This window comes from Lepisosteus platostomus, chromosome 12 (assembly GCF_059453375.1).
Source record: "Lepisosteus platostomus isolate fLepPlt1 chromosome 12, fLepPlt1.hap1, whole genome shotgun sequence".
Taxonomy (NCBI): Eukaryota; Metazoa; Chordata; class Actinopteri; order Semionotiformes; family Lepisosteidae; genus Lepisosteus; species Lepisosteus platostomus.
The window spans coordinates 18894793-18966881 of NC_142622.1; the positions used below are offsets into that span (position 1 = coordinate 18894793).

Sequence of the window (72089 nt, forward strand, 5' to 3'; positions counted from 1 at the left end):
TTTAAATACTAACTACCAAATGGGCCAGATGGACTCTGCTGTAACAGTTCTAATGTTTTTCCAAAAGTTAATTAAGAAATTAATATTTGCAAAATAGCATTACAAACAACTTAAATACAGAATAAAATAAGAATGTACTGTACTATATGAAAACATTAAAAGTAAGAAGCAGCCATCCAGCCCCTGTAGACCATTTGTTAGTTGGTATTCAATTGTGTAAAGTATTTGGTTAACCGTTTCCCAAAAACAGACAACGTATCAGCTTCAACATAAGAATACAAGACTATGACTGGGAAGCTTAATAATGTTTCAACACTGTAAATTATGTGGGAAAAGTGAGCTCCACTCAACCTGACTGTGCAGAGTGGAGTGAGGAGTACAACATCTAAACCTCTCAAATTAAACATGAATTTCAGATCTAAGCTAAGCTGCTGACACAAACCCATCCATCCATTTTCTAACTGCGTCTTCCAATTCATGGTCTCAGGGTAGGAGGAGAATTTACTAGTATGTTTTTGGACTGTGAGAGGAAACCAGAGCACCAGGAGGCATTCCATATGAACAAGGAGTGACCATTCAAACTCCACTCAGATATGACCCACTTCTGTAATTGAACCCAGGGCCCTAGCACTGTGAAGTAGCAATGCTAACCACTGTGCTGCTACCCCAGACATAATCCAATCATCAGAATCAATAAATGCAACAAACGTATAGGAAGCCATTTTTTTTTTCAGATTAAATGCAAAAACTCAATTTATTTGGAAAATATAAAATTAGAGCTGCAGTTTTCTCGATAGGTTTTAAAATTCATCATCTCATGCAACTAGAGATCAGTATGAACTTGTACAGATTCTCAGAACTGCCCTTTTCATCTGTAGATTGTTCAAGTTCTGAGTTGTGATGAAGAACATTGACTTTAAAATTTGGTAAAGGCTTAATATGCTTAAATCTAAAAAAATTGAGCTGGATGGTATCAGATGCTGCTTCCAAATGTTTGGCAACCAAATCAATACTGGGACACAATTGTATAGAACTGTGTTCTTTTCCAATAAATATTCATTTTTATTAATTTCAAATTTAATATAATGATCCTCGAGGACTTGAATCAATTGTATTTTTGGAAATGCATTTTATAAAGAAAAGGGAAGCTTTTTCCATTTTTATATAGCTCAATCCTGATTAATATCAGCACACCAGGACAATTTTAGCGATGTATTGTGGGTTAGCCCAAATGAAAGGTATAGTCTAAGAGATTCCCTCTGACCATCTTCATCCATCCAAGGCAGCAGTTAAAGTTAAAGAGTTTTGTATAACAAGACTTTTTGTAATAACAAGAGTTCTGTCAGGGCATGGTTATTCTGCTGTTATGAGTTTCACTGAGGGCAAAAACTGCAGTTCCTAAATGACAGCATGTTCTATTCACAAAGTTACCAGTAAGGAAAAGATAAAAAAAAATGTTTTCCTTTTTTTCCCTTTATATTACCCACTCATAAAGATGCTATTATTGGGTCTTTTAGCCCATACACTGTCACAATTTTATCATAAGTGTGTGTGTGTACGTGAATGGGTTGGAAAACAAACGAGTGTAATGTTGCAGTAGGAGGAAAGAGACTAAAACTGCAGTGGACCCAACACTTTGCAAGAAGAATAAATCAGTGTTCGGTAAAGGAAAGGGTTAAATGAATAACATCCAACATAAATCCTACTTGTAAAGATGGCAGACTTCATTTTTAGTGTGATAACAGTCAAAGGAAAATCTTTTGAAAGAATCTCAGGGAGGCCTTTCACCCATCACTTGATTGCTAAAAAGTGTAGCAAATTGAGTCCAGGTGCAGGTGAAATAAGCATAAGAAGAACAGTCTAAGAAAAATCCAGAAGGAAGACCGGAATGTAACCAAATTAAAAAAAAGGGAAAAACAAGGAAAGTGTGGTGTGAAAACTGGTCTTAAGACCATGCCATGTCCAGAGGTAAGTGATCCTAATTACAAGCGGGCAGTATCGATTTTTAACCATAGTGTGTAATTATCATGGTGGGTGAGGTGGTGTCAGTTGTCATGGCAACACTAGGACGTCTCACAAAGTTCTGATGTGAGTGAATGTTACAAGGTGAAGATGATAATGATGAAGGCGTGTTTGTATGTGAGCAGTGAGCGTTCCTTAACTACAGTATATTGACTTGCTGCTGTCACGGATGTCGGAAGGGACTAACCGTAGAATGACAGGAGAGCGAAAATAGACCCTATGCGTAGCAGCGAAATGGGGGTTAGCCCGGGCTCAGCTGTTCAGGAAATGCCGAATAGAAACCTATGCCCTCAGGTAGCGGACATGGGGCGACCTGGTGCTAGGCGGGTTTCAGGACATCCGAACGTCAATGTTGAGTGAAGGCAGACTGAAAGACCCTGAAATATATAGCCCCACAGAGAGCGAAACACCGGAAGGATAGCAAAGAACCGGAAATGAGAGACAGGACAGAGAAGGAGAGCCCTCTGGCTGCAGAGGGCATGACAGCTGCAGACTATCATTATATGCAATGAAAGTGCAATGAAAAACAGGACAAAAAAGATATAACTGCTCTGGAATCAATCCAAATATAAGCAACCATTAAAATTCCTGGCTTGATGGAATACCTTTTACTTTCAGGGTAAAATAATTGAATATTTTTAGTTTTAAAGAGTGAAGACTATGAATGGACCTGTTTGACTGCTTCAGATGCAACATGACCTAGAGAACACCATTGTTGGTGAAAACTATTTAAAACCAGGAACAAGAGACACTTTTTTGCACAAAGGTACAGTATGTGAGAACAAGTTACACAACCATGTTATCAAAGCTCATACCCTGGCTCCTTTCAAGAAATAGCTGAATGACAATTTGCTTCTACCAATCCAATGAATCAGGTGAGTTGACTCACGTTTTTGCAACCATTCTTGTGTGGTATATTATATCAATGGAGGAATACGAGGTATAAATAACTGTTACCACCATAGAGTACAGATAGGAATTTGTTCAGACATCTCATAACTCACAGGTATAAAACAAAAGGGAAGGGTGGTATTCTCCTCTCCCAGGGGGCTTTTTCTGATACAGCCCCATTTGTTCTAACAATGTACATGTCCAGTAGGTTCTGTTGCCAAGATGCTGTAATATAAGGATATAGATTGGGCAGATGTTGAAATATTGACATGAAATTACTGGATCCTCAACTCATTAGAATACCTCCTGAAAAGAGCAGCTGTTGTATGTTTACACTCATACAAAGTAAACACACATTAAGCATTTAATTGTTATTGTGCAAATGATATTCAATTAGTGTGCTGTGCTGTTAGAGAAATGTTCTCTTTTGTTCATCTGAATCCAAATTATGCACTCTCAGCAAAATTTGTTTGAAATTCTAGGAAGCCTTCCACAACACCCCCAAAGAGATCTAAGCATAAAAAGACATTATCAATTTAAAAGAAATTGTCAAGGGTCTTGCATGTATTTGATTTTCAAAGGTGTCATACCTGGTGCCAAAATTTCATTAGACATTTTAATTACAGAATAACTAACTGAGTTTTCTTTTGGGATTTAAAATTTTCTTTTTATTTATTTATGCTTCTACCTCAGTATTTACACTGAGTGGTAAATCAGAAATACTATTGAAACTGGGCAGTTCAGATGCCTTGACGAATTGAGCTAATCCGTAGTGTCTAGGGATCAATCTCAGTCTGAACCCAGCAAGGGAGCCTCTGAGCAGAACAGCTCTGGTGCCTCAGTATCTCCTATGGCCTGAATTGGTCCATGCAGGTTATGTGCTCACATATACAATAGTCAGATCACCATCTTGTATTTCACACCACTTTTTGAGAAAAGAATTCAAAGTATCTGTCATTTAGGACAAATTGGCAAATTAGACATTAAAAAATATCAGGTGGGTAGCTACGTCAGCATGAGTAGGCTGCAAAGGAACAAGTCATAGGTTTATTCCATGCGGAAAAAAGAAGAAAGAAAACACAACATTTCGGCCATGGAGCCTTCTTCAGCTCACACCTGAAGAAGGCTCCACGGCCGAAACGTTGTGTTTTCTTTCTTCTTTTTTCAGCATGGAATAAACCTATTACTTGTTCCATTAAAAAATATCATTTTTTAAAATGTATAAAGTAATTAAAATGTAGACATTGCCTTGTTCACAATGTTATGCTTTATTGAAATGCTCAAATGTAAATGTATTTTAGGTACAGAGTGTACTGGCTTAACAAAGTTTCTCTTTTTAACTTATGTTCTTACTAATTATTCAATTAAATCAGCATGAATTAAAAAAAACATGTGGCAGTTTCTTTCTTGGTGTTTCAGACTACTATTTAAATATTTTATATATGATGATTCATGAATAATTACCAGTACAATTTTCCAAAAAATAAAGTTCCAAATATTATTTAATTCAAAAATGCTTTCCACTGATAGACATTTTTATTTGACTTAGCTGCACAGCATTCAAAACGAGCGGGTTATACCGCGTTAAAACGTGGTGGGCGTGTCGCGGTATAAAACGGGTTACCGTTTAAAACCGCATAATACCGCAAGTAAGATAATAGTATCTGGAATTACTGCCAGGTGGAGCTAATAAAGCTCAAACTCTCATGAACAGTGTTTGAGCTGTCGCCATCAAAGTGTTTAGATGTGTTATGTTCCTATTCTTTTAATGCTCAGCTAGTAAAATTTCCCTTTAGTGGTAAAATTCCATATAAATACTCAATACTAAGTGGATTAAAACTTGCACAGTAAAGAGATTAAATGATTAACTCTTTCCACGACCAACCAACGCACCACGAGTGCCCCTGTAGGTCATTTTGGCCAGACAATCACGTACCGCGGTAGGGCGCGGTGGCGCACGCGTAGATGCCCGTTGATGAACTTTGAATGGCTGCATCTGTATATTTGTCAAATTCAAGTTATTTCTAAACTGTATTTGTACCCTAAACTAAGCAAAAGCAACCACTGATGCTTAAAAATTACATACATTAGTTATTGTGACAGCCATGAGCTGTGACACATATACTGTATAATTAACTGTTTTTGCATTAAATCTACCATTAAGAAAGGATATATTTTTTACAAAAAGCCTGAGACACTCTGCCTCTCCTTCTGGAATAGTGGCATAAATACTTTTAAGCTAAATGAACTATAGGAAAAAAGGTTGAGTCACCTCAGCTTCAGGTTTTACATGAATATACACTTCCTACCATGAATGGCAAATATGAGAACTTTGCAAATGACCCTTTGTCCAATATAAAGAATAAACCAGATCTGCTATTGGGAGAGATGAGTTGAAAGGGTGCCCCCAGAGTCAGAGATAGGATTGTCATTTGCGACATAAAAAAAGGTAAATTATCATATTGGTATTGGGTTCACCAGTTAGTCTGAGAAGCACATAACAGTAAATGATAATGTAAATTTTAATTAATTAGCAATCATTGTTGAGGTCATATCAACAATGAGTAGAATAATTAGTGCTGTATTTCATTAAACACATAATAGACGTAACAGCTTTAGCTTCCTTACACTGACTCCCTTTGGATTAAAAAAAAAACTTTAAACATACTGCTGCTCACCTTCAAGTGCTTGAATGTTTTAACTCCTGGCTGTATCACAGAGAACTGCACTAAATTACATTGAACTGTTACCTCCATATTCACCAGTATGTCAAGCCTGTCAGAATTTACAAATCTCATAAACTTACTCTAGCTATTGTTTTATGGTAAAGCCCCTTGAGATTATATAACAGCTGTCAGTATTAAGATTAATGTAAATAAAAACATTTTAGTTATCGCTATAGGATTCTGACTCTTACTACATGGAGATGTGCCTGGTGCCAGCTCTGAGTTCTCAGATCCTAAACCTGATAACGTCTTATGCTGAGAAAAAAAAAAACGGTGTCTTCTGTTTTATCCTTAATCCTGTCTTATGAAATATGTATACAGTACATTGCATTTCAGTATAGCACACACTTCAGCAGTGTGGAATGCTTATAGCATGATAAGGAATTTCTGAAATGACAGATCTGTCTCATTTACGTTTGCTTATTGTACACACTGTATGAAGTGAAAAGGGACTGTATGAAGTCAAGGTAGACATGCTGCCAGTTAAGCTAATATGTGGGTTCAGAAGGATTTATCTATATTCTTAAGAGCCAAGTGGAGTTGATCAATGCACCCACACTGTAAAGGATTTATACAGTAGCTTCCTTGTATCTCATGTGTTATGTATAATTTCACGCTGTTGGTGCAATTCTGTATTATACATAATCCGTACAAACATTTTCAATCTCATGCAATTCTAAACTTCCTATTCACTACAAGGTACTATAAAGAACTCAGCACTCTAGAAGAATTTTATTGAGTCTGGAACATGTTTAAAAATATGTTGAACTGCAGAGTGGAAAAACAGCTACTACATACAATACTCCTGATACTGCCTACAATCTAAAACACTTTCTCATTATGGGAGAAAGAAATCTAAAAAGGTTTCAGAAGAAATCTTTTTTACAGATCTTTTGAATAACATGTTTTCCAACCCTGTCCAGACATCTTGTATAGAAGACAGATTGGCCTACCGACTCTGCACAAGAAACTGAAGATGTGCCCCCTAAATTGATCTTCTCTGCTTGCTTATATGGTCAGTTTCCAGCACATTTAATATGAATGTGACAGCATATCAACTACTTTATATTAAAACTGTCAACTACTGTCATCTATCTACATTTTTAATTTTAATATATCTTTTAAGATAAGAAGGGCAGAGGGGTATGTTCAAGACAGCAGCCATATCACCCTGCAACTCACAACTGGCAACCCACTGAAGCTAAGCATGTGTGAGTCTGGTCAGTACCTGGATAGGAGACCTGTGAAAAACTGCTGGAAGAGGTGTTAGTGGACCAGTAGGGGATGCTCACCCTGCGGGCCATGTGGGTCCTAATGCCCCAGTAGAGTAATGGGGACACTATACTGCAAACAGGCGCCGTCCTTTGGATGAGATGTAAAACAGAGGGCCTGACTCTCTGTGGTCATTAAAAATCCCAGGGCGTTACTCTCCAAAAATAACCCCGGCGTCCTGGCCAAATTTCTCATTGGCCCTTATCAATCATGGCCTCCTAATAATCCCCATCTATGAATTGGCTTCATTACATGCTCTCCTCCCCACTGATAGCTGATGTGTGGTGAGCGTTCTGGCGCACTATGGCTGCCGTCGCATCATCCAGTTTGAACTTTGTAGGTGTTTGTCTCTTTAAGCACATATGTTTTTTTATATTACTTTAATTGTTTTTTAAATCATATTAACTTACCCTTTTTCTATGGTAGTAACAGCCTTATTTCAATTGCCACATTGTGCCTCTTCTCATTGTTAATCACCATGGTAATTAATTCAATATATAATTAAGGAGCTCATTGTGCTTAACAGTATCTTTCCAACACTGTTAATAAACCTGACCTTACCCATCTCCTGAAAAGTTCACGACTCAATGCCCATTCTAAGCTTGTCTGCACCCTCTAATTATATTGCTGGTTTTATTTTTTTAAATTTGAGTGCTAATATGAGGCCAGAATTTAATTGCAGACAATAGTTTCGGGCATTACCCTTTAGCTACACACAGGGGCATTAGAGATGAAAGTGAACAAGTGCTTTGTAACGCATCCTGAGTGAGTTTTTTAGTCGGCCTTTTAATTATTACATCTGTTTTCATCCTCCCTTTGTTACTGTCTTGAATTTCAAGCTGTTTGATTTACGTTGTTTGCACTGTGTCAGGTACAGTAGCATGCAATTGTCCTTAAAGTTCATAAAATAAAATGAACAAAGTAACTTTTTAAGACACCAATAGAAATGTTGTTTTTTATCGCTCACTGAAAAACTCAGGCTAAGAATGACTATTTTCTCTCATTTGACATTGAGTCCTATTTTTGTTTTCTGTACTTGAGGAAAATTGTTGTCTCAGACTTCATTAACAGTTTGTCTGAATGCTGGTGGGAAACTTGAAGGATGTGGTTGTTTACAAGCCTTCATTTGTAACCTTTGTAATCATCTCTGTTTAACACTATAAAGGTTTGGTTTGGTTTCATCAGTCTTTAAGTCGTACAATGCAACTGGTTACTTTTCTCTGAGCAGACAAACTCTTGTTTCCTTGAGTATGATTAGTAGGCGGGGCCCCAGGGATTTACTGAAACTAATTCATATTAACATGATGATTTGCTTTCAAGGAATGGTACTGAATTTAAAATAAAAAAAAACATAACAAGTAGGGTCAATTGCAAGAAACATTTAACATTTATACATGTACTGTATGTTTCAGGTGCTCAAGGCAGGCAACTGCCAAGTTCAGTACTTTCAGGGGATTGTCGGCCACTGAGTACTAAGTTGGTTCTGATTTTATAGACTTTGTATATTTATAGAAAGTAGCTTTCTCTATATATAGTACATACACCATATACATGACGTTTATGTACAGTATATTTTTGGAAGAATAATCCATCCATTTTCTAACAGCTTTATCCAACACAGCATCATGGGGAAGCCAAAGACTATTCTGACAAGCAACAGCTGCAGGGCGGGATACACTCTGGATGGCACACCAGTCGATCACGGGGCACACACAGACACAGACACATACACTCACACCAGGACCGATTTTCCCGCACTGCCAGGCATCGGTGCTAACCACTGCGTCACTTTGCTAAAATCAATTCTGTTCTTAAGCTGATTCAAGCTTTGAGCAAGAAGAAGAAAATTATGCACTAGTGGGAACTGATGGTAATACTGTAATAGTGCCTGTGACAGCTCTAAAAATGGTTGGCTGCTTAGTCTTTTTTACTGCATCATTAGTGACACTACAGTCGTTTGATAGGACTTAGTACAGCTTGAAAGCACTGCAGTACATGATTAGAATCAAATTTGATAATTGCCCGCAGTGAAATATTTTCTATAGTGGCAGGCAAAGAGCCCAGCGTAGGAAGCAGTGGGGTTACATTAGAAAAAAAGTGCTTTGTCTGGTTTGTCTGAAGAGTAAATTTATTTATGGTTAAGTTTATTGGCAGGATAAAACCCCTTAAGAGCATCATCTCATTTTAAATTATTAAAATGTTTCTTTGACATCTTTTTCAGCAAGATTTGTATTTAATGTTAGAATTATACAATATACAGCACATAGGATTGTTTATGTTAAAATAAAGTAGCATTGTTACAGTTCTTATTCTGAGAAACAGAATTTCAATCGCATAGCACAATATAGATAATTTTACAGGTACAGTCTATTAAATAAATTGACATCTAGTTCTTGAAATGTCAAAAAGTTAAAACTGATATGATCTCTACGGTAGATATTGAAAATTTACTAACCAATAGAATAAAAATAGTCCAGAATTCTTTCTGTGCTGTTGAATAAACAGGACTTGTTGTATATGAGAAAGACAGCAAAACATCAATCAATGCTTCTGTCATGGGCAGGTACAGTAGATGATAAGGCGAGGAACAACCCCAGAAAGACAACCTGTAGCATCAAGTCAAACCAAACATGTGACCTCAGACAAACATAAAGCAAACAGACAGGTGCCCAAAAATGGAACCAATCTTTGAAAATAAATGAAGGTAATATGACTTGTCTCATATGTTATTTATAGTCTTGTTTTTACCAGTGTAAGAAATGTATGTGATGCTCTCTTTAAATATAGCTTAGCAAACATTACTGTGAAAATGTCACCATATTACATCACAATTGAGACCTCTTGTGATGTCATCAGAACCCCTGACATCAAGGTTCTAATCTTTCAGAAGCACAAACCAAGTGGGTAACTGGGCATTAAATGTTTGGCTTTTGCAGAGAGAAGAAGCAAGGAATGAAGACTATATTGGCTGCTTTTGCACTCCTTGTATGGGGAGAGCAGTTTGCTGATGAAAAGAGGGCCCCAATCTCTGCAGAGCTCTGCTTGGTGCCCACTGAGGCTGAACTGCTGATCAGACAGGAGGAGAAGCTGTGGAGGCTGGGGATAACCAGACAGGAAACTGCCCAGCTCCCTGAGGACAAATTGGTAGGCAACAGGATATACCCCTTTTCTTTATAAACATGAAAACTACTGGAGTGTGCCTTGAGCTCTATATTTAATGTAAAACCAACATACAGTAAGAGTGATTGGCTGGTTATGTGATTTTGACTTCAAGTTTGTATACTGTAAATTTTGTATCCTGACCTGTTTTACTTATTTGTCATTGTGACTGACAAGCCATAAGCAATTCACGAGGAACGACAACGCCCAAATCAAAGCGTAATGAACTATTGTGGAGTGAATATTTGGCTTAACCCGCTTGGCTGAGGGCCGACCTCCTGGCCATAGGATGAGGAGGACAGAACCCCCCAGCAAAGTAACCAAGGGGTAGCTGCAGAGGTGGAGTTGGGGGTGGAGGTGGGATGCAAAAGTTGCACGCGAGGGAGAGAGATATCGCATTTGGTATTTATAGTGTTCGGTGGAGGAAGGATGAAGGGAGTGATTGCTAATCGCTGACGTCTGGGAATGATTGAGTGTGGTTGTTGTCATCCCTCCCGAACTTTAGTTAAATAAACTCCATAAGGTAACTGCAGTCACTTCATTTCTCATCTGGGGTTGATCTTCTTGCAATAACCACTACAATAAAATGTAGTGGTTATTACAATATGTTATTTAACCCCCATGCATACAGTACATACAAATATATACAGTATTTTATTTCTTTTTAATAAGTTCAACTTTTGTTTGATATTTCTATCAGCACAACAGGTTCCACTTGATCTCTGACTCCCCAGTTTCTCTCCAGATGATCAGGACCCTGGACCCCTTGTCCACAGAGACAGTGAGGGCAGGCTGCCGTCTGTGTGTGGAGCACAGTGGGCTCCTTCACCTTCTGTGCTGTGTCCTGGTCTGGATCAAGAGGCGTCTCACACAGAAACAGATGAGAGTCTGTATGGTCAGACTGTGGTAAAAATGCTTTATCCACTGGGAAAAGAAAACTACAGTAGGAGGCTAAGAACTGTCACTGCTAATACAGCCAACACAGTTATTTATATGACCAAATCTGAGTACAGCACTACCATGCCGAAAGCAATAAGTGTTTAATATTTGAGTAGAGGTTTTGAATATGACTGTCTGATTAAAGCAAATATTGTTAAACAATAATGTTGTTCTCTTCAGTAAATATCAGCATGTGGCTGGTTAAGTTGATTAAGACTTCGTCCATCATCAAAGTTCCTCACTCACTGCAGAAACTGGTCTGAAATTTTACCATTTAAGGTTATTAAACTGGCATATCAAATTGTATGGAACAGCAATATGGATGCATTTAATCACATTTAAAAGATTTTGTCTCTCCTAAACATAATGGTTATAAATATTGTAATTTTGTAGTTTAATGAGAAGACGTGAGAAAGATAAGGCATTCTGTCGATCATACTGTATATTTTGGTTGCTTGTAGTTTAATTATCACATTATTTAATCAAACTGTTTCTTAAAGGATGTCATTGGACCAATTACAAGAATGTAGCAGAGAACATGTAGAATTCACTGTGTTAAGAAGTGCCTCTTATCCTGAATATTCCAAAGCTACATTTATATTGTGATTGCTTTTCCACCTATTATAATATATCCTGGGCTGTAATATTCTCTTCTCAGGGCTGGGCTCTAGGAAGTGCAATGATGCCCTGCCATGAATGTTTCCAGAACGATGACAAACAGAGAGACACCAAAAACACAATAAAACAGCAGAGCCCTGTCCCTTACACTGATCTCACAGAGCACACCAAGAAGAGGAAGAGGAAGAGGAGAGGCAAGGCATATTCATAGCTTCACACTGTGGATAACTGCAGTACCCAGAAGTGAACACTAGGAGGTGCAGCATAAGATCTTAAACTTAAAAGCTTAACTCTGCTTCTTAGTTTCTTTATTCTTATAAAGAAATATTTCACTTTTAGGAAAATATTTGTTACTTTGATAAATTCCTTTCTCTGTTTTGTTTTAATGTTACAGTATAACTACAGTACCTGTATGAAATATACTAGGTCCTGGATACTGTGTCTTAATAATGACTTTGCTCTACCTAAATTGTTTATTCCTCTATCTAACTAACTATCAGAACACATTATGGGGTAATCATGGCTACCAGTGTAACTTCAACTTCAATTGCCAATTAATCAATTCCAATGCCAAAGTGATCTGGAACAATATCAGTCCCACCTGTCCGCTGTTAACATATTCTTACCATCATTCTCACAGGATACTAATGACCATTTTTTTTTACTCAGTCATAGAGAGTCTTTCCTCTAGTCTCAGCATTCATCTTTGTTGTGCCAGTAATCTACTCTTCTCTTCTGGGTTTTGAAGTTTGCTTGTGTTTTCAACTTAACCTTTCAGTTTTCCATGCGCTTCAGAGCATTTTGATGATCTACTCATCAACCCACTGTCCATTACATTCAAATACCTACAGCCGATTAATTTTTTCTTCAAGTGAGTTTCCTCTTTACTAAGTGTGTTGGTGCTGTTCACTAGACCTTCAGGTTGGTGTGCCAGCTGGGTTATTAAGGCCCAAACTGAGCCAGGAAGCTGAACCACTGCTCCCTCCGTTTGCATTTCCAAGATTGCACTCTTCTACAAAAGGTTGGTACATATGCAGCTTCTTCTTGTATGCCTCCTCCGTGTGTCCCTCCCACAGCATTGTCAGTTCCAACATGATGATGTTCCTTGTAGCTCTTGACCTGATTAACTGGTCTAGTCTTAATGTTGTGGTGATATTGTCCTGTGGTAAAGTGAGGGCGGATATCTGCCTTTACATCCCAATCTGTGGCCGTCCCTAGCAAACAACTTCCCTTGGTGTTAGAGATTTCCCCCCGCTTCTGACAAGCTGGTTGACAAGTGGGTTCTGTTTAGATCTTTGTGAATTTCTATATACAGTAGCTTCCTCGAGGCAACCCACAAATTATGTAAGGACTTTGTCAAGTCTCCAGTGATATCTTCCATCTGTGAATGCCTTTCTACAGGTTGATAATATATAATCTAGGTTAGCCAGCTTCCCGAAGTGTGAGCAGCTTGTATCTTCTTTTAGACCCCAGGTAAGAAGATTAATGGGACCTAGCAGGAGATCTCTTCTCTCCATCAGTTTAGCTATTCCCCAACTCTCTCTTTATATGCAGTCCATTTCTAGCTTTCCTGTGGCTACTGATCCCATAATATCTTCATGGTGTAACCTGGACTCTTCTTCCTGACTACTCTGCTGACTGTACAGAAATTTTTTTCTCATCCTTCCAGTCATGCAGGAGCAGCACCTGTCTTGTCTTAGTCTTGATTCGATGCTACTCCCTGACTAATCCCAAAGTCGTTGTGCTTTGGTGCCTGTGCTGTACAGATCTACACCACTAAAGCAGAAGTCCATCAGAAACCAGTGCATCAGAAATTAAAATGGTTACCATACTCTTTAAGAGATTATGTCTTTCAGGAGCTAGTAGAACTGGATGTACAGTCATTGAGAAAATTGAGTCTTCTGAATGGGTAATGATGCCGAAAACAGGAGGTATTAGTTTACGCATAGACCTGCGTTGAGGCGGTTGTCCTCGAGAGTCCTCTGTTGCCGCACATGGAGGAAGTGTTAGTGGAACTTCAAGTATAAGTTAGTGGTCATACTTTTATGAATATGTAGTTCAAGTGGGTAGCTGCGTCAGCATGCATTGGCTGCAAAGGAACAAATAATAGGTTTATTAGGTGCTCACACCTGAAGAAGGCTCCATGGCCAAAACGTTGTTTTCTTTCTTCTTTTTCAGCATGGAATAAACCTATTACTTGTTCCTTTTATGAAAGTTCATACCTAAATATGCTTCCATCATGGAGCCCTTGAGAGCACTATTTTGTGAAACTTAATGCCTTACCCATTCAAAAGCTAATCTACAAAGTAAAACAGTTGATTGTGAATGGTCCAACACTAATACTGTTTGATCCTGCATTATGCACTATTGTTACAACCAATGCTTTAGACTATCTACAATAGGTGCCGTTTTTATTCAATATTATCCAGATGAAAGACAGAACCATTACAATACATTTGCAATGCAGAACACTTGCCAAAGTAGAATTAAAAGTATTTCACTATGCAGGAAAAAAGCTCCTGCATGTCTGGAGAAAAATGTAGAGCTTACCTGTGGGGATGAGAGTTTATTTTGCAAACAGACTGTAGCCTGTTGAGCACACTTTTTATAACAAAGGTTAGGAAGAGCGGGAATATGCATTGCCAAATGGTCAGCTTGGTTACGGTCTTTCAATTACACAATTCAATACAAACCAACCAGGTTCAGAAAGCTTTGCAACCAACTGTTTATCTCCTTTACCGTTACCTACTGTATTGAACTGCAGATTGCATGCCTGAAGATAACACAGCAGTAGTTTCATTTACAGTACAAATGTCCTTCAAACTACTATTACAGCAGAAGTACTGTCTTACAGTATGTATCTAGGACATATCCAACTGTGTGAAAAAGGAAGTGAATCCAAACCTTTGAGCCTACTTCAGAATATTTGTATTTGCAAGGCAGTCTTTCATCAATTTCCCTACGGGATTAATAAAGTATTATCTATCTATCTCTTGAATATGATCAGTCATCAAAGAATTGTAGAAACAAAACAAAGACTACAAGATTTATACCGGTGGGCTGGACAAGTATAAGATGCCATTCACTCTTGTTAAATGTATCGATTGCATGACAACACGTTGTCCTGATTGTTCAAGGGACAAACTTGCATATTGTAAAATGTGGCATTGTGGGACCTTTTGACTGTTGTTTTGCTATTACTCTGATAATTGTAGTAAATAGTTATAAACTGATTTTACCTCACAAGTCACATCTGCTACTGATTTATGAATTTCTCTCAATTTTAGCACAACAGGCATTCCTAAAGAATTAATTTCAGACAATTGTTCACAGTTTGTTTCAGCAGAATGTGAATCTTTCTTCAGAGATAGAAATATTGAGAACAGGAAGTCTACGGGCAAATGGTTCAAACACACAACAAGACAAGGGAGGACCCAAGCCAAGAGACAAATCGTAGAGACAGGGTCCTCAAGAAGGTGGTAGAAATGGAAGTGAAGAGTACCAAAGGTCTGAGCGCTGAAAGATCCAGGCAAGAACAGGGCATGCCCGAGAGGAAACAGAGAGTGCAGTGGCCCAAAGCTATTGAGTGGCTCAAGTGGGCCCAATCCAATATGAACATAGGCACTGTATAGAAAAACATGTTTGCCAGTGAAGTATAGAAGAAACAAGAAGCAATGATAACCATGGTATACAATATGGGCTGTGAAAGATTTGGAATACAGAGCAAGAAGGCAGCACCTGTAATGGATCTGGCCAGCTGAAGTCAGTGGGGAATTAAAGCCATAATGGAAGACCTCAGGCAGCTCAGAAACATTATCACAGAGCACGGGAAGAGGAGAAGCAAAGCCTGAAGGAGCTGGGAGACCCACTCAATAAACAACTGTGCAGCTCAGCATGCAGAAAATCACAGGAAGGTGCAATCCAGGAAAAGGGCAGAGTTTACATCGAACACCAACAAATTTGCGACGAGATTATTACAGCACAAGAAAAGTAGGAATCTGAAGTGCTCAAAGCCAAAGGTAGAGGAGATTGAAGAAGATGTATAGCAATCCATTAAGGGAGCAGGCCCTGGGAGAGCAGGAATAGCTCTTAAGCTCTCTTATGCCACAAAGGGAATTTGATATGGCAGAACCAAATGAGACTGAAAACAAGGATCTAGCAGCTTTTGAGAATGATATGAAGGAAAGGGAAGATGCCATAGAGCTGGAAAACTGCAGAGGAGTGCTTCACTGTAATGGAAGTCCAAAAAAACAGGGACTATCTCTCTCCTTCACATGGAAGAAAAAATCTTCCTAGCTATTATCACCAGTAGAATGACCCAGTACATGCTGGAAAATCAGTATATAGCTATAACATCACAAAATGGCAGAATACCAGGAATATCAGGCTGCCTAGAACATACAGTAATAGTGCATTAGCCAAATCATCAAGCGATGAAGGAGCTCAAAGGAGATCTGGCAGTCTTATGGCTAGATTAGACCAATGCACTCAGCTCCATTTCACACCAGCTAGTTTTCACAATTCACAAGAAATATCACATGCCCTGCAAAATCCATGTGATTCTGAAGAATTACATTGATGGATTCAGGATAAGGTTCAAGAGAAAGAGACTCGTGGGGCTGACTGGGACTGGCTGCACAATCTCTTAACTTGTTTGCTGCAGAATTACATCTGCTTCTGGAGTAAGCTGGAAGAACAAGCTGAGGACTAATGATGAAATAAAAAGTACACCAACCACCAACAGCCTTTAGGGGTGACATGACAATAATGACACAATCGGGCAAGGGAAATGGATGGTGGAAGAGTTTAAGTGGATCAGGATGACTTGTAAGGCCAGTAAATCCAGGAGTCTGGAGCTAAAGAAAGGGAGAGTGGATAATAGCATCTGGTTCAGAACTGGAGAAGAAGAGTCACAAAGCTAGGTGTTACCAACACAGTGTCGTAACAGGAATACTCTGGCCTCTCGTGGTTTATGACTGCCAATAACAACAGTTGTTACCTTCTGTTTTCTTCATCATCACCACAATCGGTGAAACAATTCAGAAGACTCAATTTTCTCAATTATATCCTGTTCCACTAGTTTTAGCTCCTGAGAAACTTAATCTCTTACTGATTCTAGTGGACTGGTTCAAATCAGAACCTATTTGTAGTTTAAGCACAAAACCATGTGCACAGCAAAATTTACATTAACGAGTGATGAAATTGTTGACACTGGTTGCATGGAGGAAAAATTTGGTAGTATTGCAACCATTCACTAACTAAATGTTCAACGCAACAAAACTACATCTGCCTAGTATAGAAGTGTCTTTGTTTATATTATAAAAATCAGTATGCTCAGTTTGAATCATAATTTAGTCACATGCAGTAAACCAACTACAGGAAATGGATACCTTAAATATGCTACAAAGTACTGTAATTCAAGCAGAGAGACTCTGGTAGTATGGAAACAGTTGACCTTGTCTCATACATCAAGTTAAGTGAATACAGTATGCCATTTCTTCAGATGCAGTACAGTAACGGCACATAACTTTTTCTGGAATGTACTGTAGATACTTGTTTTTTTCATGCTAAAGACAGTCACTTTAGGAGTAATTACTTTATATAATTCTCTGGAAGGCAAACTGTAGCAGATTTTCGCAAAATGTCCTTTTGTCTTAAACTTATGACACTGTGCATCTTTTGCAGGGCATCCAGCATAATTTGCAGTGTGCTGTGTTGATCCACACTGAAACGTGTCTTTTTCTGGGTATTCACAGCTATGGACATTTGTATAGGCAATCTTGGTCTATTTTTATTCTAATTGTTCTGTGAGCATAATATATCAGGCCTCTGTGCAGGATTCATGGCTTGTACGGTACCTTGATTCAATGTTTGTGCCTCCACCACTGCTGATTTAATCTAGCTTGCAATTGTACTAGCTTTTGCAAACGTTAGCTCAGTTTCTAAAAACAGTATCTCTGATTGGAGAAAATGTGTTTTTTTCTACAAGCTGATCTCAGATCATTGCATCTGTAAGATCTCCAGATTACATGAAACAAGCATTTCTCGCAAAGCTGTAACATATAGTACTCCGTAGCTCTGTCATTATTTCACCGCCCGCACTAGCAAAATTATAACATTCAGCAACCACATACTGTACACATTCCATGCAAAAACGTTCTTTAGTGCATTAAGAGCAGTTTCATATTTTTCATGAGCTGAAAGCAAAGTATCACAAATATGCTGTTCTTCTGCTCCGAGGCAGTTAATAAGTAAAGCATGTTTTCTCGCTTTGGGTAGGTTCCCATTATTAACAGCAAGCATTAACAGTAGAGTTTTGGATCCAAGCAGTAATCGTCATAGTAAGCTCACCCTAGTGTGAAAGGTGCTTCTACAGGTCAGTAGAGGCACGCTCATTGTCAATATGTACCGTTCAGCTCAATAGCAGTATCCAACAATACCAAATTAGAGATGAGCTTTGAACTCAACTAGCTAAGGAGGCTATGAAAGTCATGTTAGAAATGTTAGAAATGAACTTCCTCCTAAATGTCGGAAGCCCTTCAATACTTACAGTATAAGCATCTTTTGCCTTCTTCATAATGTTATGCATGCAATAATCCTCAATAGTTTGAATTCAAAACAGGAGTCAACCAAGGGTGTTTCATACACCAGCTCTATTTTCATTGTTTTTTTTCTGCTGTGCGCCATTTGAAAACACACAAGCTCTTTTCTGGAGCACAGATGACCTACTGATCAGATGGTAAATTCAACATAAGACTTATAGACTCACTAAACACCTGTATGCTAATTGTGTCACAGTTTGATTTTCCAGATTGTTTTCAACATGATGTACAATATATGAAAAGATGGAGCTTAGACTTAATATTCAATAGAATAAAATTTCCATAAGCAGACTCCAAGTGTACAGTACTGTACATATCCCAGATCCATTGGCTTGGATTCAAGATTAGTGTCCATGGCATATATTTATACTGAGTATGGCCTTTAACTGAACAAGATAGGGGAGAAGTATCTGGGAAAGATCTCAGCACTAATATCCAAAGATGTCAGAATGAGGAAGCAAAGGGAAAGCATTAAGGAGAGCCCAAGCTCACCATGACTGGGTTGTGCAGTACACTACCACATATCTCCCGAGACAGCAAATGCTCAGCCTGAGGTGTACAGTCATGGAAGGAATTAAACAGTTTGTCTTGTGGTTCTCATGCTCAAGATGGCATCTTTTAAAAAAGGAGTTCCCAGACCTGGTTGTGAGGGACCCACAAACATGCTGTTTTTTTTGTTTTAACCAAGTACAACCAAATACTTAGTAAAGCCTCTTACAACAACGACACTGCACATTAAGTCACAAGGGAGTTTTGGCTGGAGAAATTCTACATCTGTTTTCAATTTGCTAAAGAAAAATGTTATGAGGGGTGGCCATACATTACAGGGCTCAGGTCACATTTAGACTTCAAGGAACTATATTGAAAAGAAAGGCTGGTGTTTTTAATGATGAAGAAACTCTTGTTTTGCAGACTGGGCATGTATCAGAATTGAGTGGAGACTTTCTCTATTTTATGTGTCTCCACTCAGCTCTCTGTACTTATTGGTTGCCATGGGACACTGTTTTAAATTATTCGCTTCCTGTGTCTGATCTTAATGTTTCAACAGCCAACAGAAGGGATCTAATTCCTAATCTATATGATTTTCATGTCAAAAATCAGTCCCCTCCCATTTCCCTCACAGTCACACATTCACTCAAGGTGTACCTTGTACAAACCTACTCATATTTTGGGAGTGTCCTGTGATAAAGCACTTTTGGGTCTAAATTACTTATGCGCTTTCAGATTTAACTGGGATGACTGTATCCCTGAGCTTTTGACTGCTTTTTCTCAGTAATAATTCCAGAGTCCAGGCACAATATATTCTGTCTGCAGGTCTAAATGCAACCAGAAACTCTATTTGTCAAGGTGGGATGAGTGCTGAGATTCCTTTTAATTGCATCTGATTGCACTCGTTTTGCAGACTTTATAGAAATAAATTAATCTAGGTTGTATTTTGCTGGTGAAAAAACTGACAGCAATTTCAGGTGCTTTCTGTTATCTTCTGCTCTTTTCTTCTTATTTTTTATATTGTGAGTTCCTTTTTTTTGTATTGTTAATTTGCATCTTTAGTATATTTGTATTTTATTTGCTTTATTCTGCTTTCTCAGTATTTTAACAAAAACTATTAAAACAGAAATCTATCATTTCATTTTTACCAGCATTGCAATGACCATCATTGTCATTTTCTAGTCTGATCGTGACATTCAATAAGATGTATTTACAGTTAGAAAGTAGTAAAAATCAAGATGGCATCTTATTAGACCAATCAAGGGGTAAATATATTATTTATAGAAATGTGAAAAAAAAGGTTTAATGGTTAAAGTTGAAATTATTTAAATAGTATTATTGTTAATAATATTGTTTTTGTTGTTGTAATTTTTACTACCTTAGTTTTTTTAAATAAAATTAGAAAATGTAGGACTGATGGTAACTGATGTCTGTGAATGGATATGTACTAAACTAGAATTCCATTGTTGGGGAAATCAGTAAAGTTGTCCTTGGTGTGGTTCATGCTAAAATGTACCTAGTTTGTATCTGGAAAACTTTGTCAGATATTTTGATTAGTACTACTGTAGTGTATTAAATTTTGCATACATGTATTTTGAAAAAAAATTAATACTCATGAACTGATGTCACATGTTGCATCACAAGTGGCCTTCTGTGATGTCATCAGAACCCTTAGCATCAAGGTTCCAATCTTTCACAAGAACAAGCTACTGATGAACTAGGCATTTACTGTAGTGTCTGGCTATCATAGTGAGAAGATGCAGGCTGTGAAGACTCTACTGGCAGCTTTTGGTCTTCTATTGTGGGGAGGGCAGTTTGCTAATGGTCCCAATCTCTGCAGAGATCCACTTGGTGCCCACTGAGGCTAAACTGCTGATCAGACAGGAGGAGGAGCTGTGGAGGCTGAGGAAGGATAGACAGGAGACTGGGCAGCTCATTAATAGGCTCCTCGGTAGGCAACAGTGGGCAATGCTAATCTATTGTACTTGGCTAACAAATTCCTTCCTTTTTAAGTTAAATAAACAGTAGTTATTCCATAGTGACTTTCCAATTTATTGTTCAATTAACAAGTTTGTTAGTACCAAAATATTTTTTTTACAAAAGTCTGAACTACTTTATTGACTCGTTAAGATTGGGATAGAGTATACAATAATTTCACCAGTCATATTCTGATGTGATATTATTATTATTATTAAGGTTATCTTAGCCAGTAAAAAAGGTTATCATATAATTTGTTCATCCATATGAGCAGTCATTCAGCTCCCTAGAAAGGCCTTCATATGAAACTGATCATAAGGAGAATCCACCAGCGAAAAGCCCAGAGCCAGTGGCTCTATGTAACTCAATTTCATACAGTGAACAGTTATGTAATTTTCCTAAAATCTTTATTAAAATTCCTACTGTATTTGATCAATTCAATTTTATTATTCCTTCTGACTGCTTAAAGCATCCCACTGGCAGCCTCAGGAAGTGAATGGTGTTAGCTTGACCTGTGACCCACCAGAATGTGAGAAGTGGGGAAGAGCTCTGAGAGCTGGGCCAAGATGATCAGGACCCTGGACCCCTTGTCCACAGAGACAGTGAGGGCAGGCTGCCATCTGTGTGTGGAGTACAGTGGGCTCCTTCACCTCCTGTGCTGTGTCCTGGTCTGGATCAAGAGGCATCTCACACAGAAACAGGTAAGAATCTGAATAATCAGACTGATTAAACTGTACCTTGCTGGTAGTAGCAACAGACGGTACAGAGCAGGAAATGTCTTCTCTAACACAGCACGCACAGCCACGATTTATTTACAACTAATAGATCAATAATTCTTTCCAAAACCAAAAATATTTTTAGAAGTCATTTGTAGTTTTGAGTATTACACAGTATTTGTATTTTAAATAATATTGTATTCCAGCAATGTTTATTAATTTTATCCTAAGCAAGCTTTCAGATCACAATTGGGACAAGCCCACTCATTTGGGTTTAATCGCTTATTAACAATCTAGCTAGGACTAGATCCATCCACCACAAATTCGTAGGATCAGAAGGGAGGAATGAAGTGATATGAGAACACTATAATCATAGACATCCGTACTGTTATATCCCATATTAAAAATGGTCATATTTGATGTTGGCACTTTGATGAAACTTATGTTCCTTATATGAGGTTTAAGATACTTTTTGCTTGTCCCAATCATGACCTTAAAAGTAACCATTTACAGTAATAGCTTGATATCGTAGGGCAAGAGAGCAGTAGTTGCTGACAGCAATAACAAACCTGAGCTCTAATGCAGAGAAGACCCTGCCCTGGCTGTATGCTGAGAGTAAGGAGAGGGACACAAAGAGACATTGGACAGCAGAGCCCTAACCCTGGTACTGAAAGTACAGAGCACACCAAGAGAAGGAAGAGCAGAGAGAGGGCATCTTAATAATTGCCTCTATGGATCCCTGCAGTGCCCAGGAATGAACACCAGGGGTCCCAGTGTATAAGGTCTGATGAATAGTGTGCTACTGGATTAACATTTCAGTTTAGGAATATTCCAGTGCAACGACATTTGTGTTATAAGTCTTGATTGAATTACTTCCTCCAAAAAATAAAGTCCTTAATTTGATAAGTTTGATTTATTTGTGATGCAATGAGTTTCAGGCTGCTCTGTTATTTCTGCATGTACTGTACAGCCAAGATAAGACATTTTGGATTCCTCAGTCACCTGTTTGTGCTCTCCTGAAACACATTCCCTTCTGAGAAAATGTGTAAAAAGATTTGTTGTCACCAACTGTAATAAAATGTGTTTTGACCTTGAACAGCAGTGTATCTTTAGTTAAATTAAAATAGTTTAAAATATACTTTCAGTGATCATTCTCATTCATCTTATTCAACTTGTTCACTGAGACAAAAAGCTTGATAAAAACTAACATCTGTATTTCCCTCCACACTGAAGGCAAAATGCTCCAACATTTGGTAGGTTGTGTAAACGTTTGGCTTCAATCTCTGGACATACTGATTCAATGTCAAGATGATTGATGTGCAAATCTGAACTGCAACTCAGACACCCTGAAAATGTTTGAAAAGGATTTATGGTTTATGAAAGTGGAATAATTTATCTTAATTTATCAAAATCAACTGTCTTAATAAGAGTGTAAAAACTGCCCTAGGCTTGCTCTGTTTGATTGTTTGAACACCTGTAATTAGTTAATTGGTTATGAAAAGTTAATGTTGCTTGAGTGATTGATAGTTTATCCATCTGATCTTGTGCTGGGGTAGGGCAAAGCTTCAGAGCAGACTGCCTTTGGAAAGAGACAGTTAGGCCTGGTTTTATTTGTCCCATCAAGGAAAAAAGCACATTTCTGAACAGCTTACAGAACAAAACTATTTCCTCTTTAAATTTCCCTGCTTCCTTTTTTTTAATTAAGGAAGACCTCTGGGTTTTTAAGCTTTTTGGTTTTCTCGTGTGTCTGTTTTAAAGTTTTTGATGACGAAAGCTGAACTGTGGAATTTATGTGGCATTTTGGATTTTCTACCTGTTGTAATGAAATCTAAGAAAGAAAAACATAAGACCTGTTTGCTACTAAAATCTTTCTAAAATTTTTATCTCATTGAAAAAAGGACAAAATTCTTCGCTTGAAAAGAATCAGGAACAACTTGAGAATTGAAGAGCTCCTCTCCTGTTTGTGCACTTCTTGGTGATATCATTCATACACTCTACCCCGAGAAGGACTGACCTACTGTAGTTGAAGAGCTTTGAAAAGACCTGTTGCTCGCAGTCCTCACAAGGCCCCAGAACCCTGGGAACGGGAAGGGTAAAGAAGAGAACACTGGAATTTCTATTCATGGCAAAAGTATTCATTACTTTGTTTGGGTTTAAGTGCATTACAGAAACAATGTATGTTTAGTTCTCGTTGCTTACCCATAGTCTAAGGCTGAATTGTTGATAATAACGTTTTTGAATACAAAAAAGTATTATATACAATTATAATAGATGTGCCTAATGCTCACTGAAAATTCTTTTTCAGCACTTTATTGTAAAATATAGAAGGATGACTCTTAAAAATGTCTGCTGGCATTTTAAAATTCAGGTGCAACTTTAATTGTAACTGAACAATACTGGGGGAAGTCCCCTATAGTTGTTATTGTTGGTACTGTACATCCAGCTCTGAGAAAATCTCCTGGGAAAGGATTACATACAGTATTACTGTTGTGATAATGCTAAAGATCAAGATACATATGGAAAACATTAGCTGTGAAGGAATAAAATGGAGGTGTTTATTCAACATTAAATTGCAGTGGGGTTAGTTATCACACACAGTATGCTAAGTAGTTATAAGGTACAGAGTGTAACTGTCACTGAATGTGCAGCAGTACCATCCAGGAGAATGTGGGCAGCAGTGCAGGGTGTTACTTTAATCTGTCTGCTTTAAGTACCATGAAACACGAACAAGACTTCTCCATTGAAAACTGCATCACAGTGCATTTGGAATGGAAAGCAGGAGGAACTACTCTACACAAAGGTTTGGAGGAGTATAGAACAAACTACACAGCCATTTTGATTAAGCAGATACCCTGGCTTCATTCAAGAAGCAGCAGAATGATCTTTAAATCCACTAGCTACCAGCAATTAAACTACTGTATCTAAATGAACTAAACACAGCGACAAATGGTCTCTTGTTTCTTTTCTGTTTTTACTGCCCTTGGAAATGTTGGTGCCCTGCAAATCTAACTAATGTGCTTAACTTACAGTATGTTAACAAGGTATAATGTGGTGATTGCTCATTTGAAGGGTGTTTAAATAAATGTGTGCTTGTACATTTTATGGAGTTTGTACTAGCTGTTGAAAGGAAGTAATTTGTGGGTGCACAGGTAGAATTCTGTTGAAATGAGAGAGGGTAATTTTCATTGAAATGTATAGTAATGCCTGAAAAGAATAGGTTGATTTGCAAGTTACAGGAGTACAGCACCTGTTTTTGTACACTGATTCATTGCTTCCATTCCAATAGAAAGGACGCTTTCTTATGCTTCACCAATTAACTTGCAAGAGGAAACTTATCATCCTGGAAAGTTAAGTCCAAAATGTTGTCTTCTTTTACACATTTTAGCCTGTTGCCTTAGCTTTGCAACTCTGTAGGCATTATTAAGTTAACTCTTTTTGTCCTGGAACCTATAGAATATCAATATTGTGCTAGACTGGGTTGTGGTATGCTTTGTTTAATTAGGAGGAAGATCTGGGGTTGGACAAGCTCCAGTTAAATTTTACAAGATATCTCACTCAAACAATTAACATTTCTTTAAATTAGTGCATTTTGCTGTGTGTTTTCACAGAACCCTTCATGAACCTGAAAACAAGCCAGAAAACCAGAGAAACATACTGTAAGTCTTCAGTCTAATTTTGAAAACGCAGCCACCTGGAGCATCTTTTACACAGGTTGTCTAAGAAGCTATTCTTTATGCTTTAAGCTCTGCCCCAAGTTAGCCCCATCTTAACTACTAAGAGTCAGATAAGATGGGGCTAACCATGTAGGAATTCCTAAGACTTTTTTTTTAAGTTTGTGCATTTCTGTAATATTAGTCTGGACATGGTCAGTGCTGAGAGACCTCCAAGGAAAAAAAATGGTTTCCGCTGAAAGTGTAGATAGAAACTCTAGTGGTTACATTCTAAAATGTAAACTTAGAATGCCACTCACAATTTAAGCTTTAGATCATGGATTTCCAACTCCATTCTATTTAAATCCACAACACCTCAGAATTTGCTGTGAAAATCTATTATACTGTATATTTTCCCAATTAACCTATTGATTTAGTTCAATTGGATCATTAAGAGAGGTGCTAGAATCAAAGCCTGCAGGACTGAGTTTAAATGAAAGTAAATAGCATCTAAACCTATTACTGGCCAGTACAGTATTCAGGTAGTCATTCTGATTAAAAATTTAAGCTTTGCTGTGATTAATATTTTTATTGTCTGAGTTCCTTAAAGGGCGGTGGCAATCTCCTCTTTCTTTCTCTCTGGATATGTGCATATGACTGTTAAGTAAAATGCAGATAAGGCCAACATAATTTCTGAAATGTATTTTCCAAAACTTGCTCAGCTGGGTATATTAATGAAGACATGAATCAATATAAGTATGCCTGGATGTTTGAGATTGACTGCTTATGATGTGTATCTTCCTAAAGATCTTCAAAAAAGGTGTTTAAAGGATCCATAGCGAGGATTCTTCATAGTTTTCAAAATGTAGGCTTTTCCCAATATTCACAAAGACCAACTTTCAATGACAAAATCCTTGACCCCAAGATCTATCCTGTGCAAGTACAGTAGGTCAAAATACTGAACAATCTATTAAAGGAAGAATTCACATCTTACTACATCTGCAATCATTCTTTAACTATTAGGGCAGTGGCTAATACAATTTGAAACTGGCAATCCTGTGCCATACAAGAGCATTGCAGAGTAGAAACCTTGATGGTAACAAATGTGGAAGTAAAGCCTTCACTTCAATCCTTTCATTTTCAAATCCATTTGCTGATGTACAGTATTTGGACTCATTTTTGAAACTTCGGCAAGACCTGAAACACAAAATATCACTAATCAATAATTACAGTATTTATATTTCTGACCATGGTTCTGAATGTACTCTTGATGCTATGCATAGGTTGTTTTGCTACTGTTTCTGGGAATCTTGGCTTTGTCTGTGTAATGGGTTTTGCTCAGGCTCGCATTTTACTGTGGCTCTTTTACAGATCACAGTGACCTTAACACACAGCACTGTCTGAGAATTGCCAGTGATGTCATTATAGCAGTTTGGAGTTGTCACATTCTATAGACCTTCAAATCTTCTCTGTAGTCATAAAGCTGCACCCCAGCAGTCTCTCAATAGACACTGCAAACCAGTTTTGCAGACTTGCATATATGGCGGAGTGTTTAAGTCATGATGTAACAGATTTTTTCCAGTTTAAGTTAAAGCTTACTGGGAACCCCTCTCAACATGGACTTGCAGGTGTAGGATGTTCCCAGCAGCAAAACTACTGCAGTTTTCCAGAGTAATACTTTTGGTTCCTTTAATAAACCATAATAAGATAATTATACTCTAAGTTTAGAAATGTAAATTGTTTATTTCTTGCAGAGGATACCAGTGAATCAGTCAAGTTTTAAATTAAGCTAGGGACTAATGTGTCAGGGCGCTTCTGCTCTTTAAGCAGTAACAGCAGTGTCTTCTGTGACAGATCCATTTTTATTTATGCAGATGTATGACAGGAAGGGTAGGCATCCCTTTTGCAGCTGGGTTCCTGCAGCTTTTAAAAGTACCTTTCAATTAGCACCTGAGTAATACATGGAAAAACACAAGTGGTTTTATTTCTAAATTGATTCAATTAAGTCATTGAGGTCCAAGATGAAATGAAAGGCATAAAAAATTGCAGCACACAAGGACCAGAGCCACCTGTCCCTGGCTTACAGAAAGTGATGTGACAGGCTACAGGCTGCTCCATGCAGAGGATGAAGTTGCTTTTTAGCCTTGTGTCCCCTCTCTCTGTGTGTGTAATCTGCGTACAGACTCTCAGATTTGTCTCTCGGTTTATGCTGCTTCCTGGCTTGTGTGCTTGTCTGCTCAGCAGGGTCCTGCAGCTCCTCGCTCCCTGGGATGAGACTGGTCTCCATGGCAACCAAAAAAACTTGAGCGTTCCAATGGTGTTTACCAAGAAAAAAAATAGATAGCACGTTTCAGGCTGAGAAAAAACTGTACTAAATCCTGTACTAAATAATATGATCTTAGATCAAGCAAAAGAGTTATACAGTAGGTACAGCAAGCACTTAAGATTGATATTCTACCACTTGTACTTATGGAAATGATATGTTACTCATTTGACATTAACAAAACATTCTATGAGTCTTCTTCATTTGACTGCTAGTAGAAAATTGATCTGATGATTTTATCAAACTATTTCCTGAAAGAATCTCGGGCTTGACCTTTAACAGCATAGCTGAGCACAGACAGCACAGCACTACACTTACACTGGTTAAAGAACTAATCTGCCTCCTAAGGATATCTGCACTTCATGTAGGGTGGAGCAGTCCTTAGCCCTGACCCAACCTGTCTCCTCCAATTTCATCTCTTGTTTTCCCATTTCTGCTCCACTTTTTATACTTTTTTATACTTACAGTATAAAGGCAAATAAGCTAGTGGGTATTGAAGTAAACCCTTTTGTCCTCCTTTTCGGGGAGCAAGGTGTTAAAAAAATGAATTCAAAGCTCTTTCATCAGAAACAATATTTAGCCATTAAATGCTGCTGTATCATTACTACTTATATTTGGAATTGGCTTGGGACGTGGCACGCATGAAATTTGTCAAGGCAGATGTCACAGTCAGTTAGGAATATCTCTTTTTTTGTTATTTAATTCCCTGGTGGACACAAGTTATTCTCTGCTGGTGCATGTCAATCAGAAATTGCCCTGCAGTGGGAAGCCATCTGCTTACTTTCACTTTTATTTTATTTACATTGGTGGCATGACTTCTTCTCTCTGCTAAGCCTAGTTTAGGTTGACATGATGCCAGAATGGGCTTTAGAAGCTCTTTTTGTTTGGTCTCTTTTTGTTCTTTAATGTGGTGTCCAGGGCTTTCACAGCGTAGTGCCAGAAGTGTGCCAGGGTTATAAGCCTTGTGATTGCTGCCAGCTTCAAATGCATGTTTGACTTGACTTCCGTTTCTATGCTGCAGCATGGCCCTGAAGACTTAAAACAGTGACAACAACTGGATATGTTTTCTACATTTTTTGAAGTGCTTCTAGAGTGTTTGACAATCCCAGCGTTCCACTTCTCAAGTTTGAAAAACTGGCAAGCTTCTCCCAAAAGGCTGGAAAAGATTCCTAAAACATGTTGGGGTTTTTTTTTTCTATAAAGGCACAGCTGTCTTCTGGGCTCTGCTCACAAGCCAAAGTCTATGAGCCATGCAGAGTATGGTCCTTTTGCAGGCACAGGCAGGAACAGAAAGCTACTCAGCTTGCCAAACATTGTTAAGGCTCTATCTGTTTCAAACCATTTCCCATTTTTTGTGTTAGGACAGATTCATCAATGTCACAGATGTCAAAGGTTGATGGCAGCCCAAAAACATCTTCTCACTTCTGCAGATGGGATGCCTCTAAGACAACACCTTGTCTATTACTGGCACATCTTGCTTAGATACTCTCCTGTTCACTACTGATGAAATCGGTAGTTACTGTATGTTGACTAATGAAATAAAACTTTATTTGGTATTTCCTGAATCATTCTACTCTCAGTGTCATCAAAAATGTGGATAGGTCTGAACAATGAATGAATGGATATTTGTGTGTTTTTTGCAAAATGTCACATAATATGTAATTGTAAGGTGATGCAACATTACATGAAACAATATAACAGAGTCTGGATTTTATATTTGGGTACACACAAGGTTTGAACTAAGTTTTAAAAATTAAAGTGTCTAACTCAATCTGTGGAGTGCCTAATGTCTTATTAAGAACATGAGATACAGTAGATTACAAATGAGGAGACACCATTAACCCCACCTACTGTAGCTCATTCAGTATAAGTATAGTATGAGGAGTTAAATTCAAACCTACACCTCCAGAAGAAACACACACCTGAACAGAGTGCACTAGAGTTCTCTCTTACCCTGACGTTTTTCATTTTGTTCCTTTCCATTACATTATCTGTCTAATTGTTTAATTAACTGCATCGTTGTAATAATTCTAACAGTGTTTATAGGTAACTGTATCTTTAATGACTTGAAGAATGTAAATAATCAGCTGGGAAAGACTTGAAGAAAAAGCCCATGTATGTCTAAACAAGATCATTAGGATAATTGCGTAATAGACTATTCAAGATGGAACAAAAACTAGTCACTTGGCCCTACAGGAATTGAGTATGCTCCATTTATACAGTAGATACAGTACAGTACTGTATATTTATATACTGTATATTACCAATATACAGAAACATGTTTTCTGTGAGTGTGTGAGCAGTTAGTTTAGTGAAGTGAATGCTATGGCTCCCTGGAAGAGTACAAGCTAATAATAGATGTATTGTGAAACAGAAAGCACAGATTCTCCAAATGTGAATTACTCCAGGGTAGGTTCTCATCATGATAGACAATGATCAACAGAAAATTATGGTCATAACATAGATGCACATACTGTATGACTGTTCATGTCACTTCTATACAACTAGCATCTGTATATCGCAAAAGTGAGGCTGCCCAAAATGCTGAAAAGCACAGCTGAAAATTAAATTAAATTACTGTTGCACAGACGTCTGAACAATAAGATTCAGTTCTGAAAGTCTGATCATTAAGCCTATAAAAGCAATATACCGTACACATTAAAGATTTTTAAAGTAACTGTAAATCTGAAGCCTGATTTAATGTTAAAGGTTCTAGAAAAACATTGTGATATACTGTATGCATCCTGACATCACCCAAGCTGCCAAGCAGTGATTTGCTAAAACTGATAATATACAGTATTATTACACAGTATAATTAGAGGTTGTAGGGACAGGTTCAGGTACAATTAAAGAGCAAGTCTCAACAGGTGTGTCTGGAAGAAGTGCTGGAGAAGAGATGATATAGGTAAATATATTTGGAGATAGCTCTAAGATAGCTAACTGTAAGATAACACTTGTTCTAGAAGTAATTTGACTGATGCTTTTATGCAAATCGAGTTATAAATTGCACCCATTTATACTGCTGTATGTTTTACTGAGGTGATTTGAATGTACCTTGCTCAAGGGTAAAACAGCAGTGCACCATCTGGAATTAGATTTGACAATGGTGAAGATTCAGTCTTACATGTATCAGACTAAGTTGCATCAGCTTCTAAGAGCCTATGGAAAAGAGAACAATAAGGACTCATAATTCTAGATGATCATAATTACCCAATTTAGACAGTATTGGTGCCCAAATGGTAAATTCCTGGTAAAAATGGTAAAAAGACACAACAAACATTATCTTTACCTCTTTATTAAGTTCACATCTTAATAAGAGCTTCTTAGAGATTATGCATCTGTGCTCTCAAGTTCTTGTCTAACAAAGCTCAATGGTGTCACATGTATGTCTGTAACACAAAGTGACGTTGCTCTTGAAACTTGAACAGTATCTCTTGGCAGATGACCTTTTGGAGATCCGGTCTCTTGGTTTCTAATCTGGGCACATGAGTGGCCATGATTAAATCCCAGTAGGAGACAGAAGAGACTTGCAATCAACATCCTTGCTCTATATTTCCCACAAGTTTTAGTTACACAAGAACAATGGATAGCAAACCTTTGTAGCAAGAATAATGTCCACACTAGAGTGAGTTGTGCAATTCCTTTTCAGGTTGTTTTTTTGGCTGCACCTTGGCTATAGTGCTGTTAGTGAAGTGTTTTCATCTGTATGTTTCATTTTAGATTTCTCTCAGTGATATGATAGCACTTTGGAAAGTGATAAGTGGGGCTCTTCCAGCAAAGGTCTTCACAAACAGACCACCTCTGGAGTATGTGGTAAGATAAAAAGAAGATTGAAATAAAGAAAATACAAGAAAAAAAGCACTTCTGTGCTCCTTTATTTTGTATTTGCTTTCTTTAATCTTTGATTTCAGATCATGCAGGTATCTCCCATACCATTTGAGCAGGAAAACCAGACTGCGTTTCAGTCCTGGTTCTTAGGTACCCCTCGGTCATCTTGTTTTTATTATTCTAACTGAATTTTGTTAGTTTGGCTCATCAAGCTCTTAGGTTGAACTGTTTGCTTGTAGTATTAAAATGTTTCAGTTCATAGATGGTAGAATCAGGTTAGAAATGATTATGCAATTTGTTCCAGATGAGGGACATTAATATTTACTGTATCAATTCAATCTTACTTCAACATTCCTTTACTCTTATTAACCCCGTGAACTGCAGGTACCCTGTTATTGAATACAGTATGTAGCAAAAAAATAGAACATACATGACTTTCTTTTATGCATTTAGCAAATTAACAAATAATCACAATAGCCTCTTCTCAAAATCACAGTCTAGTGTATGATGAAAAATATGCAGTGCCTGACAAAATTCAGGGAATCACAAGTTAAAGGTGAAGAATACTTTGATTTTCCAGAGATCAGAATACATGCTTGGGAAATCTGTTTTATCCTTTAATGTTAGCATGACCTCTGGATTAATACAGGTGTGACTGTCATAGTTCCACATGGGCTCGTGCTCTCCGCCAGTCCACCCAGCAACACCTGGGGCGCAAACCCGGGTCTCCGTGTAACAAGAAGCCAGCCACATGAGCTGAAGGAGACCTCCCCCAGCCCAGGCAGCTGTGGTCCCTGCTACGTGCAGGGAGGGTGATGACGTTACCGTGTCCGAACTAGCTCCGACACAGGGACCTTAATGCTGGATTGTAAGGAATTTGACTGTCACTGCCCTCATTACCTTTCATCAACCAGATCAGGCTGACATTTTGCTCTTTTAGGTAATAGTTCTATTTATAAGAATACTTACTCTGCATTCCGCATCTATACCATCAGTACCCTGCCACCGATTGACATTGATCTGAAACCTAGATAGTGTTATTTGTACCGTAATGTTACACAGAATTAAAAGATGTTGTGTGAGGGAGGAACTGTTAAGAAAACTGAAAATATATAAATAATTTGATGTTTTTCTTAAATATTGAGCCACTGATCATTTACTCTAAATACTGTACCCCATAATTTGGAGTCATCAGTGATCACTTAACTCAGCTCACCTCTGTGACCCTTATACCAGCAGTGAGAGGAAGGGCAGTATGAATGCTTTCCTGTGGTAATGAGAATTTGATTGGGACCTTTATCATTTTTCAAGATACGAGTCCCACAGGAGGAGCTTTCACTGACAACACCCCAGGCACATCGGTGTCACAGTTACATACTGTAGTAGGCCAAGAGTACCCTGACTGGATAAAGCCTGCCCAGTGCTGGTATTGCTGCTTGACATAGCAATGACTCAGACTAACAATGTCTAGAATATTGGGCTTGGTCTCCCTTCAAACAAGTGCCTTTTCTCCATGAGTCACTCAAATATTGTAATTTGTGTTGCATTGTCTGATTCAGAGTGCAAATTTATTTTGTTTGCCCTGGGCTAATTTCTCAGGGAATCTGGTGTTTACTTAAGCAGCAGATGGGAGGAGCAGATGTCTGTCCTTCTCTATCTCAAGCTCGATTGCTCTTAACCCCCGAGTGACTGGTGGCTTGGGATTCCCAATAAGGAGTCATGAAAACAGGGTGCATATTTCCCTTCAGGCTTTCAAACTGTTTCCAAACACAGCCCATTTTATTTCTTCTAACTCGCTCATATTGTTAAATACCACTGGCTTCACTTTATTTAACTGCTCAGTCAATGCAGCGCATCTCTGACTTGTTCATTAATCAGAGGTACAACTTGCTGATTTGTCAGAGTAGGAAACTAAATGATATGCATTAAAGTCAATGTAGCTCTGCACAGCAAATAAAAAGCTCCACTTATTAGGTTGCTGTCAACTTTGATTAAGTATGTATACATTGTGTTAAATAATGCCAGAAAATAGTTGTTTCTAGTTGTTGTGTACAGTTTTACTGACTGACGTGTACTGTATTTATGTTTGAATATTCATTTTGTTTCATGGGCACTTTTTTTACAGTTTTGTTTTTGTGATTTCTAGGGATTCAGTTGGTGATTGCACATTTTTTTTCTTTTCCCCTTGGGAAAGATTAGGTTTTATTCTTCTCTGGTTAACCCTCTCTCTCCCATTTGTGTTTCTGGTCTTGTTTAAGAGCTTGCTTACTGTCTCACAACCCTGAGAAATATCCATTCTTTTTTTTAGATGGCTGAACAAAGACTCAGGTTTTACATTAAAAGGAGCACTAAGTGTAAAAACTACCAAAGTAGAAAAATGACAATAATACACATATGGTACATGAAGCACAACAAATTTTATTAACATTGCCTCAATCTGAAAACGAAGAGTGGAGAAAGTAGTGCTAAGCAACACAGTGTCTCTTTATTTATTCCTTTAGCAGTATATCATGTAGATAAATGCATCACAACACCATGACTATGGCGCAGTACAAGGTCACAATAACATTACAGGAACTGAAGCCAAGTGGGCAGAATAGAAAAGTACAAAAAAAGAGTTAACAAGGAATACGAAATGACATTGCCCAGCTATTCTGAGTACTTGAGCTCTCAATGCATTCGCTTTCACTGCTGTGTTCGAGTAATTTAGAAACCTTATGTGCTTTCAGCAGGTTTTTGCAATTGTGCTGCAATGTGATGGTGAGAAGGGCTGCAGGCATGTCCTTCCTCTTCCCCTTTCTGTTCGTGTTTCTGTCTCGTTGCTGAACAAAGCCCTGCATCTGACTAGCTTTCATAAATGCAACTTTCCATGGTAACCTAATTGGAATCAAAGTACCCAGGATGTAGAAATCATGTGCCTAGCTTCTTACTTCTTTGTATCACCATCTTAAGATAATGCTTTTAACAAGTCTGTGCTCTCAGCCACGGCTGCAGTTTGCAGTTAAGTCCCCTTTTTCCATTAAAGTAATTTAGATAATAAGCCATTAAGGCAAAGTAAAGTAATATCACATATACATTATGGAAATGTTGGAAACAGCAGAAGAAGCTTTACAAACAAAACACTTAAGATATGATTCCTTTGATAGAAAGCATGTTGCTTCTGTTGAAGTCTTTAAACAGCCCCAGTTCTAAATGAGACAGAGATGGACAGGTCCATTAGCCTTCTTGAAGAGGAGTGTGTACACAATTAGCAGTGAAAGGGCTTCTATAGACAGTCCTGATGACTTCTGAGTCCTTTAGAACAGTGTGTGACTTGCCTCTAAAACCAGGGTTTTCAATAGGGGGTAAAGGAAACATCAGAGACTGTCCAGGGGGTACCCAGAAACAAAGATAAGTACTGTATTCAATCTAAATCCAATAGTATACAAAGTCAACACACATTGTCAGCTATGTTTAAGTTGGAAATCCCTATAAAATCAAATTCTAGAAAAGGAGGATCTGAGCTGTTACACATAAGTAGGGTTGGGTTTGTAGATGTGTAATGCCATAATTTGACGTCAGGGAGAACTGACCTATTCCTCATTGCCAGGAAATGTTAAATCTGGTCACTGCCCCTCCCCTAAAAACAACATTTTTTATGACAGAAGATATGTTCTTGTGGACATATCAAAATTCAAGCTTAAGAATGTGAATTTATATTATACCCTTGACTGATCACAAGCTACAACTCCAGCATGTGACTGGATGTAAGAAGATCCATAATGAAGATCCATATTGAAGATCCATTATTATTATTATTATTATTATTATTATTATTATTATTATTATTATTATACCACTGAGAATCCAGTGTTGTATCCTTTGCAAAATTTCTTTTAGCAGTATATTATACAAACAATGCATATTCAAAATCAGGTTGAAATTTGCCTATATGAAATAAAAACCTACACCTTCAGCTTCCCCAAATCTTGGATCAATGAGAAATGCTTCTACAGTATATCCTATATCTGCGATAGTCCAACCAAAATGTCCTGAGCATTTGTGACTGCTGGTGGCCATACTCCCACCCTAAGAGCCTCATGATTTAAAACAAGGGTGACCTTTTGAACAGTAGCAGGAAAAAAACTTTTTTTTCCAATATGGATCCTGTGAAAAAAAAGGAAAGGAAATTAATATTTAAGTAGCTATACTATACTCAGATGTAGCAGTAACATATACCTTTGTTAAAGGACACTGAATCGTTTATGTGCCTTTGATCACCATGGTCAACAAGACCAACATCAGCAATTCATTAATCTGGGAATCAGGACCACAGATTTTAGTCAGCTGGTCCCAGGCTATTACTGACAGAGCTGTTTTATCTAGCCTGAATCTATGCATCTGGTCATACAAAAATTTTAATTAAGCCTACTGTAGAACCAGGGGAGGTAGTGTTGTTTTATAAAACACAGTCAGAACAGTGAAGGACAAAAATGTGGGTTGTAAGCATGCTGCACAGAGTAAAATGCTCATTTGTCTGTTTTAAGGTTGGAAAACATATATAATTTACATTTTAACAGATTTTTAATACATTTCTAGACAAAATCTGTTAAAAAAAGCCTTGACAAAATAATTCTTGTTTGTGAGGAAAAGCCATTGCAATCTTAAAGTATTCCTTAGTTGCTGAAATCATAATTCCCTTTTTAAAACAGTTTGTGAAAAGCAGTAAATCTGTAGAATCAGTACATTTGACAAATGTTACAGTACTGTATATACACTTTTAAAAAAGAAAGAGGAGAGGAGAGGTCAAGATGAAGGACTCTTCTCTCAGGGTACCATTTATGTTTCAATGTGACAAGCAGACAATACTGTGTTCAACACTTACTACACCTGAGACGCAGAACTACAGCCTTTCGGCTAATTTTTTTTCCTGTTTTCAAATGTAACACAAGCGCTCAAATTGTGATTACACTTAATGAATAAGAATGCCACACAGTATTCCTCAAAAACAATTTTGCTACTATAAAATGTTTAACAGTTATATAAAGTAAAACTGAAAGAGCAATACATTAATTAAATGTTTAAAATCTGTTGCAGTTCTTGTCTTGGTAAACACTGACACCCCAAAATGAAACATGCAAGAAATATGTTTTGTGGTATTCAATGTAAATTTTCCTGTGTGACAGGTATACAACGAAGAAGTGAAGAACATAAAGTATTAACACTATACATCACCAATTATCATATAAACCTTTTCCTCAGAATTCTGTAATCAACCAGCACAGAAACCTCTAACACTATTTGGTGTTAATTGGTGTTTATGTGCATCAGTAAATCCTGTATATCCATTTCTGTGTTAACCATTAGCAAAATGTGAAAGCCCTTACTGTCCCAAGTTATATTTGTATATTTTTACAGAATAAAATAAAGTTATGCTATTGCTAAATACCGATATCATGTTGTTAATATTTGATGACATTCTTGAAACAGTATTTGAAGTGAATGCACTGGGAACATAACAATACTGCAAAGCAAATAAGATACATTTATTTACAATAAATCAAATATTGTTTCTTGAAAATCGTTTTAATAACAATTAATGAATTCTGTACTAATAATATTTAAGCATAACACTCAATTTAAATTCATAATTGCTTTAAAAGCATTGCAAAACATCTGATATTTCTGTAGAACTCTGTCTTGAACAGAGCATTGTACCACTTTCTGCTCAAGGTTTGTTTTTTAAGCAATTATGTACAGTTGGGGAAGTTGTACAATTTTATGTGTGCTCAGTATCATGGAAAAAATGTTATTGCTTTCTCAAGACTTTCTTTAGGGTACTGTAAGTGCCTCTAATACATTTCGAAACACTGAATATATATTTTTATTTCACTAGGTAGGACCACTGAGAAAAAATGAGAATTTGCTGTCAAATCTTGGAACTCATTCATACAGCAGGGCATTTACTGCATTGAAGTACCTTGCTTAGTGGTAACAACAGCAGTATCCCACCTAAGATTTCACCAACAATCCACATGTGCAGTTACTGTCTCATGTCTCATAAGAAGTCAATGGAGGAAATATACTAATTGCATTACACATTAAGAGCCCTAATGCATTTTCCCCAACTAAATTCAGTCTCCTCAGAGACTAAGCATGACTTCATTTAACTACAGCTCCACTGCAGCACAGGTCAGACACTGAGCTCCAGCCCTTTTACATCTCTAGCCATGCAACTCAAAGACTCCAATCCTATGCCCAAAGACTGACATTGAAGGATCTGAACACATTTAGCATACTAAGGAAGCTAAGTCACTGTTCTGTATACACTACTACCTTATACATAATAAGTCTTGTTCTTTCCTCATCCTTTGTGTTTTATCACTTTAATGCTGAAGTGAAATTAAGAGAACCTCGCACTGTGGCTACTTCACATTTAGTTCAGTCACACCGGTAAAGTAAAAAGGATTGTGCTTTATTTGCATTGAAACTGCCACTGCATTTGGTTTGAATGACTCTCAGTCAACATGATTGCTAGTCCTGGGCGTAATAACATCAAGAAATTATTCTCTATTGCTCTTAATAAAAGGAAACCTATATTTACATTTAACTTTGCATTTTAATAGAAAACATTAGCAATTGAAAGATATGTTCACAAACACACAGAAGAGGAATATATAATCCTTGGCCTCCAAGTTCCTGCTGACAGGAATGCCTTTGAGCCAGGAACCTTACTCAGGGGACCTTTTCATGGTGAATTCCCACTTGACCCTGCCTTTTATTTTGTATTTCAATTCCAGGCTGGCAGGGAAATATGAAGGCTATGTAAAATGTAACAGTAACTACTTGTGGCAGCAAATAGCTACTTACAGTACTTAAACATCAAAACCTACATGGTTTTGCTGGGATGAGGAGAGTTTTCAATAGAATTCCCTGCTTCAGAGGATGTCAATCTTCACTTTAATAAACAAAACAAGCATGTCTTCAAAATAAACAAGGAAATAATAATCCTGTGAGATACAGTAAGTGCAACAAAATGTAATGTGGCCAGTTTAAATGCCAAGTAAAATTATTTAACACAAAAGGGATTCTGCCCTGTCCACACAGCAATCCAATGTGAATAAGAGAACCCAGCTGTTGATCACTGAAGTGTTTACTGTGACTTACTGTAAGTGTGTACATTTCTGGTTCTGCCTGAGGTAATGCTATGTGGAAAGCAAGTGAATTAGATGACTGTTGAGAAAAAAAATAAAAATGTTGACAAATTAGTTTTCAACAGAAAAATAAATTCTAGGATGTCTTATGCCTTAAAGACAAATGCAATATTTACCTACTGTATATGGACTGCCCAGGGCCAGTCAGTGATTTCCCTGATGGTCCCCCTTGTGTTTTTCTATGCATGTTGTGAAGGACTCTCTGAATGGTGCCCAGATCATTTTTCAAGTAGAAGAAAAAAAGAATTGCTAAACTAGACAGATAGCCAGATCAAAAACCCATGACATGGTTGTGAGGCCAGTGAGCACATGTGGGCGAAGAGTGTGGTGAGTGTACAATAATTAACAAGTGTCTGTGGTTCAAGCAAATAATGCAAATTAAAAGAGAGGGTCACCTGTCATTCAGTGCCGACTAGACATACCACTGTATCTGGCACAGCTGCTCATCTGCAGCATTCTAGAAAAACCACTCAACAAACAACTTAAGGGAGCAACAACGCAGTTAAAACCACAACTTCTGAATTGTTAAAAACACAACTTCAGTTTCTTCATAATAAGGACAGGTTTTTTTATCTACTCTATAGGAGCTTCAACTGGTACAACCTCTTTATAACCAGGGTTTGTAAGGTCATATTGCCATTTCAATTTCATATAGTGTTTCTTCAGAATTACGCATAGAAAAAATAAATTATGTTGTTATTAATATTATTATTAAAAATAAAATTATTTAATTCAACAGCACCATTGTGGTGTGGGCCACAAAAACAATTAAATCCTGTGTTAAGTGAACTTACAATAATGGTTCTGTCTTAAAATACAAGTCATAGAGAATTTCATATTCTCACTTTGTTTCTATACTTTCCTTAGTTATTTAGTTGTGTGTCCAGTCTCCAGTCTTATTATTGGAAATGTTTAAATAAGTGTATTTTACATTTTTCTGAGGGTGAATGCAGAGAAACAGTCCATGGACCTAAACCAAATGAGAGTGGTACAGTGCTCAGTCCCGTTTTCACAGGAAGAATAATACATTGCCTTGTTTTTCTCCTCAAGTCTTTTCAGGAGCTATTTTTTTCTGGAAAGCAGCAACAATGCAAGCAGCATCGGTCTCAGCTTTTTGCACTGGACAGAAATTAAAGAATATTGCAAGTAGCAAGATGCCAAGTGAAAAAAAAATGTAATTATCTTGGTAGATGTGAACTCTTTGTTCAAACACACAATAGAACCTTAATATAAATGTTTCTATAAAGGCCGATTAAGGCAGAAACAATGCTGTGGTTCATAGATGTTCACACTGTCACATTAGGTGAAGTGTTAAGTATTCAAAAGTCATGCACTTTAATAAGTGTTCACAACACATTTTAAATCTTCATATGCATGCACAATATGCATTAATTGTAAGCAAATGTCAGCTTTCTCATTTCTAACTGAGTTGTGGTTTTCACACAGTACCTTGCTGAATTTATTTCTTAAAGCAACAGATTTATGTGCCTTTGTAACCTAAAATTATGAGTTTAATATCTAAGCCCAATTGTGTACTACTTAAGCCAATTAAAACAGGTTCTCTACACAAAAAATGTGCAGAAGATGGATTATTCTGTAGTTGGTCATTTAACCATTTTTATTGAAAGTACTGTAACTAATAAAAAATCCAGCTTCAAAACTAGAGAACATTTAGATTTTAGTGATCATTTAATAAACACTCTGAGAGCTGCTTCCAAAGGTGGCCTGCTTGTTTACTCTTCCTTTGTGACACCAGCAGCTTCAACTGAAGACAAGTGGAGTATTTGTTTTTGTTCTAAAAAGAGATTTAGAAATGGTGTATAATACTGGTTGAATTTTAAACAGCATTGAGGTTTCAGTTTATAACGTAACACAAAAGGCTGGCTCTCATCTCCTTTCCATCCCAGAAAATTATTTTCTAGACTATCCCATTTTACCAAGGATTATCAACATTCTTTTGCTTGGACCTGTTTTGTTTTCTGTGACCAAAGACAATCTTGCTGAGTGCACTCACACGTTGGTGCAGTTGGTAGATGGCGGAGTGTCCACTTTGCTTCGAATCTCCTTGACGTCATTCAAAGGGGATTCACCTGTAATCTGGCACTTAAAGACCTGCTTGTAGGCCTTCCTGAAGTTTTCTGAGAGGAAGGCATATATAATGGGATTCACAGAGGAATTACTGTAGGCGAGACAGTGAGCAGCTACTCGGAACACAAATGAGGCCTGGTTGAGGGGAAATGATCCAAACTCAACCCAAAGGTAGACCACATGATGGGGTAACCAGGAGATGCAGAACACGACCACTACCACCAGGACCGTCTGTGCTGTCTGTGGAGGACAGGAAGAGAATGAGGTCAAATTTACATTAGCCTTCATCAAAATTCAGGTTATAAAGAGAGAAAATAAATAACTAACTTCTTGAGCTTGGTTCCTCTGGTTAACATATTGCTTGCAGAAGAGAAGCATTATTTTAAAAGTATTTCCAATCAAATAATATATTGTCTCAAAACAGGTGTTGTGTTTAGCTCTTCATAAATAACAGAGTTTGTGCCCAGGTACAAGAAAGTGTTGGTAATTTGGTAACAGTTTGGAGAGACAGATTTTACATTTTTTGCATTTCTATTTTGAAAACAAAGTTTCGCGATGTCCCTGTGGCAGATTGATCGTATGCAAGCTGCCCAGTGAAGGTGCACGTACAGTATAGATTCAAATACATTTCAGTCTGCAGGGAGACTAATTGTTTGAATAACCAGCTTGAGCTTTGAAAAATTAGGTTTCTCATTGGCCAGTCAGTCAATCTGTTGGCAGCCTCAGATGAAAATCAGTTCTGAAAGGCATGGTAGAAAAACACTTTATCATTTATCATATCATTTATTAGATTTGAGTTAAGTAAAAGCTTTGAGACTTGAGCTCCAGTCTTCGGTTTCAATACATAATACTCTTATTCCTGATGTGCTTTAGTTAAAGACAAAAGGTTTACTCCTTTTGTCTTTGAACAGTACGACAAAGTTCAGTACAAGGCTAAAATGACTTATCCCTCCATTATCAGAAAGTTGATCATATTTCTAGCGAGGCTAATGACAACCCAGAACTCATCCTGGATGTACAGGAGCTAGGATGGACTACATCCTGGATAGGAGGCCAATCCACTGTAGACCAAAATTAAGAGACACTAAAAAAAAAACTAGTCAGCAGTGTTTGGAACATGGAAGTAAACCACTGTGCCCAGAGGAAAGTCAAACAAACATGGGGAAAACTTCCTGGTATTCCATTTAAATAAAGAAATACACCAATAAAAAATGAAAACAGATTGTTAGTTACATCTTTTTGTCTACTAAGTCTGTATTGTTTTCAGTTGTTTTTTTTTTTAAACAAGCAGTGTTATACTGTATATGCATTAAATGGAAAAAAATATTTCATTTTTCAACATTTTCCTATCTCCCAGTTTTCTTTACTGGCATCCCAGGTGATACACTCTTATTCAGAATCCTAAATAAGTACTTATTTAAAGGACTTGTCATGTCGATTTTTTGACTCACTTCTTCAGTAATGTTTAGCGTTTAACCAAGAAAAATCTGCACTACCACTACTGTAGTTCTTTGCATGATTTCCTGTTTTGTAATAGCAATTATATGTACAGTATGTATGTATTGCTGAATAGCTTTAGTCCTATGCATCAATTCATACATCTTTATAGACTAAGTAATATTCTTAAGGAGCCTATTGCACTAGAAGATAATTTCAATAATATGTTACATTTGATATCCCACCACATATTAAATCTCTCATATACAATGACAAATGACATGTAACAAAAACCAAGACATCATACAATGGTAAATAAAAAAGCTTCCCATGCAAAGTGGAACCCATACATTTATAAGTACAGTGCAACAAATTTAAGACCTAATTGTATGTCAGTACTTTTTTTCAAAAAGTTCACAAACATGCACTGTTTGGTGTTCTGGTGACTGTGCAGGGACACATCAGTAAAGTAGTGTGATAGGATCCAGCTGCATGGTGGTATTAATGTAGATAACTATAAATAGCCCCTGAAGTTAGGCCTTGAGCAACACTTTTCCAATATTTCTTGGTCTCAATGCCAAAGAAAAAGATAAGAGGTAATGCACAGCATAGCTCAGCCACAATTATCATGCATGATTAATGCTGTCGTAACAATGCACTGCACAAACTAAAACACATACTGGGCTTTAGATACAGATTTCCTCATTTTAAGGATTATTACCTAAAACAGTAGCTCACTGTTTTGTGTCACTATCATTATATGAATTTGAAGGACATTGCCTTTTAATGATAAAATAGAGGTCCTTATGCATCTCTTTTTACAGAAATGCAGGCAATGAAAATAACGGATCTGAAATTGTCATGCTCTTAATCTTAAACCCCTCCTCTTAAGGACGCTCCAGCCCTTCCTGGTTTTATTCTTGATCCCCTGCACCTGCCTCTGGTTCCTGCCCTTGTCCTATAAAAGCCAGGCGTTCCTGCCAATCTGTGCTCAGCTTTCGAAGATGGACGCCCAGAAGCCTGCCTACCTGCGAGTCCAGGAGCGACTCGATGGCACTGGTTTCATCACGGCGTCCTGACCTTCTGAGTCCAGGATTAGGGAGCGTCTGGTCCCGCGACCCCCCTTTTATTCCCCCGTCCCTCCGCCGGACCCCACTCCGGCTTTTAACTTTGTTCGTATTCATCAGGAAGGATCACCTGGTGTTGGGCTACTTCTACTCATGGATTTGCCTCGGACTCCCTTGGACTGTTTGCCTCGGCCACACCTTCCCAAACACCAGCACACAGTGGACACGCCCCCTGTTTTCCTTCTAGCCCCTTTCCATGCTTTTTTCCCCGTGTTTTCCTCACTCCTCCCTGGATTGTGTCGTCTGCAGAAATACTACAGTCTCCTCACATTTTAATCCTACCCAAGCCTCTAACTGAACTAATTATAAGCTTAATTGGACTGATTTAACACTTAACAAAAGACCTCAGCTGTTGATGTTTTAAAGATGCAATGTATACACATTGCAGTGGTTACAGTAGGAACTATTTTCCTTCCTGACTAACTGGAACACTGTCTACAATGGTCATTTTAGGTTCAGAGAACAGCCGTAGAGATAAGTTTAAACCACAACTAAATGTATACTGTCCTTATGAAGGTTATGCAACGTTAAATTAATTACTAGATATATATGCTACAGTATATCTCTTCTATACCTACCTGCTAAATTGAAAACCTTGAACAATGTACTGTAGCTGTGTACCTACAGCAGGTTAGAGGCATCCAGAGTGGAGGTCCCCCTCTAAATCCTCATTTTGTAAAGAATTTACCGCTGTAGCAGGTCAAGGGTTTAAGCAGTACTGTAATTCTACTAAATGAAAACATGAGTACCCTCAGCTTGCCAGGAACAAAATAACTCATCTCTCTACGTCAGACATACCTCACTAAAATGCTCAAAATCTCATGTGTGTTTCATGTTTGCATAAACTGAAGATGAAGAATGACCTGTAAGATGTGTTAGATCTTGCCTGCACAGGCTCAGGTTTGAAAGAGCCACTTCTACAAGACCTTAATAGATATATGCTATTACAGCTTTATAGATTTGACATTAAACATTTGTCTTTGGTTGAGGGATTATTTATAGGTGCTGAAGGCAGAGTGCAGGCCCTACATAGCAATTGTAATAGCTTTCATTCCAAAACATAGAAAGCTACATTATTTTGATGTGAGCATATGCAGGGGACTTCATCTGACTGATGCGCATGGGATTGTGGGAAATGATTTACTACTTTACTTGTCTTACATTTAGCAACCTGGTGATCTCCAACACAAAGACAGAGGCTTTAGCCAGGAAGGTTGCACTTTGTGGATGTCAGTGACCAACTTAAACCTCCCTTTGTTATACTGCTGATTTTCTTCCTCTTTCACATGCTTGTTTTATGGCCATTGTGCCCTGCATGATCTTTCCCTGCATGTGTCCTGTACCTTCCGGTGGTAGGTCATTTTAACATATTTAAAATATTCAGTATTTATTGCTTAACATAAGAAGCCGCACTTCACCATCAGTTGTGTTGACCATAATACCATGATTGACGTGATATGATATGTGACAGAGTGGTGAGTTTGTTTGTTTTTTTGTATGTAATTTTGCATCCTTGTGGTCATTTATGGTTAAGTGAAAAGGTGTGGATTTCACACACCTGAAAAGAAGGCTATGTTTTTTAATGCATTTTGTATTCCACACTTGCATTAAAAAAGATTGACACCACTTTACCTGTTAATTCAGTTTTTTTTTCCTTTAAAAGCCCAACTGTTTTCAGATTATTGAAGAACAGTCAATGAGTTACATTTCAGCAGATGCCTTTGTCAAGAACTCTGCAAAATGAACAATACATTTGTTGTCTATGTGCCTTCCATGGCTTTTAACACAACATGAAATATTTTCTAATTTGTCAAATTTAACATTCCATACATTCTTTTTCTCAGTGCAAAAAACACTGCAGTGCAGTGTTATGCTTTACTGTCCTTGGCAATCCTGTTGCAAGTCATGATGTGAGTTTGAATGTGAGTCATTGGCTACACAATCTTACTGATTTTTAATCTGCTTTCCCAAGCACACTTACTGTATGCTACAAACCACTCAGAAGTATTTGAATTTCATACACAAATTAGTTAACACTACTTCAAATGCAGGTGAATGTTAATATACCTGAAAAAAACTTAAATAACTGCACAACTTATGTATGGTATACTGTATTTACTGCTCACAATATGGTGCTTCAAAAATACAATTCATTTAATTAATTATTAAAAGGATCGAAGAACAGGTAGTTAGGTCAATATTAACTCTGTGTTTTTAAAGTGTTCAGAGTATAATATGCACTTACCTGAAACTGAGGATGTTAAATATAAAAATCACTTACAGGTTAGTGATCACCCACATCAGAAAAGACCATTGTTAAAAACATTAGCTTTTTGAAGATACCTACTGTATTTCTTCTGGGGACAAACTACCTGATCAATTACTTCTAAACAACAGCTGCAAATATCAAACAAGAAACAGGCAAGGCAGAAAATTTAATTAAAACTATAGAGATCAGCCTGCCTTGGAGATGTTTAAAGGCTCCTGCAGTGTCAGAGATTTGGGTAGGCTTACTATATTCATGTTACACTCAGTGAGATGCCTAGAGCAGTCTTGTCTCAATAGCCTGCTCAGCAACATCAGTTTTGGAAATAACAGCTGGCAATCTACCTACGGTTCACATGGGCAGCTCCAGTTCTTAAGGTGATCAAGACCATCTTGTTTACCTTCAAACTATAATTTGAATTCCATAAATCACCTCATTACTTAACTCGCCATATCTTCTCTAATTCACTATGTGGGCTAAAAAGAAACTTAAAATGGTTTAAAAAATAAAAATGTTTTAGTTCTGTGAGTTGAACAGAAATTGCAGTGCTAAACATAGCAGCACAAGATAAACTCTGGAAGGCACACATGAAGAAAAGTAAATTACAGTGTAAAGGAAAATTGTTGCATAAGTGTGATATTTACCAAACAAATCCATCAGGCGAAACATTCATTCTGGCATCTCAGATATATTCTTTGTAAGAAACATGAAAAGATGCATTTGTGTTGCCTAGGGTCAATCAAAACCACAACTCTCAAATGAACCTGCAGTAGGTCTCACAGTTATTACCATGACATTGTTATTTTCTACCATTTGACCATTTGGATTGCTCTGTTTTGAATAATATCAGCAAAGAAGAGCCAGAAGTGTAATGGGTACTTGGAAAATTAAATCTTTAAATAGTTTATAATTAAACGTTACTTATAAACAATCAACCTACTGACTTGAAAATCAACACTGTTAGTGTCAATCTTCAAAAAGGGGGAAGGAACTCACGCAGGACATTAAAATCAATAAGTCACTCTCTTATTATATGTAATGATGTGAAAACAATAATTAAAGTTAAATTAAAAGAATACAGACAGTCCTCAATTTATGTAAGAGTTAGGCTCCCAGAACTGCAGAAATATTTGAGTTTATTAAATTAAATCCCCACTTTCTGGACGTCAATCACGTCCACCTTCTCCTTGACTCATTGATTGCTCACCCACCTATACGGTGAATAAGATCTTGGGCAACCCATGGCGTAGAGGCTCCCGCCAATTTCTGATAGACTGGGAAGGATACGGTCCAGAAGAACATTAGTGGGTTTCAGAGGCTGACATCTTGGACCAAAACCTCATTGAAGACTTTTTTCACACCAATGTAAGTTTGACTAGTAGGGCGTCAGGAGCTGCCACTGAGTGGGGGGAACGGGGGGGTACTGTTATGCATTCTGCCTCTGACCAGTCTCGCATTCCCATGAGCTCTTTGTTTAACAGATGCTCACGCCACAACTAATTTACCTATCACTGTTCACTCTCATCACTATTTCAATTCTCCATTTTTTCTCTCTATTGTGGATTCTACTCGAGCTCCCTAGGGCATGTTATTTTCTCTTGCTTGTCCTCCCGTTTACGATTTAGTCTTGCGATTCGGATTGTTACTCTCCTGCTGTCTCTACCGTTATCAGACCTGCCTGTTTCCTTGATTACGTCTTGCGTCCTGGTGATTTTTGGATTGGAATTCTCTATCTCTCTCCTGAGTCCAGCACAGGATCCATACTCCCTTTCCTGCTCCCTGTTACACCCACCAAGCAGAGGATGACATCTTTTGCAATAGACTCAAAGACAGATGCATAAACTGGGATTCAGAAAAGTCAGATCTTGCTTCCCTAATCTGTTAGACTTCTTTGATAAAGCTATAGCTGTAATGAATACAATATGATATACTGTATATGATATATTAAGACTCCCTCCATGCATGGGACGCAGACAGACAGCAAAAAATAAACTATAATGTACTGTAAATGATAGGACAAACTGAGCTTGAGAAACAACCAATGAAACAGACTAAGGCATTTATGTAAACACCATTTTCTTCTTCTATACAACATATAAAACCAATAAACTAGTCAAACAAAATGTAGCGATAAGTTATGTAAAAAATATAAAACACATTAGCAAGACCCCATTTAGAATATTTGTTTTGGTCATTGTCACGATTGTAATCCCTCCTCTTAAGGGTGCTCTGGCTCTTTCACATATGCCTTCAAGCCACGGGCGTAGGGCGACTTGGTGGTAGGCCAGCCTCCGGGCGTCTGTCTTCCAATGCAGAGCCCAGAACAGAGTGAGCGTCTGGCTTATGTGTATCCCTGACAAGATGTTTCCACTGAATACTGAGCCTACAAGTCTAAATACTTATGCTTAAGTTAAGTTTCTATCTAGCAATGTTTTTGTCCATGGGAAGTGCAACACTCATCCAAACAATGCTATCTCTTCTGACAGTCATTGTGGAACTTGCACCCCTTCAAAAGATGATCGACTGAAATGGTGTACTTATTGTTCACTAGTCCTGTGCAAGACAGATGTTTATAATATAAACATATAATATTCTGACTACATGCAGCAACATAGCAATCCCTTCTTCAGGTCACAGGTTCTCACTCTGCAGCCAGTAGACTGTATACAAGCCATCCAATCCAGCTGTGAAAGTGCAAGTTGCTTCACACCGTCCGGCACCAAAAACCCCCACCTTAAAAGATTTGGGAGATCGAAAAGAAATATACCGCCTCTGACCATTGTCCCATTGTAGGGACAAAGGGTTGTCCTAGAATTAAGTGTGAATAAATATTTCTAATAATCTTTGTGGTGCCTTGACAAGATAGATTGAGCCTCTATCTAAATGCAGAGGAATATGGTAGGAGGCCATTTTAATATGAGATATTGTAAAGGTATATATAATGGTATATAGTGCAGAAGGGCTCTATGAGCTTTGCAGTCTGTTTTGTTCCCAAGACCACAATTTCAAGGTCACTGTTCATCCCCCAAAAAGGAAGGTCCACCAATGAGGGTAACAGAACGATACCTGCTAGCTTCTTACCCAATCATTAACTGTGACGTCGCACATTAAAAGCTGTCACCCAACTCATTTTCTTTGGTTAACTCACTGCCTCCTTTTCTCTCTCCAACTAAACCGGCAATCTGACTTTTCCAACCTTGTGACTACAAGGACTCAGAGTCAGGACTGAAATGTTTCTCCATAATGCCAGGCGAAGAGAGTGTCAGTGAAGTACAGATTCTGTACAAGACATTTCCTTTGAAACAGAAGAAGAAGGAATGGGACTCTTTCTTTCTGACGACATTCTGAATATTGTGAATATTCCAAACCAAACTATAGCTTGGTATAACTATAGACTAACCGAGTTCTCCTCACTGGCTACCTTGCAGTGCAAAGAACACAAAGTCTGTACAGTGTTTTAAAGACTGAAGTTCAATGAGAGCTGCCCAGCAATGCCAGTCAAAGCACTTTCTGTTCCTCTCCATCTGCAACCGGGACACTCCCAGACTAAACCCAAGCTCCATCTTACCAGCAGGAAATCTATCAAGGATCTGTGATCAATGGATCTTTGGGTATAAAACTTCTTTATTTATATTTTAATTCTCAAGAATAGAACTATTACTCCAAACATGTTTGATGTTTATTTCACAATAGTAAATGCATATTTTTGTAATCCCTGACTTAATGATCAACCTTTTGTATCATAGCAGATAATTTAATAGATTTCATATGTTTATTGTTTGTTATGCATGTTGTGGTGTTAAATAAATTAATTGTGTATTATACAAGTATATTTACAGTACAATGTGTGTAATACTGTGAATTATTATGTTTGACTAATTCCCAAAAGTTATCAAGTACTCTCAATTTACCATGACAATTTCCAACTGTTACAGCAAATTAAATTCCCATATCACCTGCATCATGTTATGCAATTTAATATGCTAATTTCCTTTTTTAACAAAAGTAAAACTAAAGCATGACACTAATATCACACATGGGGAAAACATGTTTTCTGCAAGCAAGAAATACAATGATAACTTGTTATACAACCACTAATTTCCCAAATAAATATTGCATAAAAATAATATCATTAGTTTGGAAAGGAGCTTTCTGTGAACTAGAAGCTACAGTGCCTTGATATGCTACCTCCAAAAACCGAGAAATTGTATAATTGTCTAGTTTACCAAAATGACTTTGCCTATGTTATGAATATCAGCATCTTTGCAAGACTGCACATACTATTTCTAGGACAGGTTTGGTCTTCCCAATATGGAAGGGCTCTGTCCTACTAACGGGACCAATGCAAAATGCTCATAACCCTCACTGGTCATGGCTTGTAATTTCAGTACATCAAAAAAGGATTAAACCTGTTGGAAAAAACTGAGAGAAACGTCATTGTTTTAAATGTAAAGATGGCTGTTTGCAGGAAAAAGTGAATGTTTTTAGTCAGATGCAGAAAAATCAACCCAAAAGCACACAAAATGGCAAAAGGAGGACATACCTACTGTAAAGCCAGATTCTTATGTAGGTAGTAGGTACAGTAGTATAAGAATGTGTCTTAGATCATTTTTTCACTATGTAGCGGCAAGGCTTATTAATAAGGCAGAATTAAGTGTTTCTGAGCTTTTCCAAATGAGGCCCCATTTCTCTGTTCATCTCTGTGGTGCAGCCACAGAGAAACTATTCATGCAGGCTGATTTAAGGTTCCTTTGATAAGGACAGCTCCCAAAGGGGGATGCACTTAGCTAAGCCTGGCTATCATGATCAATGGTCATCCATTGGCGCCTATCTGTCTAGGGAGTGCCAGATGGACATCTGGACTGCATTCCTAAGTGTCAGGAGTAAGTGACTCATATCTCACCTTGATCAACCAATCAGGGACTGGTAGGGCCGAGTAACCCACGTGGGACTCTGATGCCCATGGAACTGTCAGCCAATCAACGAGCTGAAGTTCCTCCAGGTAAAAACAGGCAACACAAAGATTCAGTGAGGATTCAGTAAGATTCAGAATTCTGTGGACAATTCTAAAGGGAATTCAAAGGAGAATTCCAGGGCAGGACGGCCCAGGAACAGAAGGCTCCCAAGGGCAGGACATTCTCGCAGCGCGCCTCCTGACCATCCTGAGACTCAGCCCGGACAACCACGGAACGGCCAGTGTGTCCGAGTGCCAGAACTTTCCTTTGTTCTAAGAGTCTAGATAGGAGGTTTCCAGAGAGTAACCAGAGGATCCACCCGAGGTTAGCACCAGCAGCAGGCCTCGTGAACAGGTCAGAACTGTGGACAGCTGAATCACTATTCAGAACTAGCGCTTCATCAGGAACGAACCGGTCCTCTTCCTGACTTGCTGGGACCCACAGTCAACTTTTCTCCTGTGCACAAACTTTGCTAGTTAAAGCCAACACTAACTAGCCGGCCAGTGAGCATCAGCAGCGCACCGTCGCAAGCCGCACAGCACAGCCTGGCACCGAGCCAGAGAGCGCGGATTGGACAGCAACAGCCTGCAACTGTTTCTTTGTGCCCGCAGGAGATCTGAATCCCCAGAGATTGGATGAGTATTCAACTTCAATGCATTACAGCTCGAGAATTCAATTGTTATCCCAACCAGTTGATATCAATTTAATTCCTAAGAGTTATTTACTTGTTTTGAGTATCTAATGTAGAAGTTATAACCAAGTTCATTTATGAAACAGTCTAAATGAATGATATACTGAACATATGTCCTCTGGATATGTTTAACACTTTGTAAAAGACTGAATATATATCTTTTGTATTCTGATAACCCTCTCGATAAGATCTGTTAGGTTTATATGCATATTCTATGTATTAATAAATGTATCCTTGTGTATTAGTACCTGTGTGTGTACGTTGTTTGAGTTATGTCGCATGGTTGGATTCTAAAGCCATCAAAAGAATCAATTTTGTGATTTACTGCTACAATTAATAATTGTCTCAGTAAATGCCCAAACCCTACAGAACTGGTGCCTTCAGAGAGCCACTACATTACATTTTGGCTATGGCAACGTTACATATTTGGGGTCCCTGAGTGGCTATGATTACATATTTGGCGTCCCTGAACAGCCGGTTTTCTTACAACTACATCCATATTTGCTGAATAATTTTTCAACTCATTTGGTGTAAGATTTTCAAAGAATACATCTTTAGAATCTGAAGACAGGCATAATTGTACTGATTAAAAATGTATTCCTTGTTAATCAGAGGTACTGTATCAGACCAAGGTTTTAAAAGAAGAGCAAATCAGATTTTCAAGTTAAGGCAAGGCAGCTGGACTTTGACATACTGTACATATTGAAATAAAGTATGAATGACCTCTTAAATAACTTTTTTTTCCTTGTAGTTATAACAATGCAATTAAGGCACAATTTAAATGTGTTAAAAATAAATGTTTTCTCAATTGGCCCTGGCAGCATGTCTCACACTGTTAGTTTTACACTTTATTTTAATAAAGCAGGAAAGTCTCCTTCTTTCAAGGCTCTTTGTATTGATTAAACACTTATTTGAACAGCCTGTTCTCATGCCAGGCTGCTGAAAAGTGATGTTTACTCACTTGGTTAATCTGTTTTATCTGTACATACATTTTGAAAATGATTGCCTTCCAGAACTTTCCATATAGTAAACTGTGGTATTATAGCTATTAGCAATTTTACAAAGATGTGCGTTCATCCAACTGTAAGAATAAATTCAGCACAACACAAAGAGCCACGACTGACCTGTATGACACAAGTACCAGTGAGGTGCTGGACAATTGAAAAGAATCTAGAAAACTTAAGGCTTTTTTTTTACTTTCTCTGAAAGAATGGTAAAGTTGTAGACTAGAATCATAGGTGGGGCACTACTTGGACGGTACTTCACTCAGATTGCTTCAGAAAAATACCCAGCTAAATAAATGGGTACATACAGTATACTGCATACAGTAAGTAGAATGCTCTAATTTAACAAGTACTTTCTTATAAAGTTACATTTTATTTTCATTTCACACAAAGCAATAAAGTAACTGGCATTTTTTGTTTTTATAAACATCAGAAGGCCTCTTCCACTAATATACTTTCCCTTCAGCAGCATTTCATTATGGGGGAGGAACATTAAAAAACTTCTATACTTTGGGATACAATCATTTTATTAGATAAAACTTTATTTTGAAGCATTCTTTGCATCTTTTAATCACTATTATTAATTAGATTTCATACTGTATAATACAGACAAAATGTTTTTGTTTATGTTTTTTTAATGGCAATTGTGGATTCAAGCTCCCAATGCTTTTTATCCACAACAATCAAATCTGTTACCTAGGCAACTAATTGAAGCTTGTCTGCTTTAAGCCCAAGCCTACCTGTATCATTGTATGTATTTAGACATGTTTATTTGTGCACTATTTTTTCTCTACAGAGAAATCAAAACTAGGGTTAATTAGTGCAATTAACCTTCTCTAATAAGAACTTAATTTAATAAGAAAAGGATGAGTAATCTGAAACCAATAAACCATAATGTCAACACTAAAGACAACTGCTTCAGGTTGGCACAGAGTAAAACTAAAACTTAAATCTCCAACGCAAAATGAAGCTGTAAGTAAAACAATAAACGAGAGTCAATTTTGTAAAATCACCAAAGACTGATGCAATGACTAAAATCCAAGGTGTGATTCAAAAGCATATAAATGGGTAAAAGGCGTGGAGGAGATCCACAAAATAAATCGAGTCACTGTCTTTGTCAGTGTGTCTATTTCAGACTCACTTTATCAACTTCAGTCTATTTCCTCTTATATTACAGATGCATGGACCATTTAAACTATAACTGCATGTAGTAAGAGTGCAATGGTTTCCATTACTTACTGTTAGGAAATAAAGCTGACAAATGAACTGGCTTTTAAAATTGCCTTCCATTACTGGGTCATTCAAATCTTGCTCATATTTTGTACACATTATGCGCAAAAGCAGAACGCTTACCTTCTTCTTGGACGCCTCCGACTTTTTGGACATGTTTCTTAGCTTTTTGTGCAGGTGATTCAAAACCTGCAAAAACATTTTAATACATTATTAAAAAGACAGCATGACATAAGAAAGAAGAGAGAATAATGGTAACGGTGAAGAATTAAAACTTCTATTAATTAACGTTTTCCTACTCTTTTCTGTTTTGGGTCGGTCTATCTTACAGTACATCTGCATTCATTAGAGGTTATTTACTGTAAGTCCGCGATATTTACAGATATTTTATGACGGCAAAGTTGTAGGCTACTGTATTCAGTACAGTATTGCGTATTAGATTTCACACAAATTCGTACTTACTAAAGAATATAATACGTTCAAAATTTTGACTGGATAACAAAATAATGAAAAAAAGTTTAATATTAAAGCATACTCGAATAGAATACCTAGCTTATTTCACGAAACGAAGGGAGGTGAGATCACCTCCTCTTATCGGGAGTTTAGTTTTTGTTAATGTTTTTGTCAACTACAGTATATTATATTACATACAGTATATGGTAGGTTCTAAGGTGAATGAATTGCCTAAAATGGATTTAAATTCGTTGCATAACTTACAGATATGTCATCTCAAATGACGAGATATCTGTAAGGTGACAAATGATCATCTCAAATTATAACTTCAGAAATGGAAAAATGAACTGTATCTGTGATCATCAACTAAAGAAGCTACAGATGGACAGGCGTTAAATAATGAGGAGCGCCCTGCGTGAAAGAAATCCTTTGGACCCACCTTTGCGTAACAGAAGGAAATTAAGAGAAGAGGCAGTAGATACCCAAAAACAAAGGTGCACACCACGTAAATCTTCTTTTGCTTGTGGTCCGGCCACACTTCCCAACAAAACGTACTGTTCCCCCCTCTTTCAACGATGTTCTGGTGGTGGGCTACCGGCGCGGCCATGGCGAGAGACAGGATCCAAATCGCAATCACCCCTATCAGAGCGTGCCTTGCCACTCGAATGGAGGAGGACTTTCTGGAGTGCACGATGGCAATGTAGCGGTCCACAGACATGGCAGAGAGGGTAAAGATGCTGACGAGCATGGAAACGGTAAAGAAGTAGTGAATGAACTTGCAGATGAAAGCTCCCAAGACCCATGTTGGTAACATGTAGACTGTGGACTGGAAAGGGATACAAAACAGGAGATAGGAGAGGTCGGCTATACTGAGGTTTAGGATGAAGATGTTAGTGGTGCTGCGAGGTTTGCCCGGCTTGCTGCGAGCCAGCACCGTTATCACCATAGAGTTGCCCAGCACTCCCAGTGTAAAAATGAGTCCGAAGATCAGAAGCGTAATGAAGTTGTCAATGCCGATACCGAACAAAAGTTTCGGTGGAGCCTCCCGAGCGTCAGTTCTGTTGAAAAAGCTCGCTCTTTCACTTTGGTTATGAAAAACAGCCGCGTCCATCACTTCAGAAAAAAAAAGCTTTCGCTTTTGAAACGTGAACAAATGGACAGAACCTGAAATATCTGAATTTTAAAATACATTCATGTTTGAGAAGTTTTATAAATGTGTTTTGTAACCGAAGAACGGAATGGAATGAGTCGACAAATCTACAAGTAAAGTCCGCTATTAAGGTAATTAAATGATGCAGTTTTTCCAGCTTAATTTGAAACAGTAAAGGTACATTTTCATTAGCTGCATCGTGGTCTTTAGTTTTAGACTGTACTATTGGAAGCGTTAACGCATTTAGTGCGTACTTCTCCGGAATTTACAATAAACCAAATGTTTAAAGTTTCAATGCGCAAATATTTGCATCCCCTTAGGCGCAAAATTTGTACATTCAGCATATCGGTGTTTTGTCTTTGTTCTCATTAGCTTTTTGATTCTTCTCGTGGTTTTGTTCGGCTCCGCTGTATTGAATCTTGCTCAACCAGATGTTTCCCTTTCACCTGATGCTTGTATTCCCGTTGCCGGTTCTAATGAGAGCCTCCTGCCTGTGCTCACTGAAAATGCTGTGAGGAGTGGGCTGCGTCGAGACGTCACCAACCAGTCCCCACGGCGCTAGGTCTACCAATACTGTATGTGCATGATGCACTTTATCCTTCAGATGGAGATGCACCTATGCCATTTTTATTATTTTAAGGCAAAAACCGGCTTGAGGTTGTCATTCAAAGAGACTTAGGTACCTTAAAACAATCAAACCTATTGATTCCAAGGACATTTACGAAACAAGTTTACAAGCTTTACAACCATCATACATTATAAAAGTTCCTAAAATATGTTTAAATCATATCAGTCTCCATTGCGCTGGAAAGCTGTTAGTATTTGACCGAGACTATTATATAATTATTATACTGTATGTTTTTAATTGCTTAATCAATTAAATATTGTTGGAGTCTCCTTAGAAAAAAATAGTATTCGTCGTAATACTGCGAAAATAGGCTGTAAATGCATGCGTCTTAATGTAATAAAGTTTTTTTGTGAATACAAAGCTCAGAGATGTTATACCCTAGCAAAGCCTATTGCGTAAGTCATTACATTACCGTACTTTTTTGTTAAAAGAATCTTTGAATATAAAACTAATCCTTTAAACACGTTAACTTTTTATTTTATAATACTTCAGATATCTTCCATTATTAAACGAGTTCCTCTTTATTTTTATTAAAGGTCCCTTTTGACTTCGAATACATTCATTCTTGGAACTACAAGGAAGTTGTGTTTTTTCTTTAAAAGCATATCTTCGTCTGTTTTGTACATAACCTGGACATTTTCCTATTAAGATTGTTGCATGCTTTAATGGTAATAATTATGAGGCTATACAGATGATTAACAATGTTTTACTGTATGTCTCTATCATTGCCTAATATCAGTAAACTGTACTGTACATACGGTCAACCAGAAACTCTTTATTCACATGTGTGAATATAGTATATTTAAAAACAGAGAAGCCAGACTAAAGTGAGCAACTACGAAGACGGTATATCCCTATATAAATATCGATGACAGTAAATGTGAGGTGGACGTTGTAACATTAACAAGAAACCAAATTATGGATTTAGAAGTGGCATCGGACATGAGTACGCAGTATGAGTTCTTTCTGTGTTCCGCACCTGGATCCGACAGAATCCTGCACGGTCTATTACCGTAAACCAACGCTTATTCAAAGTTGCATATACTGCCCGACTACGTAAAGCATGGAGCAATTAAAACCGGTACACAGAAATTAGACCAGTTATTTGCTTAATTAAACACTTACAACCCTTTTCCTAAAGTATTAAACTGTTAACACATTACTGAAACATCGACAGTATACTGTACTCTGCTGGATTGTTGTCCTGCTTGAGGTCAACTGCGCGCAAGAGTTGCACATACTGTATTCGGGAGTTTTAACAGTGTCTCTGACGATGGACACGACGCTGGGTGGACCACAGCTGCTTCTGTTAGCGATGTTGAAGGTCATGGAGTGCTTAAGGCAAAGACATTTGCATATTTGGGCATCATTCAGAATTGAACACAGTAATATGAATAAAAACATCCCTTTGTAATTTTTTAAAACATTTTGGTAATTTAGGTTAACGAGAACATTGTGATTTAATTTAATTTCACTGAATGTTTAATTAATCTGCTCCAAGAGTTAAAGCAGTCACTACTTGATTTACACTGTGAAATCTGTTCATGAAACCATAAAACCAGCCCCACGTGTTCATTCCCGTGGCATTTATTGTTATTGTTAGTCACAGTTTTCAAATAATTCACACGTGTGGTGGATTGAATACAGAAATGTTAGCATGCTACACTATACTTTGTATCCCAGAGCAGCCATTTCCTTGCCATTATATGTCCAGTTAATCGTCATTCCATTATATTTGATTCTTGTTTTGGCTGTCTTTTGTTCTGGCACTGTTTAAAGCCCTTCTCTGATATGCTAGCCCGTCAAGGCTGAAGCAGGATGCGGGCAGAGTGGAGTAGGAGCATGATGAGTAATGTGTCAGAGTGTGACAGGCAGTCAGCTGGAATAAGAAAGCAGCTAGCAGAAACAGCAGTATTGTGTCACGTATGCCAGAGCCTAGCAGGAGGAGAAAATCACTTTAATGTGACAATTAATTAAAATGACGACAGAAGAAAATATGCAGCAGGCAAAGAAACACACACTTCCTGGAGATGAAGTGCATAAGATAATTTGGGAGTTTAATGTTTTTGGGTCTAATCCAAAATTTAAGATATACAAGACCCCAGGCAATCAATGGGCACAAGGCAGGATACAGTACACCCTGGATGGGACACCACAGACACAAACACAGACACATACTCATACCAGGGCCTATTTTCGCAGAAGCCAATTGAACTATCAGTATGTATTCGGACTCTGAGGAAACCCACGTGAACACGGGAAGAACATACAAACTCCATGCAGATAGCACTCCAGGTCCAAGACTGCAGCACTGCAGCATAGCAGTGCTAACCTCTGCACAACTATGCCTCCCAATGACTTTTGTTAAAGTAACTTTTGTGTTACTTATGAAATGTTACCAGATGTTAAAGTAACTTATGTGTTATTTACCAAATGTTATGAAATGTTTTTGTACTCATGGCCACTCAGAATTATGTACTGAAGTACAGATTGCTATACTGTATGTACTGTATATCTATTATATTACATAATTTGCAGAAAACCTATGGTATTTATTTACCAGTAATTCTGATATATCTGTTATCTCAAAATAACAATATGTAAAACCTGTGAAACACATAATTGTAATTCTTGCTGATCCTAGAGTTTATTACTAACCACCACTCGTGGCTGTGACTCACAATTAGTTGAGGGCTGTTAAAGATCAGTGGGCAAAGGACTAGAATCTCTTAAACAGAAAGCAAATGAAGGCTTGAGAATATGGTTTTACAACTACAAGATTTTAGATTTTATTATAGTGGGAAATATAAGAATGTTTGATGCTGTAGTGCCAATAACAGATCAGAAGCTTGAGAATGACAGCGCTGTAGCCATTGAATTACCCCCTGGCATTATGCCAGATTGGTGTGGTGTTTCGCAGAATAGTGTTTTGAGGGGTCAATTATGGAAGATTAGACTAATGCATTCTTTAGATGGCCAAACTATGAAGTTCACAGCTATTCATTTCATTTAGGATATGGTTCTGTGGCTGAAACGTAGTATTTTTATGATCAATTTATGTTAAAAATGAGAACAAAAAACAGGCTTTTGATAAAAGAGGTGCAGTACATTGTGGCTTAATATGTGATTTACAGTACATCACAAACATTAAATACTATGTTTCTCAGTATATGGTACTAAAGTCTATTTTAATGCAAACATCCTTCCACATTAGGTTTGCTAAATGCTTTTTTTTAAATAAACAATAAAATAAAATATTAATATGAATGTGGCTTTTTGTGTATTTCCTAGGATACATACAGTATGATAGCAGAAAGCAACAACTTGATTCACTGACCTTACTCTTTTTAAAACTCCATGCTAACGTATGTAAGTGTATGATACACATGTACTGTAAGTCAAGTACTAGAATGTACAGTCATTAACACTGAATTATAGACAAGCACTGATTCCTCACCACACTAACAGTCAACTACGCACTTAGTTGCTAAACACAAAACTTGCCGTCACTTCTGACATTTCATAATGTCTAATCTATAAAAAAACAACCATGGCAACTCATTTACTATAAAAAAGTGACTTGAAGTCATTCTTATGATAATGTCAGGCAACAGACTGGTGAGTGAGGGTGAGATGGATGGAGTGGACCTTTTGACTAAACATTTCCAATTGCTGTGCAACAATACGTTTGTGGCAGCGACACCAGACAGAAATTTGGTCAATATGTCAAACAGTCAGTGGTGCTAGAAGTGTCACAGGTAAGCAGAAGGGCAGCAATCAGAAATGCACTCACAGCTGAAGACGATCCCTGTCCAAAAACACTGAGCACCAAAGAACAATCCTGTCCAGGGAAGCAGAGGTATTGGCACAAGATTAATATAAACCAGGGTCAAGTACAGTAGTTGAAATATAGGTTTTGTAAGGCAGCATGATAAATGTGTACCAGTGGCAGCTGCAGTACTTCAGAAGCTATAGAAACATTAAATGATGGCAACTTTGCTGAAACAGTTTGCCATTTTGACAACATTATTCAATATTTTACTTACAGAGGGGCAGCTAATCAGCATAATGAGACATTTACTTCTAAAATGCTTTAAGTAATTATGTGTATTTATACAGAGATTTCCAGCCTCTCTCTCTTTCCTAGCGTTAATCCCGCATCAGCAGGGTCCGCTTGTCGGCACACCAGTCTCCATTTGGTGGTTTGAACCAAATCTTCGAGCTGACGTTGCCATTAACTGCGACCAAGAAATATTCCAACCTGCGCCTCGCTCCGCCTGCCGTCGGAGTGGGAGAGGGGGCTGGAGAACAAAGTAATGTAGCCAATTCATAGAGGGGGATTATTAGGAGGCATGGGAAATTTGGCCAGGAAGCTGGGGTTAGACCCCTACTCTTTTCGAGAAACACCCTGGGATTTTTAATGACCACAGAGAGTCAGGACCTCGGTTTAAAGTCTCATCCGAAGGACGGCGCTTATTTACAGTATAGTGTCACAGAGATTTCCAGCCTAAAGGATCTTAAATAGCTAACTGATCCAATCCATCACTGAAGTGCAACAGTCATTCGGCACCAGCAGCCCGCTACACAGCAAATCAGTTGGAGAATTTTGAATTTGTTTTTAAATTGGATGAAGGAGGAACTTTGGAGAGCTCAGAATGTACAAGTGCAGAGTGGATATAATAATATAATAATATAATAAACTTTATTTTATATAGCGCTTTTAAAGGTGACTTCTCAAAGCGCTTTACAGGATGACAATAACAATAAATAAGAAGACTACAACAAAATATAAGAAGATTTCACAAGATAGGACACAATTATAATTACAGCAATACAACAATAACAATAGAGGAGACCGTGGAAGGTGGTATTAAGAAGAGCAGAGGGGTGAAGAATGGAACCAGTTAAGGCTTTTCTGAAGAAGAAGGTTTTGAGTCTGGATTTGAAGGAGTTTAGAGAAGAGTTCCAGAGCTTGGGGGCATAGCAGGAGAAGCCCCTGTCGCCCATACAATGTAGACGGGCTTGGGGGACAGTAAGGAGGGCAGAATTTGAAGATTGGAGGTTGCAAGGTGGGGAGTAGGGTGATAAAAGTTCAGACAGGTATTGAGGTGCCAAGCCATGTAAAGCCTTATAGGTGAGCATGAGGATTTTAAAGTCTACGCGGAATTTGACCGGAAGCCAGTGCAAGGACTCCAGGATAGGAGTAATGTGAACACTTGCACTAGACCTGGTCAGGATTCTGGCTGCTGAATTTTGGACATACTGCAGCTTGTTCAGAGTAGATTTAGATACCCCAGGGAGTAGAGCATTGCAGTAGTCAATTCGAGAGAATACAAATATGTTGATCAGCTTTTCAGCCACAGTTAATGATAGCATAGGGCGTAGTCTTGCGATATTTCTAAGGTGAAAAAAAGATGCTTTGACAGTATGCTGCACATGTGGGTCGGATGTTAAGCCAGAATCGAATAGAACCCCAAGGTTTTTCAATTTTGATTGAAGCTCAAGTACAGAGCCATCTACAGACAGGGTCACAGGACTGGCTTTACGGATATTACCCAGGTCATGTGGTTTAACATCACTGCTGTTGCGGGAATAGCTTTTGGGGCTTTAATGGTTGAGTCAGAAACTCTGGGTAATGTCTCATCCAAAAGATACCCACAGGACAGAACTAAAGACACTGTTTTGGAAATTCAAAGAGAACAGCACCACCTACTGGTCCACCAACAGCCTTGGTAAAAAGAAAAGTACAAACATGACAAAATAGAGAAGATACAGAAATTCTTGCAATTTAGAATTCTGTTTTCACAGAGCTGTAGCATTTTAATTACTTTTTAGAACAAAGAAAAACAACCTAAAAGTCTTATCACCAATGTTGAAGTGCTGCTTTTACATACTGTACACCACTGATTAGATGGTCTAATCCAAAACCACTGATCAGACTTGTGTTCTTTCCTATTTGTAAAATCTTTTCTCTATCCCTCTCTGTTTCCACAGTCAGAATACCATCACCATTTTGCTATTGAGCATAATCGGTGGAATCATAAATTGACAGGCTGGCAGGGGCAAAGAGCCTAAAATAATCTCCCTATCTAGAGCATAGGTTTTGTAATGTGTAATGTACATTACTAGCCCATCTCAATTATCTTCAGTTTCAAGAGGATGGGCACAACAGAGGCAGTTTGTGTATGCCAGCTAGCATCCTGTGGAAAATCAATAATGAGCGACTTTTCTGCACGAAATCTTCAAAGGATGAGTGGCTCAATGAAGTTCCTTAATATTTGTTCAGTGGAGATAACCTGAACGGATTGTCTTTTTTCATGCCCACCTGAAATAGCATGTTGACTTAATAGTTCTAAATGAACACTCAGTTCTAACACAGAGCCGTCACTAAGGGTGAACACTTGAAAACACAACCTCTCCTTGAAGGTCTTCTATGGACAGAAAGACCATCCTAGGATACTGAGATGCTAAGATATGCTCCTATGTAGGCCGCAATTCAGGATCACAGACTGGTCAGTATGCCACCTGATTGCAATCTGGCCATCACATTTTTAGGTTGTCTGAAGAAACTGGAGAAACTAGTGAAAAATTCAAATGTATTTATCTGTTGTATCTATTGACAAGAATTACAGCCCCAGATAGACAACTGAGCTTTCGTTACTCAAGTGCCCCTTAAATTATAGTGTAAATCACATATTGGGCACTCATAAAGCAGCATTTGTCATAAAAAATACTCTATATTTTATCTTGCGTGCAACTGCTATCTTGCATTTAGAGTTCTCAGTCTTTAAAAATGAAATGATGTATATAAAGCCTTAAATCTAAGATTTATTGTCCACATATCATTCAGCAGGCCTGCTCATCTGGATGATTTATAGGAAAGGACTAAAGGAAATGACAGCTAGCAATGGGAAATTTGAGAAAGGGTTGAATAAAACTAACATTAACATTTAGTGAATTCTTGTGTGTACAAAACCCAAGATCACCAAGAAACTGAAGCTTACTTGTCTTTTAAAGAATATAGAAGTATACAGTAGATGTGCATGTTTCTCCAGCTACAGCTCCAGATGAACAGAGCTCTTGCTGATTCAATATCAGTTAAAAGTGTCAGATGAGTGTATGGAATGCCAGTAGGGGCAGAGCACATGAGAAAGAGAGGTCATTCATCCCATCTTGTTTGTGTGATATTTAGGAACTAATTGATTCAAGGATCTCATCCAGCTGTTTATTGTAAAAAGCTGGAGTATTAGCTTCAACAGTAGGACTGGGTAGCTTGTTCCATTGTTCCATGCTGCCACAACCCTTTGGAAAAAGAAATGTTTCCTGTGATCAGTCTTAAATGCACTTACAGTACAGTAGTTTCCACTTATATCCTCAGTTTCATCACGATGACTTGCAAAGGTTAATACAAAAGCAAATTTAAAACTTTAAAAGTACCTTTAATTTTAAAAACTCTAGTACATTTCAAATCCACAATGGTGGGATGATGGTAAATGATTACATACAACTGACGATAATTTTAACCTGATATTTTCAGATAGAAATGTTCCTCCTAATATACTGTATATGACTGTTCAGACTAGAATATTCAGTGCAGATTTTTTTTCAGTATTTCTAAGCATCTGTTATATGACCCAGTGGCACACAATTACCTTTCAAATTGGCACATACGTATCTCTTGACCCCACAACGCCATGGTTCACACTTGGAAGAAATACCAAATGTTGTGCTAATATCAGCGGTATGCTCACTGCAGCCTTTCTCAGCAGGGAGGCTGAATGGAGCTTTATAGTGGCAGTGCGACTCAAAAACATGGGGAGCAAGCAAAAAATAAAAGGTCTAAAAGCTGAGGATGAGAAAAATGTGGAAAAGCTTTCTTTCTGGTTCACTTAGTTGGTTCACTTATCCTGCATATGGATGAAAATCTCAATACCAGCTCATCTGCTGTTTTGTCAAAGGTCCCCACTGCAGTTCCTGCTGATGTTCAGGCGTCTTATTTTCACTTATTCTCTGGGTGAATGCCCAGCTTCAGCTCACTGTCTTCTCTATTTTCCACATGCCCTTTGACACAGCCTGGTGACCCTGGCCAAAGTGTACTTGAGATTTGAATGAGCAGCTACAGAAATAGGAATATTTAAACCAACAAAAATAAAAATAAATTCAAACATGTCCTGTAATATAATAAAAAAATATGTATTGAAAAATATTCTTAAGCTGACCATTTTCAGGGATAGAAGCTGTTTGAGTTGTTGGCACGTGTAGCTCTCAAGGGCTGAGTCAGAACAGGGACTTGTGACAGTGTGTAATTTACTCAGTCGTGTCATCATGCAAGTAAAACAAGCATTCCTTTTTTATTACATGGTAAGGGGTAATGGATCACAGTGGATCAGGTTTTACATTGTCAGCTGCAATCCTCACTCCCAATCCCTGAGGGCCATAGGATCTTCTGTTTTCATCCCCTTGGAGCCTTGAATTTGTTGGTTGAATTAATTCTACAAATTTCTGAACTAGCTCATTTTTTCCTAATCTAATACAGGTCGTGACTTACATCAGCCTGTAAAATCTGCTGGACTTTGTCTTTCTCAGATAACAGGTCAAATAATTAATCATTGGAAGCTGGAACAATAATTAAGTAAACATGCTTCTCTCAAAGTGCCTTTCAAGAAAACATGTGTTATCATATCTAGTTTTTGGTTTCAGTCTCTGTCCAGTATTACCTACTTTTATGGTTCTCAGAAATTCCCACATCTGTCCTGATAGGCTTCCAGGTATCTTTTTACCTTGGTTTTCTCATGATGCATGCCTGCTGTGAACAGGAATGTCCTCACACAAGATACTGATGCACAGCTGACTGGCTGCAGCTGCAGAGAAAATGGCAATGGGTGAGATGATCCCACAGATGTTCTGTGGGGCTCAGCCCAGATGAGAAAACAGGTCATGCTGAGATACTAGTGCTTTCCTGGGATGACGCTATTGTCATGCAGGATCTGAATGGCCTTACAGTATTCTGGTGGAAAAAGTGACCATTCCAGTTTGGCTTGTGGGGACAGAAAGATATTGACTCAATAACGTTTCAATGTACTTTGTCAATATATCCCAAAACAGTAAGGTAGCCCTCCGTATGAAACCAGAGGCTTTCACCCTCAAAAAGCTGGCTTTCTGGTTTATCTATAATAGTCTTCTAATTGTTGAAGCTGAATATTACTGTCTCTGGGGATCTTCTCTCATTAACCACATGACTTGAGCTCACTACTTATAATCCCATATAACAATACTGCTCAATCACAAACATACCTGCTCATTTAAAATTTAGATAACATTCCTATTTAGGTAACCAGTGAGCTGTCAATATAAAACACAGATTGTTGCTTTCTCATTATGCTTTGCATTTTAAATGTCCTAAAACACAGGATGGTCTAGCAGGATGCCTGTTATGTTAATCTTAATTCCAATGTCATCTACTTGACTAAGGTATATAGAGTGTACAAAAGTCAGATTTTCCTAAAAGTGTTTCTTTTCCCTTGCTATATGTAGTCATTTTTATGATTTTAATAATCACTCTATGTGTGTTTTTTTGGAGAGCTCCTGAGTGCGTGCTCAGTTTGAAGCATTGAAAAAACTGGGAAATGGATCCTCCAAATGTAGTTTTTAATAAATCAGACAGACATAAAAAATCAGACACAGACAAACGTGAACTTTTTTAAGCTGATTGAAAGTAAACTACAGTACACTAGTTTTAACGTGCACTACTGCTCTTATTGTTGCATTGTAAATAGTCATTTTCACTTTAACATTATATCGTCCATGTAATATACACCCAGATATATGGAGTAAATTGTAATCTATATATAAATGCATGTGGGTGAAATTATTAGCATGCGTCTTCCGATCAGTAAACCTAAAAATGATTTATAATTATTTTTTTTCGGCGAAAGGGAATGTAATGAAAAGATTTATTTCCTACACTAACGTTTGTTCTTCCGATGTAGTACCGCAGTTCTACCGCACGATGGTACTATTTTATGAAGGAGATTGCATCGAACTGAAATCTCTTCCTTTGCCTTTTCAGGCTTTCAACCCCTTTGTGAATTTGTTTTATATTGTCAGCACATGCACGCAATACATTTTTATTAACGGACTAACTTTTGTTCTCTTACTTCTGTTTATGTTAGTTCAAGGTTTCTATCTTAAACTGGAAACTACAGAACCTTTCAATAAATTAATGAATGGCTCCTTAATTGCTTGACTAACGCCAGTGATGCTGACTACATTGATAAATTTATTCGATAGAACAAAGAATTGCAATGGCTTAGAATCCAGACACCAAGGCTGAATACCTTCGTTCATTGTTAGTTGAATAATGTGTCTTGAAAGCCCATATCTGTCCTAATTCTGATACTGAATGTGTGGTACTTGAGTACACAAAGCTGTCTGAACAGATGAGATTAAGGGAAAAGAATGCACCAAGAATGAGGTGAACTTATTCGCAGTAAACAATCAAGACCATGCCAAATGTTTAATTAATATTATGGAGAATAAGGTTAAGTTATTCACTTTTTACTTTCATTTTGTTTATGTTGCTGTGACTTTTATAATTTTAACTTTTTAATAATAATAATTCCTTACATTTACAGTATATAGCACTTTTCTGGACACTCTACTCTAAAGCACCCACCTGGATGATGTGACAGTAGCCATAGTGCACCAGTACACACCATCTATCAGGGGGGAGGAGAGCAGAGTGATGAAGCCAAGTCATAAATGGGGATTATTAAGAGGCCATGACTGGTACAGGCCAATGGCAACCTTAGCTTTTCCCAGGAGGTCTCCCATCCAGGTACTGACCAGGCTCACACCTGCCTAGCTTCAGTGGGCTGCCAGTTGTGAGTCACAGGGTGATATGGCTGCTGGCAAAAAAGCTTTTCATGGTTGACTTTTCTATGTTCAGAACCCTCTTCCCCTAGCCTTTCACTCACCAACACATACTTAATCAACAGTGGAAAAAACAGAATAAAAACTGTGAATGAAAATCCATCACATACAGTATAAGTGCATGTTTATGAACAATTAAATTCCAGCGCAATGTTGCTTTTGAATACAGCTCTTCAAGCCCCAAAACCTGGGGTGTTTTAAACTGAAAAATCATAACACAAGGTGTTGAGCATAGGTCCAGTTGCTCCTCAAATAAAATTAAATTTCAATCTACAGTAAGTAGTGCAAACAGACTGTGCTCCTCTGTGTGATTATAGTTCCAGAGACAAGGAGCCACTACCATTAACCCACTTCCAGTTTTCCAACACATTATCATTCCAACTTCTGAAAGGGCTGCTAGGAGCATCAGGAATGGATATCTTCTGCAAATATTTAATGTCTTGCATTTTACTGGCCTATTATTCATTTTGTAATTTTTTCCCTTGATTTTCTTGATTTGGGAAAGAATTGTCATTTGTGGTATTTTAGTTTCTTAAAACACTTAGGAGTCACTGAATTAAAAGAGAGAGCGTTCCCCCATCTGGGTACCAAGGAGGTGCTGATACTGGGTGTGATATTGTTAAGATGTGATATTGTTGAGAGGAAAAAACAAAACATTTTCAGTCAGGGGTTGGTTAGTACAGTACAATTGCCCAGTCTAGAAGAATGGTTTGAGTTTGGTTTCTATGCAGTGATCTTAAACATTTACATGCTGTCCCTCGTCGAGTCAACCTCACTTAAGTGCCTGCAGTATGAAAAGTTTCTGTTTACCACGTCATCAATTAGGTTTTTATAGGTCTGTTATGTATTTTATATTCAGGCTCAGATTTTCCTTTAAATCAATAGACATTACAATATAAAAATAAAAAAGAATAACATCCTTCCACTATCAGAAAACTGCTTATTCCTAGTAAGAATCATGGTAACCAGGAGCCTATTCCAGAATAACTGAGTACTAGGACGAGCAGTGCTAACTGCAACAGCTCTGTGCTAACCAAAAGAAACAAGAAATAACATGAAATAATCTGTATAATGGGTTGATAAATCTCGTCTCTTCTAAAAGAAAACTTATAGAAGAGAAAAGTTATCTTCTCAAAACTACAGTGCTTCTAATCCACTCTTTTGCAGTCTTATAGTGCAACTAGCTCTTCCGTTCTTTAAATCATAATAAGTATTATTAATATATTATTTTGAGGTACTGGCTGTACTTAAAACACAACATAACAGCATTTCCGTTTGTGTTTTCTGATTCATGTTTCACTATTGGTTCAATTGTATCGATTTCATTGGGATTTTTGAATATGTGAACCAGGTCCCCTGACAGTGTTCTCTGTTTAAGATTAAAGACATTTGCTTCTTTCAGTGTGTCAGTGTAAGACATTCCTTTGAGCCCAGAGTCTGCTCACTCTTTTCTGGATTTCATACAGAGCAATAATATAGCTGTTCTTACACCATGACACCATGGTGCATAACACCATGACCTAAACTGAAAACAATATTCAAAACTGAAATATTACAAAGCGATTGTACAATTCAATCTAACATCTCTTAATTTAAAATTAATCAATAGACATTTAAATATTGACTGGAATAGATATTGCACTCAATGTTGAATACAAAAAAGTGAAATGGAAATCTTATCTATCTTTGTAAATGACTCTCTAATGACTTTCATAATCTGTAGATTTCTGCCAGAGATTTCTTGCCATGATTTTCCACTGTGGGGGAATTGTTGGCACATGGTTCGTCTAATTCATTTAGTATGAAGTGTGCAGTTCACCCACAGGGAGAGTGAGGACCCTCATCTGTTTCAAGAGAGCATGAGTCTTTGTAGTGCACATTTATTATTGGCAATTTCCACTATCAATGCTTCTCATCCTTAATAACTTGCAAACAACTGACAGCAATTTTTCAAATTTTCAATTGTCCATTTATTTCAGCAACATTTATTTCCCTTTGGCCCTTAGTAACTCAGATGAAAGAAAAGAACAATGATAACATACTGTTAGATAAAACATAACCAGTTTCTGACACTAAAATATTAGCAATAATAATTTAAAAGCATTCACAGGACCATACATACTGTAGAAGGCGTGCGTGTTTATGAATGTGGTGATAATGTGGCAGGCTGCTTATCATATAGGGGAGTGCAATTGCGTAGAAAATGTACATCTTTCTAAACACATGCCAAAAAACGTGCCAGAAATAAGTTTTCTCACAAAAACAACCTCTCCTCCAGTACTGTAAAACTAAATTAAGCAAACATTAAAGTGACATTAGTGCCAACAGCAATACCACCCTACAACTCACAGCTGACAACCCACTGACACTAGGCAGGTGCGAGCCTGGTCAGTACCTGGATGGGAGACCTACTGTGAAAAACTAAGTTTGCTTCTGGAAATGGTGTTAGTGGGCCAGTAGGGGATGCTTTGTGGGTTTGAATGCCCCAGTATAGTGCTAGGAACACTATACTGTAAAACGCACCATCCTTTAGATAAGACATAAAACCAAGGTCTCCCTGTAGGGGTGGTACCCTGGCATCTTGGCCAGTTCCCCTTTGGACTTTACCAATCATGGCCTTTTAATTGTCCCCGTTTATGACTTGGCTTCATCACTCTGTTCTCCTCCCAACTGATATCTGATGTGTGGTGAGCGTTCTGGCACACTATGACTGCCGTTGCATCATCCAGGTGGGGCTGCACATTGATGGTGGTGGAGGGAAGTCCCCATTACCTGTAAAGCACTTTGAGTGGAGTGTCCAGAAAAGCACTATATAAGTGGAAGGAATTATTATTATTAAAAAAAACAACTTTAGATTTATTGGACCAGGAATTAATCTTCTTTTACAGAATATGAGCCCTTCAGCTAGTTATGAGTCTGCGTCTGTGATTTGAATAATTATTCACCATTTCTGGCTTCATCCAAACACTTAATGTTTCTTGAGTTGGCCAGTTTTGCACCTTCTCTATTAGAGGCTTATCTAATGTTCACACACAAGCCTTGTGTATTGAATTGATCAAAAATACTGTGCAACCTTTTAAGTCAAATAACTTTAAACCTAATTAGAAACACAATTAGCCAGCTTCTAATTTAGATAAGGCAAACCATTTCTAAAGAGCAAAATGAAGTGCAGACTGACTACTTAATTAAAAGGCAACGATCGCTTGGGGTGCCACTCTCTTAGCCAAAAGGCAGAAGAGGGATGTTGCTCTGTAAATCCATGACTTTCTTTTCTGGAATATTTTCATACTCAGGGCTATAACCTATACCACTCTGTTACAGTACGTCTGTTGATATCTGAGTTCTCTGGATTTCTCAGCCTCATATTCTTCCAGTTGCCATATTTTCACAGCTTAGTCTACCTCAACAAGCAAGTGTTGGCAGGCATTTTACACAACACGCTTTCCTGCTGTTTAATGCAATAACATCAACAACAGCATACTCAGCTACAATTGTAGTTTTATTTTAAATGACAGATAAACAGATTGACAACAGGTGGTTGCCTAAACTGTATTCCTCACAGGGAAGAGCCAAATCATGTTTGATCATATATATATATATCCATATGCAAAACCTTGCCATTTCAGAATAAGAGTTTTACTATAGAGATACACATACTGTATGACCTAAAGCCAAGCACAAAGCAGTTGTGTTACAAATGCAATGGGAGTTGATCATTGTTCATGATGACAGCACACATGCAAATTCTGAAACTGATTCACACAAAGAAAAAGAGCTGCTGCATGTTCATGACAAGCTCTGAATATTATGGAGATGCACAACAATTTGTGGGAATAAATTTAGCTGGTTATACTACTGTCATCCTGTTAAATTTCGTGCTCTCAAGTGCTTTCTTTCTATCTTTAACTCTTTCCTCATCTGTTAGTGTGATGACTGCATGACTCAGTATATGATGATCTTTGTTCACAGGAGTGCAAACTGAACCTCTTGTCAATCATTTGAAATGTGTTCAATTACAGTGCCATAACCACCAAGGAGCACTAGATTTGCTCACAGATTTTCAAAATCCCCATACTGAACATTTGTTTACAGTAAGTAGAATTTTCAGGGATTAATATTTTATGTGTAATAGTATTTATTTCATAGTAGTGTAGTATTAATTAATTTATATCTGTTTAGATATACTTCTTTGTTTGTGGGTTTTCAGATTTTTAAAATTATCTTAATACAGTGTAGCTCTTATGATTTAATATTTGAATATTTTAACATTGTGCTTTTGTTATACAAATGTTAGTCAATGCTGAAATAAAAGTGCCACATGGACTTCACCTTGTATAGCAGGGTAGGCTGCAAGCAGGCATACAGGGCTAAAAGATGGTTTGAACCTCTCATCTTAAGTGCAAAAAGGAACAGGTAAAGGATTAATCCACAATGAAAAGAAAAGACACACAATGTTGCACTTCTTCAAGGGTGGCTGAAATGTTATGTCTATTCTTTTTTCTTTTCTGCATGGAATAAACCTTTACTTGCTTCTTTGCAGCCTGCGCATGCTGATGGAGCTACAACTTGAACATCTCATCAGCCAGCAGCCATATCACCCTGCAACTCACAACTGGCAACCCACTGAAGCTAAGCAGGTGTGAGCCTGGTCAGTACCTGGATGGGAGACCTCCTGGGAAAAACTAAGGTTGCTGCTGAAAGAGGTGTTAGTGGGGCCAGCAGGGGGCGCTCACCCTGTGGTCCATGTGGGTCCTAATGCCCCAGTATAGTGATGGGGACACTATACTGTAAACAGGCGCCATCCTGCGGATGAGATGTAAAACCGAGGTCTTGACTCTCTGTGGTCGTTAAAAATCCCAGAGTGCTTCTCGAAAAGAATAGGGGTGTAACCCTGGTGTCCTGGCCAAATTTCCAATTGTCCCTTACCAATCATGGCCTTCTAATAATCCCCCTCTATGAATTGGCTACATTACTCTGCTCTCCTCCCAACTGATAGCTGATGTGTGGTGAGTGTTCTGGCGCACTATGCCTGCCATTGGTGGTGGTGGTGGAGGGGAGTCCCCATTACCTGTAAAGTGCTTTGAGTGGAGTGTCCAGAAAAGCGCTATATAAGTGTAAGCAATTATTATTATTTTCTCAGTGAAAGAAATGTAATAAAAATGTATTTGTTAGTATTTATACATTCTTTATTAAACAGAACAAGACGTTTGAAGCGAAAGAAGATAATCATGTTTCATGTCTTCATTCTTCTGATAGGTTGAGAACTGGGACAAAGTTTCACACATGCATATCTAGTTGATTTATAACCTATGGGGCATCCAGATTTGGCAGCCTTTGTGAAAATGTGCTGTAAATGCACAAATCTATTCTCAACATCATTACAAAGCAGGATTTATTGAAAGCATGTGACAGCAAGATGATGACCAAGCTAGTTCAGGATGGATACTAGGAAGCCTGGAAACATTTTACAGTCCATCACAGAATTCCACACTGGGAATTGTACAAAGATCATAAACGTTGATGTGGTGTATGTGTTTTTTTTTTCATTCAATATTGAGTGGGAGAATTATTGGAGTGCAAACCCGCTATAGAGAGAGCAAGGTTAAAAACAATCTCTCTTTTTTTAAGAAAAGAAGTGGAAAAGGGTTTAAATAACATTATGTCAAGTCTCCAGTGGCTACAATGAAGGTTGCTGCTGTAGTGGATGTTGATGGAGCTGAACA

General features: G+C 37.8%; 1 protein-coding gene across 2 annotated transcripts; it reads right to left on the bottom strand.

Moving 5' to 3' along the window:
- Positions 1–35038: 35038 nt before the first annotated feature.
- Positions 35039–55394, bottom strand: galr1a (galanin receptor 1a). 2 transcript variants are annotated; one of them, XR_015925694.1, is made up of 5 exons: positions 54096–55390; positions 53327–53392; positions 40420–40733; positions 35105–35358; positions 35039–35071 (listed from the first exon to the last, which is right to left on the bottom strand). XR_015925694.1 is itself a non-coding variant. In XM_088601274.1 (3 exons), exons 1-3 carry the CDS (start codon positions 54765–54767, stop codon positions 40416–40418), a joined length of 1056 nt encoding a protein of 351 aa, XP_088457400.1. In that variant the 5' UTR covers positions 54768–55394; the 3' UTR covers positions 35216–40415. The 2 variants fall into 2 exon arrangements, 1 of the variants encoding a protein (XP_088457400.1); XM_088601274.1 differs by lacking the exon at positions 35039–35071 and having other exon boundaries at positions 35216–40733; positions 54096–55394.
- Between the last annotated feature and the right edge of the window lie 16695 nt (positions 55395–72089).

Bases quoted from the DNA above. Each gene is read 5' to 3' on its own strand.
- galr1a (XM_088601274.1), bottom strand. From the start codon at position 54,767: ATGGACGCGGCTGTTTTTCATAACCAAAGTGAAAGAGCGAGCTTTTTC. The intron at 53,393-54,095 runs GTGGGTCCAAAG...ATGTTTTTGCAG, and splicing joins TTTCCTTCTGTTACGCAAAG to GTTTTGAATCACCTGCACAA. The intron at 40,734-53,326 runs GTAAGCGTTCTG...TGTCCTCCACAG, and splicing joins CGGAGGCGTCCAAGAAGAAG to ACAGCACAGACGGTCCTGGT.